This window comes from Manacus vitellinus, unplaced genomic scaffold (assembly GCF_001715985.3).
Source record: "Manacus vitellinus isolate BGI_N305 unplaced genomic scaffold, ASM171598v3 scaffold_3_pilon, whole genome shotgun sequence".
In the NCBI taxonomy this organism is placed as follows: Eukaryota; Metazoa; Chordata; class Aves; order Passeriformes; family Pipridae; genus Manacus; species Manacus vitellinus.
In genome coordinates, this window is record NW_021940535.1 from 3,456,700 (window position 1) to 3,528,788 (window position 72,089).

The 72,089-nt window shown below is 41.2% G+C and overlaps 1 protein-coding gene across 7 annotated transcripts; it reads left to right on the forward strand.

Annotated features, from left to right (window-relative positions):
- Positions 1-4,365: 4,365 nt before the first annotated feature.
- BLVRA (biliverdin reductase A) lies at positions 4,366-37,281 on the forward strand. 7 transcript variants are annotated; one of them, XM_018075788.1, is made up of 8 exons: positions 4,389-4,497; positions 5,756-5,872; positions 23,923-24,050; positions 25,723-25,842; positions 26,463-26,560; positions 27,950-28,057; positions 28,793-28,964; positions 33,999-37,281. In XM_018075788.1, exons 3-8 carry the CDS (start codon positions 23,932-23,934, stop codon positions 34,270-34,272), a joined length of 891 nt encoding a protein of 296 aa, XP_017931277.1. In that variant the 5' UTR covers positions 4,389-4,497; positions 5,756-5,872; positions 23,923-23,931; the 3' UTR covers positions 34,273-37,281. The 7 variants fall into 7 exon arrangements, with proteins under 7 accessions (XP_017931276.1, XP_017931277.1, XP_017931275.1 ...); XM_018075787.1 differs by lacking the exon at positions 5,756-5,872 and having other exon boundaries at positions 4,366-4,497; XM_018075786.1 differs by lacking the exons at positions 4,389-4,497; positions 5,756-5,872 and adding an exon at positions 17,160-17,287.
- The last annotated feature ends 34,808 nt before the right edge of the window (positions 37,282-72,089 follow it).

The window sequence follows — 72,089 nt, forward strand, 5'->3', positions numbered from 1 at the left end:
CAGTCCGTGCCTTGCTGGAGCTGGCAGGTGTCCCACAGCCGTGGCTTCGGCTGCAGGGCTAAGCTGTGGGAGGCCTGCAAAGAGAGAATTGCAGTCCCCCAGCTAGCTGCCACCGCACAGACCTCCCAGCAATTCAGGTCCCCCCAGCTCTGCCCACACCTGAACTTCCTGCCAGAGATCTGCTCTTTTATGGTGCTTCAATATTATTTTTTTCCAGGACAAGCCCTGATCCAATGGACACCATAAAACAACTCTTGTGTAGTCAAATAAAATTGAAACACTCAACAGAATTTCTGCAAGTGTCTGTCCAGCAATCCCCCCCAAAAACTCTGGCTCCAATCTGACCGTCTAATTCCACACACTAATATTTAATTTAATCACTGCTGTCTTTAGCTCATCTTTTTCATTCCAGATTTATCCCTCACCATTGTCCCACATAAGCTGGTGTCCCTGTCAGAGTTTATTTAAGCGAGCTGTCCAGCACTGTCCCTGAGCTCAGCACTTAGGCCGTAGCATTTGTAAAGTGTGTGTGTGAGTGCTGCTGGATTATGTCATCCCGAGCCTTGGCTTGCGGTTTTGATTCATGTGAAATTAACTGATGAGTGTACCAATAACGTCAGAGTGTATTCCGCTGCTGTTCCTTATTGCATTCTACCTGCTTTGATGTTTGTTGTGTGTGCTTCCTGGCTGAGGAATTGTGTAAGGCACTCTTCTCAGTGCTGTTGCCAAGCCAGTTTGTTTTGTTATCCAATATTCTGTTATTCCATCTTATGTACACTTTTTGCCTTACCGTTGTGATTTAGTGGAATACTATCTGCTATTTTATTCTCCGGTATAAAACTGTTTCTTCCCATGGAGGACTTCTAGTGGTTTCAAGTCAACTCCTGTCATCAGGAGTTGATTACATTGTTTTGCATTGCTTAGTTGTTACTGACAAAATAATTGACAATTGAGATGTTGCTACGTTGTAGCAGAAATTAATTAATACTGCTTGCTAGGACTTGTAAAACTCCTGGGGTTGTGGAAGGTGAGAGCTGGCAGAAACTTGGTATGGAAAGACAATCAGCAGAGCTAAAGGACATGCAGATATGACCAAAAAAGAGACAATGAGAAATACAGCACAAAAAAGGGAGCGGGTGGCCTCTTCCTACACTCCTAAGAAGCCCTGGCATTAAGAGACTGTTTTGTATGCACAGTTGCAGGTTTTTTAACCTCTCTTCGTCTCCTCCTGCCTTTCCACTACCATCTCTTCTTTGTGGGAATTGGTGGCCTTTAGGTTCAAGGTGGTCTGAGTCCTATATGTCTAATTACCTTCTGAAGAATCTGTTTCATATATTTCAGACCCGAAGAAGGATTTTGTGCCAAAAGCTTGTCTACAGTTCCCAGCTATGCCTGCGTTGGCCCAACTACCCCTGCAGGCCTTTTTTAGTGGTACTTTTGCAGCGATGAAAGCCATACAATATCCATCCAATTTTGGTGAAATCTTATTGGTATTGAAAGATATTCATTATTCATAGATACTCCTTCTGAAATTTCCACATGGAAAGAGAAACAGATAGTGTAAGACACTGTAATACCAGTAGAGCTATGTCCATGCTGGGGGCTATTTGCTGTTGCTTCTTTCCAGGCTGGTGTCTCCCTGTACCCACTGTCACCACCCTGGGGACCCAGCTTCTCTTGCTATCCTGGCCACTCCTCTCACAGCCACACATGACTCCTCCAGAGCCCATATCATGTTCCATCTCTGGAAGAACCACTCCCCCCACCCTCCCAATCTTATCCAGATCTGGAGCTCATTTAAATGTTGAGGTTTTTAACTAGCCACCTGAATAAGCAAACAACCTTATGGCAGAGAGAGCTCCAGGCTGTATACAGGGATCAAACAGCAAGTAGGCACATGACTGGTTTAAGCTAACCTAACTCTACTGTGCGGTCGAAAGAGTTGTGCCCTCCTGTTTGGCTGTGTGTTGTACCACTTCCATCTGGTTGGGGATCTGATTCATTTGGAAAGTGGGTGGGTTTTTTGGATTTTTTTGGACAAGATTAATTATGAGATTGGACGTGTCCCACATCCTGTAGAACACGTGGCTGTACAAATGGGAGCATGGTTATTGAATCCAAGGGCTCTGAGTTACATCTGCCTCTAATCACTCCCATATGCGTTCTTTCCCGTGTTCTGCTATGCGTTAAGGTTTCCTATCATGTGCTAATTGATTCATTACTTTATGCTAAGCATACTGTTACGTGCTAATCATTAACTGTCCCATATGTTGAACTTATGAGGCACATCTTTAAATTCTGTATCTCCTGGTCTGCCAATCCCCCTTTATGTAATATCACATATATGTTGGAGACCTTCAGACTTTAAACTTCCTGCTTGTTAGTTTTGTGTATAATGCTTGAGTTACCCTCTGGAGCTCCTCCTTATTTCAGTTGTGTAATGACTGTAATTAAAGCTGCTGTGGCATAGGTCTGTGCCTTAGCCTATGGTAATACAACATGTTTGAGAGCGGACGGAAAAAGTTTTGAAACATCCTGTGACGTATTTGAAACAACCAGCATAGTAATGTCAGCATAAACTCTGTGTGCAGGTCAAGTTATGTTAGACTATGGAAGTTTTGCAAGAGTTAAAACTTCATAACTGGCTCAGAAAATGTGACTCTGGAAGTTTTCTCAAGGAAATGTAGCTGAGAGGAGGCCAAGGGAGTTCCTGAAGTCTTTCTAATAAGGAAGTTAACTGGTCAGAAACGAGTGAGAAAAGATGGAAAGAAAGGTGTGTCACTCTCAAAATCCCAATCTGCAGAATTTCAGTATAAAGGAATAATGACAGATTTCTTCCGGTATGACTACTTACACAGCACACCCTAAGATTTACGAGAAGCAGGTTGAATTAAACACACTTGTGTGTAAAACAAAAAAGGTACTGAGTTCTCCAGCGTTATTTCTATTTCATGTTTGAGATGAATGAGTACAGAACTTGATCCTTTGTACATGTAGTCCCAATGTGACACAGTTCTAGTTTCCATGTGGAATTCAGACCATCCTCATTTCATACACTGCTCATTGCAGTAACTGCTGGCCTGGGGGTAAATAACTGCACCCTCACAGGCTTTTATCTTCCAAGCCCTTAAAGTAGCAGCTAAAAGTCCTGTTGCGTGTAGATAAGAAACGGCAAGTGAAGAGGCTAGGCGTAAGATATGGGTAAAAAGTGGCTTTCCTAGGAAAATCTAGTGCTTAAGCACAGTATGTTGTGGGCCAGGAAGCAATCCCTGTAGAAAGGGAGGCAAACAGTCTTTAATAAGAGCTTGCCTAACATCTGGCCTGGGCTGTCCCAGCATCTGCTCTCTGTATACCTGCTGCTTGGGCAAAGCCAGGCAGAGAGTGATCTCTTTCCCACTCCCAATTTCCCAGTGTTGAAGCTCCCAATTTCCTGTGCACAGATTCATCCTGCAGTGTAAACCCTAGGGGATGCAGCTGGGCAGACACAAGCATTGCTGACGTAAAAGTGTCTGCAGGCCATCGCAATGAGTGGGCTCTGGGTAGTGCCTGGCTGGGGTTACAGTCCCAGACTTGGGCTCGTTACCTGGTGTGCAATGTCAAATCACACACAGAGGCGATGTATGTCTATTTCTTTATTCTAGTTTGTGCAAAGTAGGGAGTTGGTGGTAACCCACAAAAGGCTAGCTTCCCCATCATCAGAACTTTACATTACTTATACGTTTTAGCAAACAAAATATCAGTATTTATTGGCTACAAGTTACATAGTGCTCTCATTAAGTAGTATTCTATATTCTATTGGTTCAATGATTCACCTCTTATGCAAATTAGTCCTCATACTCAGTCTTCTCCTGCTTTTGAGTCGGTGGTTTCTAGAGTCGGTGTGCTGTGAGTCAGTGGCTGTGATTTCCCCCTGCCAAAATCCCTTTTACCCAGTTAGCACTTTAGATTGTTGGCACTGTTTGTTCCTCCTTTGGACCCTGTCTTGGGTGTTCTGCCAAGAATCCTTGTGGTCTGTTAGTTCAGCATTCCATAGTGACTGATTTCAATAGATATATAATCCTAAGTTCTCTTTTTCCCTGTTCTTTTTCTGTGGATGCATTTACTGAGGCATATTGAGCATATACAACGCCTTTTATTGATATGTAGTTTATCTATTTGGAGACCGTACGTCAGGGTGATGACCGCTGCGCAGGCTTAACTGGGGGTCTCGCACGGGTCCCCAGGGAGGTGTCACAGAATGACACTGTGCCCCTCGGTAGCCACGTGCAACTTTCTTGGTGTGTCCTAAGCAAAAGCTCCCAGCACCAGCTGCCTCTGGCTACAGCCCGCCCCTATGGAGCCTTATTGGATTCCTGGCCGAGGGGGTGTTGCTGCCGCGGCGGCGATAGGGCGTGCGGTCGGTGATATGCCGGAGCTGCGGAGCGTTGTGTAAGAGGGAGCTGCAGGGAGCAGTGGAGAATTACACAGGATCACGTTTCTCCTCTGTGATCTTACGAGGTTAGTGGCTATTACTTAATCCTTGCTAACTGTAATTAGGATTTGGATGCAGCGCTTTCGTCTTTTGTCCCCGCCCCCCGCAGCCCTCCTCAAGGTTGCTCGCTGCCGGCGGTCCCCCCTCGGTGGCGAAGGATTGGGGGAGTCCTGCGAGTCACGTTGCTCCAAAGACACCCACCACAGCAGAGGGAGAGGCCAGCGCTTGGGGAGAGGGGTCACGGAGAGAAAGAATAAAAGGGACAAGTCTTTTGTTTGGAAGAATATCCAGGGTGCGGTGAAAGAAGAGTATTAGCCTGTAAATGATGTGGAAGTAACCGATAAGCATCGTGGCGTGGCCAGGGCACTTCATGGTGAGAGTGTGAGAGGTCATATAAAACCTTTCCTACAAAGTGGCTTCTGGGCTTGTTTTGAGAAGTGCTGAACTTCCTCCAAATCCTGTTAAAATCCATGTTTACTGCAGATGTTTGACACTCCCTTCTGAACCAGCAGACTGTACCTCAGTTTACCCACGTGTAAACTGGGGATGAGAATATTTTCCTTTTATAAAGGAACGAGGTGGGCACATGTTTCATGCAGCTTTTAGTGGGAGAAAGGTGATTCTTATGTTCTCAGATACAGTACAGAATCTCTGTGTAAAACGATGACACTTTATTAGTAATTACTTCATGCTCTTATCACAGCTATTGCCTATCTCTATCTTAAAAAAAAAGAAAAAGATGCATCAAGTCTCAATCTATATACAGCGAAAAGACAAGCTCAGCCTTTATATACTTCCCGGCACCATGCTGAACTTCTGTGTTGGAGCTTGTTAAAAAAAGAAAACAACCAGTGTTAATTAGGGCAACAGTTTACTTAACTGATTTTGTGTGAAATAATTTTTATCCAATTCCTTGCATTGATTTGCCAAATTATTTTTTGTGGAGTGAGGATAGTCTTTCACCTGTTGGTTCTCTGATTACAGATGTGAACACAGAATGACACTGTGCCAAAAATCAATAACATAGTGTTTGAGCATCTTTCTGTCATTTGTGTCAATAAATGAGGGAATGAAGACAAATCTGTTTCAATAATGTAAATCCAAATTGCAGTTTAGTCTTTGCAAAATAAAGAGCAATAGGTTAATATTTTAAGTTATTTTAAGCATATATAAGAAAGCCTTAAAGTCTTACTAGAAACAGTCACAAGCAGTGTATGCCACTTAGATATTAAATAATTGATAGTGAAATATTACCAAATTATATATTTCTTCCCATTGGATCAGGGAACTTCCTCTGTACTGGAAGGCTGATGATTTTGGACTTGTGCTCCTGGATTTACATCCACATGGTCAACAAACTGTCCTCTCAGTTTCTTCAGACAGTGAACTGAGTTACTGTTAGTAAGTAACTGGAGTTTGTCAATGAAGTATGGTCTGTGTTATCCTTAAAGGAATAGCAATGCTTATTTTGTAGAGCTAAAAAAGCAGAATCAATCTTTGTAGTTTTCAACTTCTCATTCTTAGTGTCCTCATTATTTTCGAAATTATGCTAACTAGATGTTTCAATGCCCACTCCACACACCCCCTGAAAAAACCCAAGCCCAACAACCCAAAAATACCACCACATTCAGCTCTGAGAGACTTCATTTTAAAGGTCAAAGGACAGACTTTTTTTTTATTTTTTTTTTTTTTGTAATGAAGAACAGCTGCTGTATCTACAGACTTTGAAAAGTAGGCTTAGCAGATGGGAACAGGACCACTTTGCTCTCTCCGCTAAAAATGAACTGTCATGGTCAATACAAGTGAAGATAAATGGATACATTAACTGACCAGTTTTCAAATTAAAATGAGAATCACTTTCTATGTTATGCTTTGGTGTCAGGACTTCAGTAAGATGGAAGACTGGAATGCACACTGGCATTTTTGCTTTTTAATGATGACTCTGAAATAACCTCAGCTTCATCCGTCTTGCAGAGAAGATATTGCACTGTATGTTGTGCAGATATGTTGTAGGAAGCTTCACTGGGTGTTTTCCATTACCACTGCTGCAGTCCATTGAAGCTCTGTCTGTGTTGCCATCCCTGGCTAGGTAAGCAGCAGTCAGGAGATAAAACTAAACTGAAGCTGGAAAGAAGTGGAGTAGATAACAGAAAGAGCTTGGATGGATATGATAAAGCAGTTTTTGCAGTGGGAAAACAATTCCCTGGAAAGGAATTTCTGTGTTTCAAAAGGTGATAGAGCAACATCAGCATATGCTGGACTGCGAATAACTTTTTCACCTCTAATTTTCACACAACCGTAGATCTTTCTGAAACTTGCAGGTAGTGCTCAGTGTATTAAAATAACTTACATTATGCTTGTACTGTATGTTATTAAGCAAGACATCAAAAAGGTTGCTTCACTGAGGTGGGAGGGAATGGAGCTTAGGGAGGAAAAACAATCTAAAAGTCAAGACGCCAGCTTAATCCCATAGTTAAAGAAACCCCAAACCTCACTGGATGTATACATGTCATGTTGTAACTTAGTGGAACAAAGGTTGCTGAGGGCCTATCCCCCTTCTCTGGAGCTTGCCTTGAACTATGGCAAGTGTTCTCTCGCCTGTAAGGCCTAATTGTTGGGCTTACATCTTGAAACTTTATAAAATAATTGTAATTATAATAAAAAATAAATATACATTTTACTTGTTTCTTCTCTACTAAGCAAAAGGAGCTTTGGCTTTTTACTTAACTGAACTTAAATATTCCCTAGACTGCAACCCAGACAGAGCTCTACTGTCTCATTAGAAAACATTGAAGAAAACACACCTGACTGGGAAAGATAATGAAATGCTTTCGCTAATCCTGTTCCTCCAGATGAGCACAATCCACCACTTTAACAACATGAGTTCAACAGTTAGCATAAACAAAGCAGGTTTTGGTTTTTTTTAATCTTCTTTCTTTTCAGTATACCATTATAAACCAGTTAGAAAGAGCCTGTTTGGGGCAACTAGTGTTCCTGTTGTGGTAACTATCCTAAATGCTAAATTAAAGGCTACACTACATTGGCTAATAAAACAAACTCTCTTGGCTCAAGTAATGTTACCATGTTTATTAGCTTTCCCTTATAGCGAAAGGTATAGGCAAAAAGGTATATTTATTGTCTCGTCACTACCTTTGTTCTGTGAGTGAGAGGAGAGGAAAGCTGTGGGAAAGAACACGGAATTATTAAATAATCCCTAAATTACAGAAAGAAAGAAAGAAGTTATACAGGATGTGAGGGGTAAAATTGAGACCACAATTGTTCTAATTGAAATGCCATTCTTTGCTATGCTAGAAGCTGTAAAGCTTTGTGACCCTTTCTGTTGCTAGGGAGAGCAGCCCTTAGTCAGTATTTAGTGTCTTTTGTTGGCACCGACACAGATTAGCCACAGAAGACTGGTTAGTCTGTTATTTGGTGATGAACACAGAGACTGAGGTGGCTTGCTCATACTTGTCTTTGGAGTAATTTGCTAATTTTTCTCAGACGTAGCTGGAAGTGGGATCAGCAGGTTGGTATAGATCTCTCTGTGCCTAGTCTTGGTGACAGAAAATACACATGTATGAAGGACTGAGAATTTATTTTGTTTTTTGGTTGCCATTACATCAGATTCATAAAATTTGGATGGAGCAGGCAAATTAGCTCCTGGTTTGTGTCTTTTTTTTTTTTTTTTTTTCTCATAAGCATGGAGTACTTGACTTTTCAGTTTGAGTATCCTGGAGTGCACTGTCTGTAAGAAACAGTTCTGAGGTATCTGAGATCTTAGGTTCATCATCCAGAAATCAGCATAAGCGATCTCAGCAGCTGCTGAAAATGTTTGCTCTAGGAAACGTGTTTTTTGTTTGGCCTTTAGATTTTTTTAAATCTATTTTACATGTACTTACTTGCATAGTGAAGTGAGATAGCTATCCATGTATTTAGCCCAGTATTTACAAATTAAGGCAAACTGTCTGTTTTTTATAAGCCTGGCATCTGTAATGAGACCTTAAGACTGAGGGCTCTTGAAAAACTATTTTCAAAATAAATAGGTCATTTGCCTGACTCTGTTTAAAAATAGGAGTTTCCAATGCAGTCCTTCCTGTATAGGTCCTGGTGACAGTCATCCTGATCTAGTAATATTTGCAATATTGACACAATGAAGACATGGCGAAAGAACCATAAAAATAGCCGTATTATATGATAATATAAACAGGGTTTAAAGTGGCTGGTCCTCTGTTTTAGGGAAGATAAGAGCTTCACATCCTTTCTCCTCTTGCCCTCCAAGCAGGGAATGTGGCCATGTGATTCTCTGGCTGCTCTGAACCCAGTTTTTCTGTTAAGACTCCATCGAAGAGGATGCTGCTTTCTCAAGAGGGCAGAGATGAAGACCACAGTCTTTATTCCCTGGTGTCTTTAAAGAAGCCCTAATTTTGAACCAGGGATACGCATGAGGCACCTTGTTTCCCTGGTGGAAGGTCAGCAGTTTTTTTGTATTCATGTACTCAAATTGAGAGCACCTTTCAGAAACAACTGCTGGTCTGTTGCATGTTACCATCCCTGTCATTTGGCTGGTACCTTTTAGCATCAAATGGCATGTAATATCAGAAACAAAATGTTTTTAAAACACAGGAGGGAAAATCCTCCTATCCTAGATGCTGCTAAGTTATCAACTCCTAAGAAGCATGAAGGTGCTGATAACACCAGAGATTAATTTTCTTTTGGTTAAATGACTACTTAATGAGGCTTTAACTCTTCATCTTTTGCCTGTGGGATCTCATACTACTATGCTGACTGAGATGGCCTTTTTCATACAAAGAATCCTCATCAGCAGGGAGAACTCATGCAGTTGCCAAGTCACTCTCCATCATATTCAAAAAGTCATGGCAATCAGATGAAGTCCCTAGTGACAGGAAAAAGGAAACATCACACTTGCAGCAGAGGGATTGGACTAGAAGATCTTTAAATGTTTCTTTCAACCCAAACCATTCTGTTGTTCTAACAAAGCAGATTCCTTTACAGTGTGCCCATTATTATTTTTAATTTACAGCTCCTACATTACCTTATTTTTGCTTATTGGCCTATCTGGAATAAACTTTCCTATTCCAGATTGTGGAACTAAAATCCATTGGGAGGAAAAAGCATCCAGCCTTACAGCAAGTGTAGTCAAATGGCTTGTGATCTGTAAGTCTGTCTCACAAACCATTTTTGGGCCATTTTTTGCTCTTTTTCTGACTCAATCCTAAACAGAGCCAATGGATCTGAGTGGTCTCAGAGGATTATTACAGATTACTACAGGCAGTTGTCATTCACATACTCTGAGCTGCTGAGGCTCCATTGCTGCCTTTATGTACACAAGTCTGACCATGGGAGGGAAGAACAGAGACTTAGTGTCCAATATCTAAGACAGGCATCTGTAAAACAATGACAGCTTACAGATGCCCATGTGTAGTGTTTGTGTTTATCATATTAGTGTAAGATGCCTTATGTTTTCCATTTCTAATAATAAAGAAAGAGATTGTTTGAAACTCATTTTATGGAGGGGCCACAGTCATGCCTGAGATTTGGATGGCTTAAATAATAGATAATAAACTTAAAAAGTTAACTTTCTTCCCAGAACCTCAAAATACTTTCTTGGGTTATGGTAGCAGAGAAGAAGGGATTTAGATGGGTATTTTAAAAAGGAGCAAGGCTGAATAAAGCAATGATCAGGATTGGTGTTACATTTTAAAATTACTGTTGGTGGCACAGGATGGTGGTAGTTCAGCACAGCCACTCTCTTCAGAACGCAGTGACCTCTTTGGCTGTTTAAAGGAATGGTGCAGTTAAGGACGTGAACTTGAGTTGGGGTCAAATCTCGTCTCCAACAGTAACTGTTAAATCACTTCACCAAAATATTGTAGAAAAAGTGGGGTGGATATATTCTAGTAAAATCCAGTTAATAGAGAGAAATGTCTGCATTATGTTTCAAATGCAAGTATTGACTCTAAAAAATCTAGTGCTTCCATGATCCTGTTATTTTTCTACCTCTTTTACAAGGTATATTCCCCTCTTTCAGTGCCCCAAGTATTGTCTGCTCCTGAACCTTTGCAATAGCTGTTTTAGTTATTTCAAAGTTAGGTGCTTGTGCCAATTCTGTCTTTTATGGAATATTATCCATTTGTTCAGCCACAGTTGTTATAAATAACGTAATAGTCCACACTGAGTACATGCAGTTGGCAGAGGAAAGAAGAGGAGCGATACTGAATTCTTTTATCCCAATTGCATGGCCATGCTGTTTCTGAATGAGTTGTGTATTTAAAATACTCCTCTGAGCAGGCAGTCAGCTTCACTAAAACCTTCCAGCTCCACATCTTTGAAAGCAGATTGTGAGGAATAAAGGGGAGCTGGGGGTGTTTAAGTCTATTACCCAGTTATAGTTATTTTTACATAAATTTTGGAGAGGGTCTTGAGTTTTTGTAAGCTCTGCCAGCAGCTTCACTGTCCCCAAACTGACAGAAGTTAACAAAGTATGTAGAATCTATGATGCCCTTAATATACTGGGACAATCCATCCTGTACCCTTCTCCAGGCTGTCCCTGCATGGACTCAATCATCAAGTCCGTTTATAGTTTTTGATGAGTTTTGTATTCATTACAGATTCACGTGTAGGAGTTGAAATGTATATCCATCTTTCACTTAACATGTTTTAAATAATAGATAGTTTGGGAGTGGCTTGAGCCAAGTTGAATCTTCTACTTTGCTTGAAGTTGGACCTAACCTGATGGCAGTTTTCTAGGTCCTTTTGGAGACTTTTTGGAACGATAAATCTGGGGATTGTGAATCTGTAAAGAGGAAGACAGTTGTAAATAGGAACCATTTTGTAGGTTGTCCTTTTTCTTGTTTATCAAGCCCAAGACTGAGCACGTCAGGCTCTAGCTTGGCATGCTTGAAGGATCAGGTTTAGACATGCTCAGAGATGACTGACTGTACAGGCAAATCAAACCTAGTGATAATTTAGCCATGTTCTTGGCATATAAAACTACATCTCTGCTCACAGAAATTGCAGTGTTTGATGTGGGTAGACCTAAGAATTGGAAGAGGAGACGTGGCGTTTGCTTCTGCATTGTGTTCAGTTATACACAAAGAAAGCATTGTTTTTCCTAAAACACTTAGCATGGAACCTTATGTGCAATTGCAGTACTGTGGGAAATATGCTTTTACAGGTTTTCTGTAACCTTAAATTTTTTTTTTTATTATTTCATTTTCTTATCAGGTTTTAGGTAGGATACCAAATACCCCCCTCTAGTGGCTGATACTTCAGTAAAGGTGTTTTGCTTTTTTGGGACAATTATAACAGATGAATAGCACATCAGGACTACTTGACTGCTAAAGCACATTGATTTACAGACTAACTCTTCATGAGAGAGAGGCTGGCCTATCTCATTCTTGAGTGTTGTGTTGCCCAGTAACATGAAAAATACTGAGCTCTAAAGTTAGGAGTGAATAACCTCAATTGTTAATCTTCATTCAAAAGTTTCTCCTTTTCCCTAGTCTTGAGCAATGTCTGACATTGGTAGATTTCCAAAATGTAATATGAATGGAGAGAAACCATTGCATTTTTCAGGCCTTACTATGGAGTTGTAGACTTGATAAAATGGCAGAGGTGTTAGAGCATGATTTTTAAAAATAGATCATTATGCAAAACTTTATCAATTTCCTAAGTTGTCTCAATCTAGTTATTAAAAAAAAAACCACTTTATCTTACTCTCAATTTATTTTAGAAGGGTGAAAATATTTTTTACTGCTGGATAGAGGATGAGAAAGCTAAAAAAGTATGCTTGTCTGACTAGCTGAATTTCGTGTATATTGTCTGCTCTGAAGAGAGTATGGGGCAGGCCTCTGGTGTTATAAGTTGCTATCATACTAACGATGCTGGCAGAGGGTTTCATCAGCCATGGTAAGCAATATCTTTATGGTGACTGCAGCGTGTAGCAGGAGTGCTTTTTTTGTTTGGGGAATTCTCAAAATAGGTCAGCCTGTTACAGATCTGGGATGCAGTGACCTTTAGTGGACCGGAAGATAGGTATCATCTATTGGGTTGAGTCCATAAAGATATTAATGGAACATACTTGTAGCTGGATATGTGTTTTGTTCTTGTGCCTACTAATATTACAGTAAACAGCAAGAGCTCTTATTTCTTAATGGGCTCGTAGGAGTATTCTCATTGAGATCAATGGGATTACTTGCGATTAAAGCTAAGCATGCATATAATTCCTTTTAGGTTTCGAGTTTCAGATTAATTTAACAGCAAGAGAAGGGAAAGAAGAAATCTCTTTTTGTGTTATGCATTATAGGGCATGGTTTTATATAGATATTTCAATACAAACTTTAGTTACAGTCATATTTTCTACGTGTCTGTTCTGTGTGGAATTTCCTACAGAGAAGAAGAGAGGTTGTAGTAATACCTACTTCTTACATTGCACTTATTGTTAGTAGGTCTGAGAATGCTCTACAGAGAGAGAGAGGTTTCTGCTGTTCTGGAACTGGGAGGACTGATGAGGAAAGGGGGTGTGATTTGCTTTCTTTAGGTCACCCGGTAAACTTCTCAGAGAAAGTAAGAATACAGCCTGGAAATATGGGTTTCCTGCATCTGCCCAGCACAGCTCTGTGTTCTTTAGGCCCTCTGAAGAAGTAAGAGCTTGTAGAAAGGAGTGCAGTAATTGGCAGGAAAATTCAGGGGCAGATGTAATAATTGAGAAAATATTTCAGAACATTTTTCTGTAATTGTTCATCATCACTTCCACTTGTATTACAACAAAAGGTTGGAAGCCTCTTTGGCATTAGAGTTTACCTGCAAAGTACTTGTGAATCCATCAGGTGATGTGGAGAAGCCTCTTCTCTCAGTAGGTGATACAGCAAAAACAAAATGAGCAGCATGAAGGAGGGAAGGAAATGGGCTGAGATTCTCAGGCATGTCTCAGCTCCCTGCCCTCGTGATTAGCTCTGAGTAAAGTTTCCCCAGAAATGCAGGTATGGATAAGTAGTCCTCCAATCATTGTTTTTACCAGAATATGAAAAGCTCTCAAAAAAAAAAAAAAGTGTAAGAGTCAGCACAAAATAATAATATCTTTGTATGAAATAGATGTTCAAGCAGAGTCTCAGCTATTACTGTTCAGACACTTAGCTGTGCAGACACTTTACACTGGGGGCTTTATTGCTCTGCAGGGAAGCCAGGAAATATGGTTCATGGTCCACAGGGACCTGGCAGAGTTCAACTTTGTGACAGCTCTGGTGTTTTATGTGGGTGTTAAATCAAAAAAAGTGGTGGAGGATGTGTCTCATACCTTTTTTTTTTTCCTTTTTGAGTTAGAACCGTTTTTAGCTTTACAGGGGTTATTTTCTCAGGCACAGATTGGGACTGTAGCAATAATATTGTTTGATCTCATGGAAAATTAGGATCTGTGAATTGCTGATAGCTCCAAAACATAGCTCATTGTCCTGAATAGACTTTACTCCAAAGTAATTGGCTTGTTGCTTGTTAAAACACTCTTCTCTTCTTCTATCACTGGCTTTCAAAAAATGTTATAGCACATTAAAGCCTGAAATAAATTTTGGGGGCGTTTTTTTGTCTCTCTTTGTTTTAGGCATGTGCTAATTAGCCACATAAAGGGACCTTTTGGTTAAAAAGTAGCTGTGATGAGGCTGCAGTTTTGTGCAATTGTTTATTTACCCACCAGAAGTTTCACGAGACTTTCTGAAATTCACTCCAGAATAGTTCCTGGAAAATTACCATTATAAGTAAGGGTTTGCTTTTTTTTTTTTTTTATGGGAATATTTTTATAAAATAAAAAGTGGAGTCCTTCATGAGTCCTTCCTCTTAATTTTCAGGTGCCCCAAAGCAGGCTCAGTTCTTTCCTGGATAGTTTCAGCCTTAGCAATGTAGGTATATCAAAATGTAATTTGACTCTCAGTTTTAAACAAAATGACCTATCTCAAAAGTGTTATTTGCCTTTGTTTTTCCTTTGCATATTAGCAACCAAATCTGAACCCCAAAGGGTGAATACAGACAAGGGAACAGGATGAAATGGTCATTCATACCCATGCATGTCCCTCACAGAACTTCTGTTTCAGTCCTCCACAGGGTGGAATATATCACATATTAAAACCAGATCTTCAGGTTATTCTTTCAGTACTTCTCATGGTGTTATATTACTTTCATGAGATGGTTTTGCTTCAATTATGGAGTTGCAGGCTGTGGAAAGCAGCCCTACTGAGATGGGAGTCAGAACCACTGCAGACTCTGGAGTTAGCAGATTTAGCTTGCAGAACTATGTTCTAACAAAAGTTTTCCTTCTGCTCAGATATTAATGCTGGAGACAGCGTATCTGGTACAAGTGCAGTCCTTTATTATCAACGATCCACTGTGTAGACTAAAGGTGCTTGTTTGGCAGCTGTAACACAGCATCTGGCCATATCTCAATATAACTATATCAACTTCAGCTTTGGCAGCCAGGGAAAACTATAATTTAATTGGTGAACCTGCATAAAAATGTGAAACAATGCACGTGTATTGTTCAAATGGCATTTAAAATGCGGGAAGAAAAGTCCCCTCTGGCTCTTTCCACAGTGGTGCCAGTCAGGATGAGAGACTTTTCCACCGGCAAACCTGTGTAAGAGTTGGTGCCTTAAAGTTATAACTCATTCAGCAGAGCCTGTGTGCCTGCCAAGAGACTGTGGCCTGGGTTTTGATAGCCTGAAAGATGGGCAGGAGAGATGAAGAGGTGCTGGCAAGCATTGACATTTAAGGCAGTAACAAACAGCTTTCAAGGAAAATGTACATGGTTGCTCTACAACTTTTAAGTGCTGCTGTTTTCCTCTGAAATGTGGAAACTGTAAATGGTCTTGTCAGGTTTTCAAGACAAATTCTGACTTTATGTTCAATTAATGTTTTGAAGAGAAGTAACAGAGTGTTGGGGGTTGCCTTCCTGTCTGTCTCTTTCTTGCAGAACACTTTACTTTTCTCTTTCTGTATTGCAGCAAATGCAGAGCAAAAACAATCCAGCATTTTGGCATTCAAACAATAATTTTCTTTGCCTTCATTTTTGCTTTGCCTTTTTCTTCAAGTCCTGCCTTTAGTGAGGATTCGTGAGGCCTGGGCTGGGTCTACTTCCAGCAGGTCCTTCAGTACATGCAGAGGTTAAAGTGCCTAAATGGTTTCCTGCAGAACAAAGGGTATTTATGCGTCTGAATAGGCTGCTAAATTGGAGCATTTGTGAATTTTTTCATACAAAAACCCCAACACTAACAGAAGCCACTCTGTTCAGCTTCTGCTTTCCCTGCTCCAGGCAGATGTTTCTTGCTAAGAGTAGACAATGAGAGTAAGATGTGATGGCACAGGCTGTATCATGTACCAACAACCTTGAGTACAGCATCTTCCACTTCTCTGGGTATTTGAAATCAGTGAGTTAGGTCTGAAAGGAATTTCAAATTTTCAACTTGTTGACTTAACAGTGACTGCTGCTGTCTGTCTGTTCCCCTGAAAATTTCTGTTGAGGTTCTGCAACCCTCATCTCGGAGTTTCACTGCAGTAACAGGGAAAACATTTTGGAGGATGTCTAATCCACAAGGCTATTCAAAGGGAGCTCTGGCAAACTTCCTCAGTCCAGCCTGGTTTATATTAGAAGAAAAGATCAGGCGGAATCCAACAGCCTGAAAGGGGCGAGACTTCGTATGACCCCTGGTCAGTATTTAGGCTGAAAACATATTTCCAGTCAGCACATGCACACAGAACACACATGTACACCATGTATATGCATATGTACATGGTCAGTCACAAATCACAGAGCACTCACAGAAACACAGACAGCACCAGCAGTCTCATCTTGTCCCCTTTCTGACTGAGCAAGCTGAAGGTCTGCTAAGTGAGAATATGTAAGTGAGAATATATGTGTATAAGGTGGATCCCTCCAGCAGCCAGGCTCAAACACTCATGGTTCAACTTTTGACTATGCAAAAGTGAACTAACCTTGACAACAGTTTTTTCAGATTAAGTACTCATCTGTGAGGTTTCTGTTACTCTTAAGATATGTGTGGCACTTGAAGTAGCACACATAAAATGACCCAGATGGCAGTGCTTCAGGAAAGCCTCCTGCATCAGTGTTATTTGTGACATGAACTACATGTTATTATATGTGACATGAACTACAAAATATTTTGATTTCTGATGTGAGTCACTCATTCATATCTGTGGGAACAAGACTGTGAAAACTGCAGGGAAAATGCATGAGGCTTACTGAAATTCTTTATATATCATGAGAGAAGGTACCCGTTCTCATTCTGTAATGTCTAAGTATGCCATGAAAAATTTTATTGAAAAAGAAATTGTTCTTAAGTTCTGCCTTTTATCCTGCCTCTCCACGGACTTTGCATTACCTTAGTGATGTTGCACAAAACAGAGGTAAGCCTCACTTCCCTTAAGCTTACCTCAATAAGTGTAAACAGTTCTAAGATGTAGAGGCTGAAGTCCCAGTGTGATTGCATGGGGAGGAACACGCTTGCTGGGTGACTGATCCCTTTGGACATACTCCGTTGTTTGCTTTGCTGCTGAATATTCTTGTTTCATTGCCAAATTTTGCAAGAATGTTTGGGTATTGAGCAATTTTTGTTTTTTTTTTTTACTTCGAGTAGCCTAGATCTACTGCAGGAAATACACAGCAGAAGCACAGAAAGCTCAAGAGCAGAGGAGTGATGGGACAATGATATATCAGTGTAGGATAAATGATCCTCTTCAGCTGAATGCCTTTCTCATCTCTGCCTCTGTGTCATGCAGGGCTCGTCTGCATTGGTAAGAGGAGCCACTTGTGCTGGCTGTCAGTGGGGAAGAGCTCCCACTGCATTTGGCAGCCTCCATCCCCCCTATCCTACTTAAGAGGGCACCCCAGCAGAGCTGGCAGGCCTGCCTGCAACCTGGCCAGGGCAGGTCTTGCTGGAGTGTGGGAGGCATTCCCCACTCACAGTGTGTGAGCATGAAGGTCATCTTTTTCTAATCTTCTCACCAGTGCCTTTGCTTTTGTACAGCCCATTAGAAAAGGGTGGGAAAAATGCTTTTGGACACTGGCTGATGTACTGTTATATCACTTATGGTACTTTTTTTTTTTTCAGTATGATGGGAGCCAAAGTCCAGCAGCCTTGAAAATGCCTCTGAAATCTTTTTTGTCAAAGCTTTAGCCGAGGTCACTGATAGTAAGAAAAAAGCAAGAAAGGCAGGCACAGCAGTTTATGATTTGGGCTTCCTACTTCCTCATTTTTTTGCTTGAAAGATAACTGTAGCTGTTATCCTCATGTAAATGTTTGAAATAAGGAGTAAATTTTTATATATTCATCAGATGAGTATTCTCTATTCTGCTCTCACCTGGTTTGTAACAGTTCTGAAAAACATCTAATTTACTTTTCTCCCTGAGCAGCTGCAGATTTTGTTGTGTGAGCAAAATAAAGGTAATAAAAAGTGGCAGAAGGGATGCAAACATAGCAATTTTTCTGTTAGCTATGTGTATAAGCAATTGTTCTGTAATATACATTTAGTAGCTGTCTCTTTCAGTATGGATACAGTATTAGCCTCCAAACCCTTAACCACCCTTGACTTGGACCAAATGACTGGTTGCTATGGCAACAGGTTGCATAGTAATAGGTTTTGTTCTTAGTATGAAATAATCTTGCTTATCTTAAATATTACTTTTGAGGAGGTCAGAAGGTGTTCATCGTATGAAGCTAGGAAAGTTTTTTTTTCAAAAGAGAGGCAAAAATATTGATATTCAGCAACCTGAACATCTACAGAGAGATGTTCTTTGTTCATTGAAGAAGGTAGTCAGCTCCCCCACTTTATCCACTTTGTTGAAGCAGAGGTCAGCAGCTTACCAGCAAAAAAAAAGCAGTTCTTGGAAACGAGATGATTTTAGGAGGTTCAGTGGAATTTGTTTGCTGTATGACTCCAACTCCCAATCCTGCTGAAGGCAATAGGCAAATATTAACAGCTTAACACTCTATTAACCTTGGAAATTTCTGAACTTAAAGTAAGCTCCTGTTTTCAAACTGTGCTACTTCTAGACTCTGCTGACCTGGTCCTGATGCACACTTGGAGCTCTTTATGGATATAAATTTTAAAGAATTGCAACCATATACTTCAAAATAGCAGGTATTTTGGCTTTTTGATGGCTCTACTTGGCAAGTTCTAATGGAACACTGTCCTGGGGGGCCAGAGAGGCTGAGGTTGATCTACAGGGATGATCTCCCCAGAGCACAGGTGCCTGTCTTCAGTGTTCTGGAAGCAGAGACAAGCATGGCAGAAAACTGGCATGGATCAGCAGGGTTCTCCTGACTGCCCTCCAACACAAAACCCGAAGGCTTTCTCTAGTAAGGTTTGTCCACAGACCACCAGGTTTTCTGAGTCTACTAACAGACTCTATGGGAATGTTACATTACTCATAGTAGAGGAAGATGGTGATATAGCTCTTGGATGTATAACAGCCCCTGGCAGCAGACATAGTACATCCAAGAGTGCTAGGGATTTGCTTGATATCCCTATGAAGCCATTTGGTGATCAGGGAGGATCCTGATGGCTGGAAAGGGTAAGTATTGTGTTCATCTTCAATACTGTTAAATGTGTTTATTAACCACCTGCACAATAACCTGGAGTGTGGCTTTGGTAAGTGCGTAGCTTTGGTAAGTCTGTGGATGAAATCCAGCTGGAGGGAGTGGTCAATACATCAGAGGGGCCTGGGCAGACAGGAACATCATGATGTTCAGCAAGGGCAAATGTAGAATAGCCCCCTTTTGTATTAGGGAGGGGTTTGAGACATACTGAAACCTGAAAACCATACACCGTTAAAAGCTTAAAAACCAATATTTATTACTAAGAGGTGGCCAACAAAACGAACAAACCCAAAAGGGAGGAAGGAGGAGAGAAATAAGCCCCCAACATGACCTCCCCAGTTACCCAGCTTTTGCCCATAAAGTTATCTTACCGACCTAGCATGCCTATAATTACCCAGAGCAGAAGCTGCATCTTTGGAGAGTCAGTAAGTTCACAAACTGGCAGGCGTCCCCGCCAAAAGGCAATGTTGTCCTTGGAGTGAAGATTAGCTCCTCTCCAAGAAAACACTATCTGCTTTTATACAATTAACTGAGTGACCACGACCTCCCAGGTGTGGCCAGCACAGCCCAGCCAGAGGCCCTCAGTCCCACCTCCTGGTTATGTAAGTGCATCTCTTCTGCGCATGCGTGAGAACTTCGGAAATCCCCTCACGCACGTGCAGTATGCTTTGGGGGTCTTTCTTAATTGAGTCTGGGGGCAAACCTTCCTCCCCTCCTCATCAAATTCTCCTTCAAATGCCCTTGGAAGAGAATTAGCCAATCACAGAACACCAATTAAAACAGTTTATACAGAAGTTCTCCCTCCAAGGACGAATTCACTGTTTTATCAGTGAACTTGGCAAGGAGAATGTAAACTACTGCAGGTGGCTGGGGCCAAACACAGACCAAAAGTATCAGCATAAATTCGCCCTGGTACACCTTTGCATCAGTACAGGTTGGGCACTGCGTGGCTAGAAAGTCAGAAGCTGCCCTGCAGCTACTGATGGACAGATTGAACTCAGTCCATGACATGCTCTTGTGGCAAAGAAGGCCAACCGTGAACTGGACTGCATTAGCAAGAGTGTAGCTGACAGGACCTGGCTAATCCGTCTGCAGTGCTGTGTCCAGTTTTGTGTACCCTGGTACAAGAAATAAGTTCAAGGATCACCTCCTCTGAGCTCAGGAGTGATGCATCTCAACAAAGAGGAGGTCAGGCAAAAACACCAGGAGGCCTGCATGGATGAACAAGGAGCTCCTGGACACGCTCAAACACAAAAAGGAAACCTCCAGAGTATGGAAGCAAGAACAGGTAGTATGGAAGGAATACAGGGAGATTGTCCGAGCAGCCTGGGAGCAGATTAGGAAACCTAAAGCCCTGATAGAATTAAAGCTGACCAGGGATGTCAAAGGCAACTAGAAAAGCTTCTACAGGTATGATAACAGGAAGACTAGGGAAAATGTGGGTCCTCCCTGGAAGCAAATGGGAGACCTGGCTGGGATATGGAGAAGTCTGGGACACATAATGACTTTTTTTCCTTGGTCTTCATTGGCAAGTGCTCCAGGCACACTACCTGAGTCTCAGAAGGCAAAGGCAGGGACTGAGAGAATGAAGAACTGCCCACTGTAGATGTTTTTGAACCTGACCTTCTCCTAAGGAACCTGAAAGTGCACAAGTCCATGGGACTTCTGAGGCTTTTGAGGGAACTGGCAGATGGTGGACCTGGCAGGGCCAATAGTTCCTGACATATTTGATGGCCTTTTATGATGGAATTACAGTGTTGGTGGATGGGAAGAGCAACTGATGGCATCTGCCTCGGTTTGTGCAAAACATTTGACACTGTCCTGCACACATCCAAGTGTCTGAACTGGAAAGACCACTCAGCAGATAAGAAATTGTTTGGATGGTTGCACTCAACAACACAATGTCCACCAGTGATGAGGGGTATTCCTCAAGGGTCAGTATTGGGACTGACATTGTCAGTCTTTGGGACATCTTTGTCCCAGGGCAGTGGGATCAAGTGCACTTAAGCAATGCACTTGCCGATGACACCAAGCTGGGTGGTGCAGTCAGTATAATAGAGGAGAGGGATAATGCCATCCAGAGGGCCCTTTTCAGGCTCAAAAAATGGGTCTATGCAAACCTCATGGAGTTTAGCGAGGCCAAGTGCAAAGTCCTGCACCTGGATTGGAGTGATCCCAAGTGCAAATACAGGCTGGGTGGAGAATGCATTGATTGATGAGAAGCTTGATGTCACCTGGCAATGTGCACTTGCAGACCAGAAAGCCAGCTGTATTCTGGGCTGCATCATTCTGGGCTGTGTGGCCAACAGGTCAAAGGAGGGGATTCTCCCCCTCTACTCTGCTCTTGTGAGACCCCGCTAGGAGTGCTGCGTCCAGCTCTGGGCCTCCAACATAAGAAGATATTGACCTGTTGGAGCAGTTTTAGAGGAGGCCATAAAGATGCTCAGACAGCTGGAGCACCTCTCCTAAAAAAACAGGATGAGAGAGTTGGTGTTGTTCAGCCTGGAGAAGAGAAGGCTCTGGGCAGACCTTATAGCAGCCTTCCAGTACCTAAAGGGGGCTACAAGAGAGCTAGAGAGGGACTTTTTACAAGGGCCTATATGGGTGAGAAAAGGGAGAATGGCTTTAGATTAGATATTAGGAAGAAATTCTTTACTGAGAGGGCGGCAAGGTGCTGGAACAGGTTGCCCAGAGAAATTGTGGATGCCCCATCCCTGGAAGTGTTTAAGGCCAGTTTGGTTGGGACTTTGAGCACCCTGGTCTAGTGAAAGGTGTCCTTGCATGTGGGGGCTGGAGGTTGAAACTAGAGGATCTTTAAGGTCCTTTTCAACCCAAATTATTCTATGATTCTCTGATGAAATACAGGAGCGAGTCCTGTGGAGAGCTATGAAGATGGTAAATGGCTCAAGGAGATGATGAATGATGGCAGGCTTAGGGAACTCAGTTTTTCCCACTTGCAGAAAAGAAATGTAAAGCATTAATATTGCTACCTATAGCTTTCTGATGGGAACGTGTAGAGGAACGTGTAGAGGAACTGGAGCCACACTCTTTTGGAGGTGTGCTATGAAATGGCAAAAGGCAACACAGGAAACTTTTGTAGATGCTAAGAAGAAGTTCTTGTTGTGAGAGCGGTCAAACACGGCAGCAGGGGCCTGAGAGGTTGGAGGATTGCCGACCATGGGAACAGAACTCAGAACTCAGCATGGCCATGGTGCAACTGAATAGGTTTTGGATCAAGTGACCTTCTGGGCCTCCTCACAGCTGAGATCATTCTGAAAGTCTCAGTCTCTTTTCTCTTTGGCCACAGAGAAAAGCAAATGTAACAGAGTCCAGACCAAGACTCTGCCTGTGGCTGGTCCTGAAAATGGGTTGTGTGGTTATATTGCCCTCCTTTCCCCCCACCTCTCTCTCAGCCCTCTTTTCTCTGGTGAACAGTGTCATAATGTTATACCTCAAATATCACTGGAATGTCACTGTAATGCCCATGGAGGACTCTTCAGTTTATCATTGATTTTTTCTTTTACATTAAACATGCTGCTCTGTGTTTTATCTTTGTACCCTTTTGGCATATATGAAGGGAATGGAGTTCAGCCCTGGCAGGAATATAGGCAGGAGCTTATAGGAAAACAAAATCCAGACAAGGTATGTGATTGGAGACAGGATCTTTTTTTCCTTTGTCCCAGTTGATGTAATTTCTTAGCAGCTGTCAGCCTCTCAGACTGCCAGAACAGTCATTTATGGCTGTGATGCTGCACTGTCCATCTATCCGTTTCAGTGTCAGAAAAGGGCTGCAGTAAATCTAAACAATCTAAAGAGTTCACTCAGATGAAGGGATTGGCAGTGGTGGGAAGGAGAAGACCAAGACAGAAGAAATAGAATTTGAAGGGGTGTTTTCTTGGGATGGAAGGAACAAAAAGTACAGAGGATGTGACTTGACTGTTTTAGGTCATTTTTCCTATAAATTTTCAATTACTTTACAAAGTGTTGCTAGTTGTCAGGGTACTGGAGCAGTACAGGTTTGAAAGGTTTCACCAGTTGCTCAGTGCTTCTGCAAATCAATAGCAAATCAAAACCAACAGAAAAATTTATTACCTGTACCCAGCAGCCCAGCCAGTGAGTGCAATACCTGTCTTGCCCTCCACGTTGTGGCAGAAATGTGCATTTGGGAGATGTAGATCTTGAAGACATGCCTGCTTGTTATTAAAGAGTTGGCAGAGCTTTCTTTGTGCTTGGAAATGTGAAGCAAGTATCTCCACCAGATTATTAGATGGTTGGTTGCAGCTTGACATTGTAGGATGTGCCAGTGGTTACATGGGGCAAGAAAAGATGCTCTTTGCTTCCTGTCCCAAAGTATTCCAGCTATGCTGCTGTACTCTGTGACTGACTGTGTGGCAGCCCGGGGCCCGCTGTACTGCAGACACTCAGGAAGTCAGCAGGGTTTATATAAAGCTCTGCTGGTTTTGCAGAACCTTTTGGCTCCTTTCCAGGGTGGAAGTGGCAATATAAATAGAAGAATGTCTCACTTCTAAAGCCTACTTTCTATTCACGGAAAGGAAGAACTTTGCTGGAGCTGTGATTTCATAGCTGTTAAATACAAGTCTCAAGACCAGTCCTTTGACAGGCTGAACCGCTTGACCACATTTCAATGGGATGCAAGTGAGCTCAGTAGCATACAGCATCACATCTCTGTTAGCTGACATCTCAATAAGGTTTGGCTGTATGAAAGCAGAGTTCAAGAATAATCCATTCTCCCACCTTCCCTCCCAGTTGCTCTTCTCCCTGCTTAAAAAAAAAAACAAGATTGCCTTTTTTTTTTTTTCTTTTGGACAGTCTAGCAAAATGTTTGGGACAGTAGTGGTTGGCGTTGGAATTGCTGGCTTAGCACGAATCCGAGACTTGATGAATCCGATGCCTTCCAGCCCTTCTGAGCACCTGAAACTCCTTGGATTCGTATCCAGGTTAGAAATTTCATCTTATCATGTTTAATATGTATATTGCAATGTTTCATTTTTCTGGTGCATGTATCTTTCCAGGTGGAGGACAACTATCTGAGGGGGTCAGGGATGAGATCCAAAGTTTTATTTTTCTCTTATAATTAAGGCTGGCTGAAAAGGGAAAGTTTATGCAAGTATACCTATCATTCTAAGTGGCAGCTCAGAAATGAGCACAGAAAGCTTTGCAAGAGGGAAGAAATAGGTTACCTTAGTGAAATACCTTTAAGAAATTACTAAAATAAAAGCTGAGAGATGTTCTTGCTGTAGGATCTGTATGACAGGAAGAAATTGCAATTCCGTCTGACTGAAATTTCCTATAGGTTTAAGGTAGTGCGACAACAACTACATTAATGACATAGTGTTTGAATAACGTTTGTAGAATTGTTTTTAAAAAGAAGAAGTTTTACAGAGTTTAAAAAAGCTTTTTTTACAAAAGCATGTGCTGTAAAGCTCCCAATACTACAACTTCATCATAAAATTGTATTTTTTTAAAGCCAGATATTGAACCTGTAGATACCTTTAAAGAAAATCCCATGATTTAGTACATACAATAAGGTTGCTTCTTAGAGAGCAACAGTTTTTCTCACTAGGTTGGAGCTGTGGAAATTTAGTATGTATTTCCTCTGAGCATTCCTGCTACACTGTCTGCCCCATTACAGTGGAGCATAAAAGTTTTAAATAGTTAGGCAGTACATGAACGGATCTCAGATTGTAAATGTATATTTCCAGCTATGTTTAAATTACGCAGAGTTCTCTGAGACTGAATCGACTCATTAGGTCACTCCCTTTATCTCCCTGCCAAATAACTTTTGTCCTCTGATGCCTCTGCCAGTGCTACAGCTAGCCTTGAAGTGCACTGAAGACAGGGTTTCTACTACTTCTTTTAAGAAACAGTGCTGTTGAAATGCATGATTCAGCATAATCTTGCTTGTATTCCAATCACACTCAAACATTACCTGTCTGCTTTCAAGTTCTGCTTGCGGCCTGCTTTCATGCCTTCTGTCACCTCTCCTAATACTGTCAAGGTGCCTGCTCCACTCTTGAGTAATGCAAAGGGCTTTTGGGGAGAGTGTGTGTGTTTAATTTTCAGTTGGAGATGTGCTCAAGTTGCTGGCCAAAAGAGCTTTCTCCTTGGCACAGACATGCTGTGTATGTTGCCAGGTGTGAGCCATCACAGCCAAGCATCTGCTTTGTCCTTCTCCTGCTTGTCCGTACTTGCAGTTGTGTGTGGCCCTGCCAGCTCAAGTGCTTTTGCCCACTTTGTCCAGGACAGTGGGGAGAAGTTCTCCCATGGGAGCACAGTGCTCTTTCAAGTCACTCTTTTACAAAGGCTCTTTGGTAATGATACTTATTAAAAACTAAAATGCCAGAATCAGAAAGCACTTTACACTTCAATAGCAGGCCAGTGTCTGTACTGATACCACCACCTACACACTGGCACATCTGTTTGTTTCTCTTGTGCACTCCACTTCTGTCTGTAAGTGCTCACACTCTTCCTGGATAACTGAGCTGCCTTTGTTTTACCCTGCTTGAGCTCAGTGAGGCTGGTCCATGGGAACAGTTTTTAAGTACTGCTATACAACGTGCAGTTGTGAAGAATGGACTGTGACAGTTATATTTATGTTAAATAATGCAGGAGAAGTTTTGGAAATATTAATGAGGCCAAGCAGATTAGCCTGGAAGATGCTCTAAGAAGCAAAGATGTCCATGCAGCCTTCATCAGCACAGAGAACAGAAGCCATGAAGAAACCATCAGGTATTTTGATGGATTTTGCCCTCCTTTTCACACTCTTTCCCTTGTATTTTGGAAGCACAGAGGAGCTGTGTAAACTGTTACAGGAGAGGATGCAGACACTGAAGAAGAGACTGCCAGACTAGAGGCCTGAAATGAATGATAGTGCGTTCCCTAGAGCACCCAATAAGCTCTGGAAGAGAGAAGGATTTAAGATGCATTCGTTTCCCAAGTAATTCCATTTGCATACATCTAGGCCTGTGTTTGATGGACAGGCAGCTTAAAACAGGATTCAAAGCCTTTCCTCACAGATTATATAGCAGAAGGATATGCCAGCACCCCTCTCCAGCTACTTGGGTGTCTGTAAGTTAGAAATTGTAGTGGTCAATTCTGTGGTATTTTAGCAGCTGGAGTGAGGGAATTCTGTGGAAAAAGAAGACTTAAACCCCAGTTTCCATGCTGTTTAAATGTGTGATGTAGCCATCACACTATCCTTGCTAGGAAATTTGCCATTTATTTCTGTTACTCCGTATTGAGCATTTCTCCTTATGGAGCTGGCTGTGGGAATGAGAAGCAACTTGCACAGTGGTAAGAGATGATTACAATAAAATTCTCTGTAATGACTGATCTTTTATCCCTTTCAGAATGTTTTTAGAAGCTGGGAAACATGTCCTTGTTGAGTACCCCATGGCTTTGTCTGCTAAGGCAGCCCATGAGCTCTGGGAGATGGCTGAGCAGAAAGGTAACACATTTGTTCTCAAGAGTGTAAAGTACTACCTGTTGGGTAGTACCACAGGCATCAAACTGAAAGGTGTCTCCAGCCTACTATAAGTCATCACATTCAAGAGAGTATTCCTGTCTCAGAGATGTGCGAATCTAGGATTTAAGACATGTGCCAGTAGGGAAACAAACACACAAATGTCAATGCTGAGTATGTTCACCCTCGCAAAAACATACCCTCTGTTTGTGACACTGAGAGTGCAGTTAAAGAAGAAAACTTCTGTCACAGTGATAGTAAAGCACTTGGTGAGTGCAGCCATTAGACTTGAGCACTTCCCTGTCCTCTTTCTCCCTTGAAATGGAACTGTAAACAGCTCCCCTAGCTTCTAGCATTTGCGATGTGCTGGTCACATACAGCTGCTCATGCTATTGTGGGGCAGCAAGGCATCCCTGTCTGAAAGACAATTTGTCTCTAAGCAAAATCTTTTTTTTTCTGGGAAGTGTGTAGTACCATCCCTGTGGTGACAAGGGTCAGAAGCTGGCGGTTCAGTTGAGGCCAGTGGGGATGAATGGGGCTGCCAGGGAAAGAGCAGCACTGGGTAGGAGTGGAGTGCAAATTATTTGGGCAAGTTGTACTATTTATACCACTGCTTCTTAAAAATTTCCTTTGTGACTTTTGTCCTGAAACACCAGAGGTATAGGATTTCTGCTTTGCTGTTTCCCTGTACCAACACCACTTACTGTCTTGTTGCTCACCAAATGGTTTCCCATTGAGCAGAATTTATGCATCTTTTCTTGAAACAGCAGCAGTTACTGTCAGCAGCCTAAACCACTGCTGGAAATCTTCCAGAAAAACATATTGAATGAGGGCCACATTCAACTTGGATAACCTCTATTCCAAAGCAACCCAATTAATTGCAATGGAGGGAGGTACTCCTTAACATATTGTTCAAATCTGGGTCTGAGCATTATACTATTTTTTTCCCTTCCCTTTTTCTTTCATACTACCCTGGGAGGAAAAATGCAGAACAAGGAAACGTGAGGAAAAAGAGGCCAAGAATTAATCCATCCGTTACTCTGAAGACTCATGTGTCAGCCTTAGTTGGGTATTGAGTTTCATTACAGAGTTTCTGTTAAACATAAACTACTGTTTCCATAGTCTTTATATTTGTTGTCTCCCGAAAATCCTTAACCCAGATTGATGCCTCAGCACAGGGCGCATGTTTGGTTTTCTTCCTGACATCACTTTGCCAGCCATGCATGAAAATATTTCTAAGTGAGTTCCCACTGGTGGTTGGTGAAGTCTTCACTGTGTAGACATGACTTTGATTCACACAGAAAGCTTTTATTTAATCTGTCCTGATTTTTGGCTTGTTTTGTTTTTGTTTTTGTTTTTTTTTTTTACTGGCAGATAAAGTGCTCCATGTGGAGCACATTGAACTTCTTACTGAAGAGTACAAGCAGCTGAAAAAAGAGGTGGCTGGGAAAGACCTGGTGAAGGGAACGCTGCATTTCACAGGTCAGTAGCTGTGAGGAAATCAAAGTACATCTGGACTTATGTGCCTGCTCCACAGGGACACCAGTCCTTCATTCAGTCCTTTTACACATTAGTCTGTCTATAAACTGAGTAGGGACACAGGTATTGGTTCTGGATATTTCCATGAAACAATGGAACTGTCTGGAAAGCACCTTTGCCTTAACCGTAGTGTTCTATGGACTGTTGCTTTGCTACTTTCTTTCTGCTATCTGGTTAGGGGTGCAAGCCCCTGCCTTGGTGTATGGAGGAGAGAGCACTCCTTCAGACCTTCTTGTACCCTGGTGTGAGTGACAAATTTCTCATTCATATTGGTCTTGAAGAGGAGGTTGAGTGCTGAGGAAGCATTCCAGTTTCAAGACCTTTAGTCTTCCATACTGATGTTTGGTCACAGAAGACCTTGAAGAGATTTTTTTAATCTGTTTTTTTTTCCTCCCTGCTTTATACCCTTGTTGAATCCACATACACCCTCCTGTCCTCAGCATGTCCCAAAGGGTTTGTTGTATATGTACTTTGTGCAGCCTTCTCTACCACAGGTCACCAACTTGTCCATTTCAAGGCTGACTGTGTTTGTTGACTTTCCTACTCAGTCCATCCACTCATGACCTTTCTACAACCAGATCCCTTAAGTCTACAACTCTGCAGTTACTTCATCCTTTCCTATGCAGAAAGCATTATTCTTTTTCATATTTCTCAAGAGTTTTTATTGTGTTGCACCAGGTAGTGTCCTTGATGAAAACAAATCAGGATTCCCAGCTTTCAGTGGAATTGCCCGGCTCACTTGGCTGATTGACCTCTTTGGAGACCTCACTGTTACCTCTGCCACCAGAGAAAAACAGAAGGATAAGAATTATTCCAGAATGACTGTTCACTTCCAGACGGCAAATAAGAAGTGAGTAATGGCTGTGGCAGCAGGTGAGCCAGGCTCCTCATTGTCTGCAGGAATTCTGCATCCTCTCTTCCTCTTGAGGAAACAGTGGTTGGATGCTGACATGAAGGTGTACAGGAGAAAACTCTTTTGATGATGCATTTTGTAGTATTGAGTTTGATCTCCTTTTTACTATATGATAACAATATCTTTTCTTTCAAATAGGATCTTTTTAATGACCTTGCTATAAAATAGCATATTTTAAAATATTTTGTGACTATGAAGTAAGTAATCAGTGTTTCATACTGTGGGTTGAGTACTCAGCTTGGTCTAAAGTCTGGTAAAAACTCTCAGGTTTGGTTATTCTGGACCATCTGTACAGAGATTATGTCCTTTCTGATAGGCTGAAGTTACTGTTGATGACAGATTAATGTGTGCTATAGATGCAACTTGAGAATTATCTGATGTGAAAAGGTACAGAGAAGTTACCCAAGCTCTGCGTGTTTCCTAGGAGGTAGAAAGAGTGATGGAACAATTTGTTCCTTTCTTTTTACTCCTGCTTTCCTAGTTTTCTATATAGGATGCTCTGCCTTTGAGATGGATGACCCCTTATAGGCATATGACAAGAAGTATATTGAAAAGACTGTGGAGAGCAGGGGAAAATAAGACCCCATGGGAAAATATGCTGGCCTATGTTCATTTGTAACAAATAGCCCTTTTTTTGTTGCACACATCTTCCTAGAACTCTTAAAAAAAACCAAAGCCAACACAGAATTTTAGAAAACTGTTTAGGTAAAGTAATACCCTGAAGGACTAGTATTTGGGGAGGGAATAATCAGGGCTCCTTTGAACTGTTGGTTTCACCTCGGGTCTAGTTAAGCATTTTATCAGCCACTCCTACAGAGCCTACTGGCGTTTATCTTGGGATTAGCATCTTGTTTTAGCAATTTTTCTCTCTCTTTAAATAAAACATCCTTTCCAATTCCTTTTAAAATGCAGTTGTGAGAGGACAGAACTCTGTATACAAGCTCTGTTTACCCTCTTAGCAGTTTGCTAGTAACACAAGTAGCTGTAAAGATCTTGATAGAGTGAGATTTTGAACTAATTCCAGCAGGTGGAACTAGCGGGTGGTTTAAACATTTCCCTTGCTGTCCTGTCTCCTGGGTAGTCCTTAGCTGCTTTATATGATATTTGCTGGATACAGAACTGTTTCTGTTTTACTGGGGGTTTTTTCCTGCTCCACACCACTAACCAATACCTGCTTTTCTTAGCCCTTGGATGGATCAGTGTTTTGTCACCATGAGTGTTTTAATGACTTTGGGGACAGTCAGTTTTATGCCTCTGGGATAATTTATGCCAGTTGGAAAGTTACATAGCGTTCCTGTATTCTGTTCAGTGCTGAGGCCATACTTCCTGCTGACCTTCCCCTGTTGACGTCAATGGAGTTACTGCAGCAGAGAATTTGGCCCACTGTCTGTCAAGTGAGGTTATGGCCCAGCAGCAATGGTGATGGTGTTACAGCTCTAATTTGACCAATCTTCATTTTGCTGAAGGATGGGAAAGGTCTGACCCTTTCCTGAGAGCTATCCCATCCTTTTTTGAAAGACATGAATGCACTACCTTGAGAAAACAGATTAATTGATCCTATTTTCTGCCTTGGAAAATACAGCAGGTGCAGAGTGCGGGAGCCTGTGTTCTGCTTGTTAAGCAGGGATTTGTGCAAAGGGTATAGCCTGTCTCTGCTGCACGGCCCACCCTGGCTGCTTGTCTGTCTCTGGGTGAATTTTGGAGGTATGTGTTAATGCCTGGCACCCAGCTATTTGAGAGATGACCTCTGCCTCTGTTGTGTTTCCAAGAAGGCTGAGCTGACGGCCTCTCTGTGATAAAACATTGAGCAATCCAGGAAAAGCCAAACCTCTACTGACAGCGCGTCTGGTTTGGGACTGCAGTTCCTGTCCAAGGATTACAGAGCTTGGATTCAGTAAATGTCAGAAATCAATTTTTAGTGCAAGCTGGAGAGATAATGATTTGGACAACATCTCTTTTGATGTTAACCAGAGGTAGGGTCCAATTGTCTAATTCCCATCCAAGCTAAGGGAGACCCTCATTGACTGCATAAGAAATAAAAAATATTGGCATTTTCAAAGTGTGAAAAGGAAAATTTTTAAAAGAAATTGAAGACATTTTCTGAACACCTATTCTGACAGTAAACATTTGAAATTATGTTTTTATGGACATCTAAGCTTGCAGAGTCTAATAAAATAGCTTCAAATTGAACTTGCATAGAAAATCATGTAATACATGCTTTCTGCAGAAGTTGCTGCATAGAATATTAAGCTGAGTGTACCCAGAATTCTTTCAAGCATGAAGCCAGCTTAATTCTTCTGGAGATACAAAGAATGCTTGCTTCATTTTGGTTTATTGAGCTAATGCAATCCAGCAAGGGCCACTCATTATTTGAGGAATCAGGGAATCAGAAAAGCAGAAAGTCTCTTCCTATCTCTGGATAAAATGTAGCTAGGATATCTCTGCCAGTTTGAAATCTGGAAAGACAGAAAGTCAGGGTGGTTTCTTCTCTGCAGACTGCTTTGAAAAAAGTCAGTATAAAAGTGGTTTGTTAATGCTTGGTAAATTTTCTTTTTCTTCTTCTTCTTTAAATATGTAACATATTTAATGTGGCGTTATTCAGCTATCAAAAATGTTGGATTTGTTGCTTCTAAGTAACACTACTAACACTTCTAAATAACTAAATACATCTGTAGCCAGACAATACTTTCATACAAATCTTTAATGAAAGTGGATAAATTGTCTATGAAAAAAGCAGCAGCCCTTCACAGTTTTCTGACATAAAATATAAGCCTGTTTCTTAAGCTACAAAATTGGTTAAATAATGTGGACTTACAACACACTTATTTTTATAGCAAAATAAGAGACTAATTTTAGAGTAGAAGTTGTCAATTAAAAAGAATATGTTTTGATTACCAATCAAGTAGCATCAACCTCTCTTTGGGAAGATGACTATAATTCCAATTGCAGAAGAAGAGAAATCTATTGGTAAACCCAACATTTTCCTGCTCACTGATCTAAATCAGTCATTCTAATAATTTCGATTAAACTCTGCCTGCTCTGCATGATTGTGCTTCTGGTTCAGTGGCTTACCCAAGCTAGAGCAGAAGGCGTACACTTGAGCCTGATCACTGATGTGCATCTGCTCTAGATCATCCCAGGGAGGTGACCCTGCATTGACAGGGCCTGTTTTGGATCGTATTGTGAACTCCTTGCTATTACATGATGGAGATCTTTACCTATACCTGCCCAGTGGTTTCTTCATATCTCCCTACCTGAGCTAAAGCAGCTTTGAATAACAGTGGCCTGAACCCTCTGTGGCTGTTTACTATCATAGGAATATAAAACCAGCTCTGTCAAGTCAGAGCAAAGCCTTGCTTGCTCAGCAGCCTCTGACCCAGATCAACAGCCTTTACCTCAGGGAAGGAGGATGAGAACACAGAAAACGCTGAGTGATATGGCCCTCAAGCACCCTTCTGGCTTGCAGCCACATGTAGCCTTGAGACTTCCTAAACCCCGTGGTGTCTCTGCATTTATTAGTCCTCTGAGGATTTTTTTGGTGTGTTCTTGCAGGTTGTGATTTAGGTATTTTTCCCCCCCTCCAGTTATTTTATTCTGTTCAGGCAGATTCACCTGGCCATGCTTAATTTTTAGAGGGGGGTGTGGTGTGGCAGTACAGATGAGCAAAGAATAGCTGATACAATGATGTAAAATATAGAAAATGAATCCTAAAGTATAAAAGATGAGAGGTGCAGAATCATTAAGTTGAGTGCTCAGCAGAATGCATTCAGGGTAGATTGACAAGGACTTTCCTTCCAGATCTAATGATACTGAAGATTTAATGGGCAGTACTTGGAAACAGAATTTGTTCTTCCAGGCTATTGATGCCTTCATAATTTGTGAATGGCAGACTAAAGTGGGATATAAAGGACTGTGGAAGGGCTATCAATAACCAAGTAAGAAAAATAATGTGCATCCTCTAAACAGAGGCAGTAGTGAGTGCTGATGAATGAGCTGCAGAAGGGTAATGGCATGGTTCAGACAGTTGAGAAAGAGCAGGAAGGGAGGACTGTGACTGTTGCTAGTGTTGAGGACCATGCCTCAAAGCCTCTGCAAGCACTTGCAGTGTTGTGTCAGGGAGTCTGAGTACCCTGAAGTGATGCAGCATGTCCCATGGCTCCTCTCTCCTCAGCCAATATGGGAAGTTGGGGGGAAAAGTGCAAGCTGTGCAGGTCAATAGCCATTACCACCAGTGCTTGGTTTAGAGACTGTGGCTATCAAGTTGGCATAAGACAGGATTCTGCTCTGATTAAGAAAGATCAGCCTGAGAACTGAAATAGGAAAAATTGTCATTTTTTGGTATAATTTTTAGGATCAGCTCAGTGGTCCCAGTGTAGAGAAAGAAACATATTTTCAAAGTTCAGAGAGTATGGACACTTGTGTCTGTGTGAGTGAACTTGCCACCTGTCCAGTTTATCCCAAAGGGGTGAGGTTCAGCTCACGCTGTAGCACCTGGATCATCATTATGTACCTGAGTGACCTGAATTTATTCTTGCTGGAGGAATGACTAGATATTGAGGACCTTGTGGGATTAGCTGTGATTGAATCATGTACAAAATATTTGAATGTTTCACTGCACTTTTCATCCAAGTCCATGAACAAACAGATTAAACTTCCCTTTTCCCTGTGAGCTGGCTGGACATTGCTGGCTTCACTTTGTGCATGGGGAAAACAAAGCTGGAGAGAGCTTAAATGGTGTGCTGGAAGTCATGGAGTGAAGAAATGGCAGAGTTAAGACTGTTACTTGCTGTTGAGCTCTGTAACCACAAGGCACATTTTTCAGAACATGTTGCCTGAATATGCAATGACTGATATTTAAAAATGGTGCATTTATTAGAGCACTTTCTGTAAATGTTGAGGAAAAAACCACATAAATTAGAGCTGTTGATTCCGTTTCTTAATAAATACTCTTCCTCTGTTCCTTCACACTAGACCTCTGACTTGGATTGAAGAAAGGGGACCAGGGATGAGACGTGAAAAGAAAATCAACTTCTGTTTCACAAGTGGTTGCCTGGAGAACTTCCCTGAAGCCCCAAGGTCTTCTGTGGGACTTTTCATGCAGGATCAGAACCTCTTTGCCAAAAAACTGCTGGGCCAGGTATCCAAGGAAGAGCTGGCTGCTGAGAAATGGAGAATTTTGCGGTGCCTTGACCTTGCTGAGGTGATCCAACAGTACTGTGAGGAGCCAGAGAAAATCTATTCCTGAGACTGCTTTTAGGGAAGGAAGAACACAGCAGACAGAAAAGCTGTAGGGCTAGAACTCACTGTTGCCATCAAGAAGTTGCTATTTCTGTTTCATTACCTTCTTTTTGACTACTTGTGATTCCTAGACTCTCTGGGTGGTCTGGAGAGCCTGGGCTATACCGTGTGCCTTCTGGTTTACACCTGAACAAAGCAGCATTCACCTACACCGATGCATTGCTGTCCTTTCAGGTAGATAGGAACCTAGCAACAACAAGCTTTCTTGTGATTCAGTTGGAAATATCCCTGAGAGCAGATCCTGGAGAACTGTAAATACTATATATAATTTTCTCTTCTAAGATGTGTTCCCCCACTCCAGATATGTCTGAAAATGAGATATGTCTTGGTAGTATTCATGTACTATTTTCTAGAAAAAAGTATTAGCTGCAATGAAGTTCTTGTTTAGTTTTTCACCTCTTTACTTGATATGCAGAACTTGTGCCACCACAGTTCTGACCTTTTCTTCCAGATGCCCTGAATTGTTCTGTGTGTTTGCTCTAATTAGTTGTTGTGCCTGTTAGTTTTGGGGGTGTTTTTTGTGTGTGGTTTCATTTTTTGGGGAGGTGGGTAGTTTTCACACTGGAAGTCATCTACCTTCAAATAGAATCTGTATTCATATCAAAAGAATAGAAGAAAAATCTTGTCTCTTGATAGTTGCCGTATTAGTTCACTCAATTTCTCTGGTGTCCTGTGCCAACATAGAAATCTTTTCCCAGCAGAGATTAGGTACATACATTAAACTAATGAATTGCCTGCTTGCTTTCTACTGAATATAAATATTTTTCTTCTGTTGTACTGGAAGCAGCATATTATTGTGCCTGATTTGTGTTCTGTATCTAATTTAGCATGTGAATGGGTAACGGTGAAAAATAATAAATATCCTGCCTTTAAGAAAAAAATAACTAATGTGCTCCTGGAAACAGGGAAATTCATTAGAAATAGTGATAAATTTAGAATAGAACTGTATAAAATGGAGCAATTTGCAAATATAGCCAGACAGTTATGTCATGGTTCAACCCCAGCTGGCAGCTAAGCACCACGCAGCTGCTTGCTCAGTGGGATGGGGAAGAGAATCAGAAAGGTAATAGTGAGGAAAAAAAAGGTGTTTTGAGATAATGACAGTTTACCAGACAAAGCAAAAGCCACATGTGCTAGCAAAGTGAAACAGGGAATTAATTCACCACTTGCCGTGGGCAGGCATCAGCCATCCCCAAGAAAGCTGGGCTCTATCGTGAACAGTGGCTACTTGGGAAAACAAATTCCCTCATTCTGAATATCCTCCCCTTCCTTCTCCTTCCTCAGCTTTATATGCTCAACATGACACCCTATGGTATGGGATATCCCTTTGGTCATTTAGGGTCAACTGTCTTGGCTGTGTCCCCTCTCAAATTCTTGTGAACCTCCAGCCTACTTGCTGGTGGGAGGGGATGAGAAACAGAAGAGGTCTTGAGGCCATGCAAGCACAACTCAGCAATAACTAAAACATCCCTGTTTTATCAACACTGTTTCCAGCACAAATTCAAAACATAGGCCCATATTAGCTACTGTGACTCGATTTTACTCTACCCCAGCCAAAACCAACACAGGTTATGGCATGTGACACTTGTGGGAATGCGTCTTTAGCATTTATACTGTAGTCACAGGATCACATATGAGAATACTATCACTTCCCTGAAGAAGCATTTTAGTTTTAGAAGCCTAAACACTGCACAAAACTATTAACAATTCCTCTGGTTGCCTTTTACTTTCTAATTACAGCCTCTATTGGTGCTACATTAATATAGTAGCAAACTGCAGTCTGTGCAGTTATTCTTTCAAACCGGAAGCATTTTTTTTTCCACCTTATCACTTGGGCAATCTTTTAATAAGGGAACATATATGTTGTGAATGTATACATAATTACAGCCAGTCAATATTGATGGAAAAAAAGTCTTCCTTTGGATAAATTGTGTTCATTCAGAAGTTAGATACTGTTCAGTTAGCTGGAAACAAGGAAGGAAAGTCCATGTATTTTCTTCCAAATCAGTCATTTTAGGAACGACTGGAGTTTGATGTGTGAATGAATTCTGCATGTGACATTTGTTTAAATCTACCCTATCTGTTAAAATCAGTGAAAACCCTCCTATTACCTTCAATGGATTGAAACCCATGTGGGTTGGCAGCAGATTCGTGCAGGCAGATCCTGTGGTTGTCCACCCAAATGGACACCCTACTGAGCATTCACAGGGACTTCTGTGCCAATGTGATGGACATGGTGTGGGCACATCTGATGCTGTATGAGGTGGAAAAGTGGGGTTTTGGCAAAATGCAAAAAGTCCATCAGGGCTTATAATGAAATTAGAGTTTTCTCTGTGTCTGTCTCCTATGTATGACAGCCTGTGAAAGGTCCTGTTTCTTGATAAATTCCTCATCTGTGAATATGGGGTGAATGCCACTGGTTTACATGGTAATTCAAAATGGGTAGCTGTGGAGGGAAGGCAAAGGGAACAGAGATTCACACATCTCTAGGCATCAAAATTAGCCAACACATCTCCCTGGGCATGCTCTGCAATTGCTGGTGAGAGCATTAGTATTCCTCTAAGAAACAGGAAATAAATTCACAAGAGCTCTGTAGAGCAGCAGTATAACACTGTGCAGTGAATTGCCCTCTGGAGAAACTTGTTTCTGTAGAGAGCACCTGGGGAAATTAGTTGGCTAATTTGAGATAGGGAAAGCAGATGCCTAGAGCTGGATATCTCACACTCTCCTCCACCCCCCTTCTATTAGTTAGGTAAGCTAACCTGCTTACCTACTACTGTCTGCCCTGCTCCTGGGAGCCTGCAGCATTTAAATGGCTTTTCCTTCTGCACTGTGAATTTGCCAAGGTACTGTGATGGTTTGTATATGAGAGCTACTGGATACCCAGTTTCAAATGTATGTATGTATTGTTTAACCAGATTCAAACTCACCAATAAAATATTGGAACTCTTAATCATTCCTTTTAGTTCCCTTTTTCCTTCATTAGCAGTTCCCATTGCCTGTGCTGAAAGTGTCTCTGTCCCAACTGGTTCTTTTCCCCTCTTTCACTCATCAAGGCCTGTGAAATCCTGCCAGTGACTACAGGCTGTGATAATATCCTAAAGCCCTCAGCTGCCTCCTTCTCCTGTTTCAAAGTTCTGAATACAGGTGTGGTAGGGTGTGAGACCTTACCTCAACTCATGAGCTCTCCCACAAAATTCCTGCCCTTCCTATGCTGACACCTGCCCAAGAGTACTAGCAAGTCTAAATCTCACTGTACACTTCCAGTTTCCCATTCACAACAACCCAGTGTATTTGAGCAACATTTTTGAATCTGCTAGGTAGAATCTAAAACAGGTATTGAAATGGATTTTCTTGTGTTTTTAATAAACTGCTTTGTTGTAGCAGAAATTACAGAGTTTTTTAGCTAGCATTTGGCATAATCTGAACCCAGACAGTTTTACAGTTGCAGAGGTATGGAAAGGTAAGTAGAAGATGTGACATGGGCAGGTTAGTATATCACCCTCTTTGGAGGTGGCTGTTTTATGCTCTTGCTGCTGGAAATCACCCTGCTCCTGTGGAACACTAGGAAGTCTGTTGCAGAACCTTTACTAGCTGCCTAATGCTATGAGGAAAGTGCTATGATACACAGTGCTCCTACAGTGCTGAAGGAGGGATGCTCACTTTGCTGACATGGGCTGAAGCTTGTGTCTGGCAGACGAGAGGTGTGGAGTCACTAACTGCAACAAGCTAGCTGAAACCGAGAAGTGGTTTGATCCAAAGCCCTTTTCAGAGGGCTAGAGATCGTGGGAATGGAAAATTTCCAAAGAGCAAAGAAACTAGGTATTGGTATAAAAGCTGTGTGAGAAGTTCTGGTTGAGAGGCAGAGATGGGTGTGATTTTGGGATCAAGTGTTTATCCAAAAGCCTGTTTTGTGGATCCTGGGAATGGGGGCTTATTTACCTATGTGATTACTGAGGAGTATCAGGAACGGTATGGTAACATTGGAGGTGGGAAGAGGGGGAAAGCAAACAGAACCAGGGGACACCTCAGGAGCTGATTGAGGTGGCATTATTTATGAGGAGGATGTCATTGGAACTGTCCCCAGAGCAGATCAAACAGACAAGGAAGGGGGAAGGCAAGGATTGGCAGCTGTGCAGGCCAGGGGTTTTCAAAATGTCCTACTGTATCAAAATGAGCTGTTTTGAAATGAATTGTATGTATGGCAGCTGAGTAAAACTGCAGGGCTGAGTTACAGAGAGTGCTTCGGGGATTGCAGGTCCTCCAGCAGCCTGTAGAGGGGTCAGGGTGGTAAGGACTAAACTGTACACCTATTTGCAGTTGTCATTCAAAATATTTGATTCCTTCAGGTTGGTAGTATGATCTAGAGCCTTGGACACCCTCACAGTTTGCTGATGAGTGATCCCCCCAGAGGTGATCCTGGCTGGATGTCGGTTCCAGGGAGATTTGCAGCACTATGTGCTGATGTATGTCATGCAGTAGCATTTACTGCTCCCCGAGGTATGTGATATGCTCTGTGTAATAGTAATAAAACACAACTCCAGGAAGCTAAGGGTCTCCAGTAAAATAATAACTCCAGGCTTTTGACAGAAATAGCAAGATACTTGGTTAGCCTTAAATGCTGCAAGGTGGTATTTGTAGAGGCTGAATTAAATGAGGTTGCAGGACTCTGTTGAGAGACCCGTTAGAATTTTTGTTTAAAGAAGAAATGTAGCAGAGGTATTCTCAGTAGCAGACTTCAGGCCTAACCCAGAAGAACCAAGCCTTATAATGGGAAGACAGAAGATGTCTGTTCAATACAAAATACTGGAGCCAGATCCAGTTCTTAACCACATTCTAAACCACAAGGGCTGGCTTGCAATGTAATTTCATCTGACCAGATGTGCCCTGATTCTCAGCAGATCTGGATGGCCTGCATGGAGCACTGAGCTGAGTCATTAGGCCATGTATACATCCCCACAGCTCAGCCTGAAGTGCCCGTTTGGCTTCTGACCTGGCAGCATTGATAGTATCTTTCTCCTGTTTACACTTACCTTTTGGGCAAAAAAGGGAGCCCAAACATAGCTTCCAACCTGTACCTTCTGCTTTCTTCCTGACCAAACTTGTTAACACAGATAGCTTATTTCCTCACCCTCAAACTAAACATAAAGCTCAGGAGTTACAGGACTGCTGTGTGGTGATGCCCACTACGCTGCGGGGATCATCCTGGTGTAACAGGTAACAGAGCTCCAGGCCCAGTGCTTGTCTTCCACGTCTTGGCAATAAACACATCTTACTGGAGCCCAGCTGCACGCAGGTAAATAAGGAGGGAAACTTCAAAGCAATAATTTAAGTAAAAAAATACCACCATTAGAAGCTCTGAGTAGTAGCCTGGAGATATGCATGCTAGAGCTTACAGCAGTAAATGTATCCTATTTAGTCTAGGTTACTGCTTCAGAAAACTTCTCTAAAACTTCATACTTGGGGCATCCTAGATGATGCTTAATGTGAGCTAACTTTCTGGTTTTGCTACTGCTGTTAATGTTACAACCTGCCTACTAACATTCTTGTCTACCACATGTAGTGTGTTGTGCCATCCTGCCTGACCTCCAAGGAGTTATTAATTTTCTCTGATAACAATTAACTTACAAAGAATGTGATAACATGTCTATAAAACAGCTAGATTACCTTAAGGTAGTAAATAACTAATTCACTGAATTAGGGCTTTCTGATGTTTTGTGCATGGGTGTTATTCAAGTAGCAGATAAGTAAAAATAATTTAAAAATGCTAGGTTAAATATTAGCAGAAAGTCAAGAGACACTCAACAGAGGAATAATAATAACAATAACAATAATAATAATAATGATGATGTCAGAAATAATGTCCCTTTGTGAATAATCTGTCTCTGAGAAGTTCTAAAACAGCCCAAAACCAGATAGAATAAAGCTCTGTAGTAGTAGAAAGCAGAACCATTAGCTCTTCTTTTTCTCTTACATAATTCAAATGTACTCTGCAATTCAGATACAGTTCTAATTCAAATAGTCTCTTCAAATGATTTGGGAAGCAGCACACCAGCACAGCGTTTGGGTTTTTTATTTGATGTATTCGATACCAGGATTTACAGCTGGCGTCCCAAGCTGGGTAGAGAGCAGTATCCTCCTTCTTCCTTAGGGAACTGTTTATATCTGTGTCTCTCTCTTTTTCTCCCCCATATCAAGGGCTCCTCCACCTCCACTATACAATTCCCTTGTAAGTTGTCATCTCTCCTTTATTCTGTCCCATATGATTAGCAGTACTTGTAGATAACATGGCTTTGCAAAGCCTCGGTGAGATTTTAAATTAATCAGTACACCTTTTCTCAGTTTCCTCTGATGTGAGATTTCACTTTATGAATTCTACTGCTGGTGGATTTGTTATTGAGTTCAATAGTTTTAAGCCTTTTCTTTCTAGTGCTGATGCAAAATACACATTTATTATAGAAAAAGCCTGGATGCTGACATCCTATCATTGACTGTACCTGCATTTTAATATAACCTTTTTTGTATATGGGGACTGTTTAAATTCCTAGTCTTTTTCACAAAGACAGTGTTCATGTTTAGACTTTTTATTTTACTATGCTGAAGTCTATTTGTCTCCAGATTTTGAATGTTACAGAAATTTCTTTAAGACCTGTTAACATCGGGTGTTACAAATTCCTTATGACCATCTTTATCTTATTTTGCCCTATGGCAAAACCCAACCAATCCCCAAACCATCTATGCCCCTGTTTCTACTCTGTACAGCTTGATATTCTGTGCTAGTCTAGCTGCACTTAATTCTGGTAGAATGAGTTTATGTGTGGGTCTGTGTGTACACCAGGCGTGCACAGCCCACCTCTGCTGCAAACCTGCTGTGTTCTAACATTTGCCTCTCTTGTAATAATACCATGTCCTGCTGTTGTACCTTCACCTGTGTGCTCATGAGGCTTTGATCATATCTGCTTTATTACAGATACTTGTTTTATTATGTGACCACGTAGGTCATGACTGCACACCAGAGCACTCCCAGGTGCTGTTATATCTTAAGTTTTTCTGTGTTAAATTATCAGCCATTAGAGCCTTCTCTACTTTTGCTTTTGAGCTTGATTTCATTAGGAGCTCATCTTTCAGCCTGTCATCCCTATAAAGGCATAGTCATCTTACTGCCAACTGTAGCCAGGTTACACACTCATGAATCATTTTGGAATGTCCTTGATTTCACTCGTCAGAGAAGCTGTTTGCATGGAGGTGTTTTTCACTGGAAAATAATAAGGATTTGAGTAGCTCAAGCAGTGCACCTAGTTGTTTTTTTTTTTCTATTCTTCTTCAGTGAACTTGTCACTGGAGATGTGGGTCTCTACAGATATCCCTGCCTTTTTCCCTGGTGCATAGCATCATGTGGGCTGTATCTGCCAATAACCCTGAGATAATTAAGCCTGTCAAGCGCTTGCATTTAGCATGTTTGTCTGCAGTTCTTCCAGTTTGAAAAATGGTGTCAAGCAACATGTTTCTTCCAATGCTTGACATGAAAAGCCCTCTTTTTTTCTTCTAATATTATGAAATTTGAAGGGAAGGATAGGATAAAGAAAAAAAGTAGCATCACAAACACTACAGAGAAGTGAATGTAAACCTCATTATTTTCTTACTCCATAGTGTATATATCTTCTCTTCATGTATATTTTGTACAGGTTCCAGTTGCCAGCCCCAGTACAAACTTGAAACTGGTTGTTCTGTAGAGTGATAAAAAATGGAAAACTAAATAATTCCAACAGAGAAAGATTAGAGAATTTTTTATCTCTAATTTAGTCACATCAGTAAAATAGTCAGCAAGGTTGATGTATCCTCTGCACATGTAGCTAAAAGGATTTTTTTTCTGCATTGATATTCATTTTGCGACAGCTTATAATAAGATGTCACTCGCAATGCTCTGGTCACTGAGTATCTTCAGGCTTGTTTATTAGGCAGAAAACTGCAGTAAATCATAGTCAGGTATTATTACTGGCAGTATAATGTCTTGCTATTAATGCAGCTCTGATCTTTTGGAAATTCAGGACACAAACTAAGATATATCAACAATTCAGACCCAATCCTGTGAACGTATCCCAGTGATTCTTAATACATTAAATAATCACAGTTTAATCTGCCTGTCTGCTTTTGGCCATTCAAGTCAGGGCACAGATTTGTTTTAAATGATGTCTTGCAGCTATTTTCTTTTTGACTGTTCAGATCATTCAGACTGAAGCAAACAGTTTTCATACCTTAAGCCTCACATAGTAATTCATATCTGTGCAAAAGAGTACAAAGGGAAACCACATCAAAATGTACCACATCTCACCCGCTTTCTTCTAAATGCAAAACAACAGAGAGCCTCTTGAGCTGGCATTTGTCTAACTGAGTTCCATTTAAAAGCCTCTCAGAGAAGCTGTACTGTTAACCCATCACAGCAAACAGGAAAAGTAAAGCTGGAGGGGACACCTGTTGATTGAAGGTGCAACAAAATTGGTCCCAGGAGCATCAAGGAGTGAGAGTTATTCAAAGGAGGTGTTTAGTGGAAACACATGGATGCAGAAATAGAACCATGTCATTCATCTGGCTGTCACAGAACAAACCCCCAGCGAATAAAGGCCAACCCGAGCATGTCTGGGGCAGAGCTGGCAGGAGGGTAATTCCATTTTGTGGCGCCAGAATTGATTTTTTTCCGGACTGGGAGAAAGCAGAATTTCTGACCAATTTTTGTGTACACAGACAGTGAGTTTAAATGGTGATTGAGATCTCTAACCCCCAAAGTAATGCTTTGTCTTATTCAAAACAGATCTGTTTTTTTTCTTCTTTTTCTGGGATCACTCTGAATCAGGTCAAGCAAACATTTCACAGGACAGACTTTTTTGCCATTCAGTGTAGACGTTATGACTCTGTGAGAAAATATTCTTATTTAATGTAACAGAAAATAGAAAAAAGCTCCATTTGGAAATTGAAAGATACTTTTCCAAGATTAAGCAACACCATGTGGTCATTTTTTCAAACTACCTCATTGTATGTATTTCAGAGGTGGTAGAGAAAAATAGTTTAATTATTTAAGTCAGATTTTAAAATAAAAAAATAAAAAAAGTAATACCTAAATACCTTAAAACCTAAATCTAGTTAAAGTTGCATTGGAAAATAAAATGTAATGCCTGTAGTTATTATGGAAGTAAAATAAAATACTGTGATAAAGCAAACAAAAAAGTGATGCATATTTTCCACTTAAGTTTATCTTAAACTTGGGGAAGCTCTTAGTAGAACCACTGGGGCCAGAGTTTTCTGATTTGGTAAAATAGCTTTCTGTAGCCCTAACTTCTCACAAAATACTTTTTTCATTTTATTGTATTTATTTCAGTATAGTTGTCTCCAGATAATAACTAAGCAATAACATACAAACTGACTGGAAGTTTAAAAAGCAGGATGTGGGGAAGGCATGGACTCCGAGAAAGCCTCATACTCCCTTTCTGGCTCTCACAGTAATCAAGAGAAATGGTAGCTAGAATTTGGCAGAGGTAAGGGATGTATAAATGGTTCCTGCCTCTGTCACCCAGGCCAAGCAAAAGTGGAAAGCATGGGGACCATTTGTCTTGTTTTGGAAATTGGCAGTACATGCTTTTACATATGTATATGTGACCTATGTATTAATTCATGACCAAAAATATATTTCCTCTTAACAATATATTTACTTCCTATAAAGTGACTGTGGCATCAAGTATTTCTAAGTTTTCTACCCTTCTGCTCCTCTGAGATCAAGCTTACTCTTTTCATTCAGGCTCCTGCCTCTTTTCACACCATCTGCCACATGCTTTCCTCTTGGCCTGTCGCTGCTAATCATCCCAAGGGTTGTGTCCAGCTGTGCCCTCCACCTGTGGCTAACATGGGCCAGCTGTGCCAGAGACTCCTTTTCATCCAAAGACCCAGCAGCCAGGAGAGGGCTCAGCAGATGAAGGAAGGTTTTTCACATCTTCAGTCAGTCAAGACAAGTCCAGGTCATGTTTGGGTGCTTTTCTCTGAATGCTTGTTTAGTGAAGGAGTATTTCTTGAGCAGAAGCTGAGCTGAAGGGAAGGACAGCAGGGCACCAAGCATAGAAAGCTAGTCTTTTGGGACATGTGAGAAAAGAATTTCCTCTGTAGACTGAGGCTGGCTGCAGCTATGCAATGCCTTTCAAATATTTTGTAAGGAGATGTGTTAGGTGGAAGAGTGGTACTAATTTATCTGTAGTTCCTCATACCTGTGGCTTTGAGTTGGGTTAAATAAAGAAGCCTCAGCTGTAATTATTTTTTGTGGGAGGAGTCCCTCGTTTTGAAGCAAGACAGCACAATGACTCACATTAAGTGAGGATGGAAGTGTGGATGGAAGAACAGGGAAACCTGAAGGCTCCCTAAATGGGGGGAAAAAAAAGAATTATAGTTATAAACTCCCTGTGCAGATCTGGCAGTTAGATGGGTTTCTATGGACAAGTTTTATTTGAAAATGGAAATCCAAAAAGGTGTTACATTTCTTCCTGAATTTTAAGATGGTTTTGTTTATAACAAACATATATAACCTTTTTATAAGAAAGAAAAACCTCTAGGACTATTAACATTTACACTATTACTTGAAATACAAATCTGCCACTGATTTCACTCCCTGAGTGGCAGCAGTTCACTGTGTTTTGCAAAAAGGTTCAGCCACAACAAGAATTAATTGGATTATCTTTATTTATTAATGCTTATTTTCTTTCACAGTAACAAGGGAGAAGGAAGGGGCAGAATGGATGTTCCTGCCTTGTGTGGGAAAAAAGGCATCTGAAAATTAGCTCTGTTTTCAAGCTGGGAGCTGACTCTTCTCCCCAGGGAGGTATTCTTCCATCTGCATTGCTACTCCGAATAAGCAGAGCTTCAGAGAAACTGGAAGAGCTTGTGGCTGGAGGGAGATTAGAAAAGCAAGAAGCAACATGATGGTGCCCCAAGGAAGATTCAGCCTCCAGCAGCAGAGACCAGAAGAAGACTAATTTCCCCCTTGAAACATGGTCTCTCTGACTGATATCATCATCATGTCACCAGAAATTATTACCAAAAAGAGCACTGTTCAAAGCCAGGTAAACCTAGATGGTACTGAGTTACTTCTCTTGTGAAAAAGGATGTGTCCAGTGTTACTAAATCCTCCTCACCTTCTGAGCTGTAATATTTTGGCCTTAGGCAATGTCAGAATTCGGGTATGGTAGCCCTGTTTCCTGCCCACTGCCTTAATTTGAACTTACTATATCAGCCTTATTGGGAATGCAGCCCACAGACTGGTCTTCCATCCTCAGAGGCACAGTTATGGTTCATCTCGACCCTGACTGGCTGTAAAAATGGCATCTCAAAGTTCCATGCAAAACAAGGGTACCATGGATTGGCAAATTCAATTTGTTGCACTTGTCACATGAAAAGAAAATTTTTCCTGTAGTCCAGCACACTTCCCCTGCAGTGTGGAAGTCTGAAATTATTGATCCTGTTTCAACTTGTATGCAAATCCAGTAATCATCCTGCGTTTTGACTAGTAATTGCTAGTGTTAAGTGCTGTGGGCACCAGATTCTGCTCCATCACTTCAAACAGGTAATACCTGTATTTTTTACACATACAGGGTGCAACTGAATTAAACCTCTTTGTGGAATGGAAACAACCTAGGAGTGCTTTAGAACAGAGTAGTCTGGTTTAATCCAATGAATTAGGATTATTTTTACCAGATTTTTGTTTGAGTTGTGAATCCAGTTTCTTTTGAATATAGATGATGAGTCCTCCAATCATCCTTCATATCTTATATTGGCATACTGCCTCCTCTTGCTAGTGTCTTTTTACTTGTTATCTTTGTCCTACTATAAAATGCAGATTCTGTTAACTCAATATGAGCTAAATCCTTTGTAATTGCTGTAGCAATACATAAGTTTAAGTTAGATGGACTTTAGTAACCCTCTTAGTGTTGTTTGTTGAAGCACAAAGTTTACAGTTTGCTGGAGGGGCTTAGAGATGAAACAAGACCAACAAAACACATGACACATTCAGCGCTATTAGAACATATGGGGTTTCTAAATCAAAATGAAAAGAGCTGCAAAATCCTGTATTGAGCTGATATTACCATCATAATACATTCTTTTTGTGTTGGTTGTACTTGCTGCTGATGTCAGTAGAACAAATCCCCTGATATGGTCACTTGTTCGTTAAATGAGCTGTCCAAGAATGGGCAGGGATGAAATAGTGTCAGTGAAACAGTGACTCACTTATCCTTTGAGAAGCTTTTGTCAACATCCTTTTGAGACTGATGAAGTGGATACTTCTCAGTATGAGCTATTGAAAGTTCTGGCTGGCCTTGCAGCAGCAAAAGGCTTGAAAAAAACTGAGCATGAGTGAGGAAGGGCTCAGGGAGCTAATGTAAGATGAGATTTTGACAGCAAGAAAAACAGCTGGGACAAAAGCTGGTGAGAGTAGGCTTTGGAAGAGATCTCAGAGAAGAAAGGAGAAAGGCACCTGTAGGAAGGAGAATCTGGAGTTTGGAAGAGGAAAGGGAGCCTGAGAGAGAGGAAGTATGGGCAATACAGCTGGGCAGGAGAGTGGAGAGTAGTGACAAATGGTGTTCCTCAGGGGTCGATATTGGGACTGACAGTTTGACACCTTTGTCAGTGACACAGACAGTGGGATCAAGTGCACCCTCTGCAAGTTTGCATTCCTATTGACCATTATGTATGATTTGTTTCCTGGGAAATATCTCTGTTTGCCTCTTGAGACAGGTGTTTCTCTTCCAAACAATGCTGGATTCTTCGATTCTTTTTGCCAGCAGCTCTTTACAACATTTATAAACAACTGGAAATCCTTTTGTGTTGGGGGAAATCTCATAGGTCCCTGGGAAATTCAATAAAAGGAGACCATTTGTGTACAAGAATCGATAAATCTGAATGTAATTGTAGCAAGTGAGATGAAATAGTGAATCGTAAGAAGGGGAAAAAGGCTAAAGTAGAACACTGAGTGAGAATGCTACTTACACTGGAAAAACTCTATGTCTTTTGCTAGAAAAGACTTTGCAATGCAAAGTAGTCATAACCGACCAAAATTAATTGGACCTACTGTGACACTGAAAGGGTTAAAGAGAAAGTTAGATGTTAGTACTGTAAATGTAGGCAGGGATTTTGAAAGGGTTTATAAAGTTAGCAAGATTCAAGGAGGTCAAGAATCTGATGATCCTAGAGGGACAAATATGGTGCTATTTGTATCCAGTTTGCAGACTGGGCTCTTATGGATCTTGAAATTATAAACTAGAGTTATTGGGAGGTAAGAGACACAGGATACTAGGTCTTCTGGGAAGATGCATAGGTGAGTATTTGGCAGCACCAGGCATTGAATCCCTTAAAAGGATTGCAATACAAATGAATCAGAATGTATTTGAAAGAGGTGCTAGAAATCCCTAAATCTTTTGTGTGTGTGTCTGTGTGGTTTTGAGTGTGAGTTGCAGGGGGGGGGTTGTTTGTTTTTGGTTTTTTTAAACAACAGAATATTGACAAGAATAGAGCACAGCTACAGTTGTTCAGGGTTTGAGGTACCAGCTATGGCTATAGCAGAGCCAAATGAGGCCTTGAAAGAGGATGTGAAAAATTCACTGTAAAGATAGAGACAAAGGTGAAAATCAGAAACTCAAGCAGAAGATCAAAGAAGTGAAAGCTGACACATGCTACAGCTTCTGATGCCCTGGCAGAAAAAGCTGAGAAATGCTGTGACATATCAAAGAAGCACCTGGGTAATTTGGTAGCTACTGGAGAGTATGTGGAGGGCAGAAAGTTCATAGAAGCAGCTACAAGATAGAAAGTAAAGGAATTCACCTAGGAAATTGATGCTTGTCAAGCAATAACTCCTTCAGTCATGAGTCAGAACCTATCATAATTTTTCTGCTCTCTTGGTAAAATCAGAGAGGTAGAAATGTGACTATATAGAGAAGGCTTGGATACTGTCACTGGGATGAGGCCATGGAGTGTGTCCTGGAGTGTTTCAACACAGTGCAGAGAAAAAACTGACTTTCTAACTTCATTAGAGGGGTAGGATTCAAGCCAGATAATTGTGTCTTGAAAATAACCTATCCACAGCCACTCTTGCACTCAGAATCCACAAATTAATTTGTAACACATCACAGTGGATATCCTTCAGATATTCCAAAATAATGACAACTCCTGGGAAAAGACGGAGAAAACTGTAATATCTCCCTTGATAATGCCAAAGAAGTACCTCAGGATGCTGCTGAGCTTGGTGGTATTTGAATGTCTGTGGGAAAGCAATGTATGTTGTTCTGCCTGACCTCAGTCTAAAACAGGTACAAATTCTTTAGCACATTTTTGCCTTCTCATGAGCTTTTTATTCCTGGATGTCCCAGTAGGATCAAATACAAAATATAATGGCTAAAGCTGCTCAGAGATTGCAGAGCAAATGTAATTTTTCATCAGAAAAGGAATAAATCAAAAGTCACTCTGCATATAGAGGGGAAGAAGCAAGCTGATTTATTACTTTATGAAACTGTTTATTAGGTAATTTTTTAATTCTTGAAAATTGATTAATTATTAATTTATTAATATAGGTTTTGTACAGTAAAAAGGTTTGTTGGGAGTTAAAAAATGGGGAATTTAAAAATTAGAAATCAGCCAATGCATTATAGTTGATTAAATCTTTTATCTTTCCTCAGGGAAAAGCCTCAGCAGTCTCAGTATTCTTTCTTAGAGCAAGATTTTTTTTCAAGATGGAGTAGTTCCAGTAATGTCTGAAGCCTATGAAGAAGAAAATCAGGGAACAGATGGAAAAATACTTGCATGTGCTTACACCTGAAGTTAAAATAAGATAGGTAATAAAAAGTTCTCCCCACACCCAAGCCTCATTACCTAATAAAATAAAAGGAAATTCCATCTGCCACCTATCAGAGACTGAGCCATATTAGGAATAGGTGTTCATAATTCATTTGAAATGGGAAATTAAATTAGTGAATGAAATGTCTTTACAGTAGCACAGATGTGTATGAAATACCTGGCTCTGTCAGGCTTATGTAGCACTTCTATGGGCTCCAAGGAGGGGAACACAGTATTGTTAGTACCTACTAGAGTTTCAGCTTGGTGTTATGGATTATCTAACTTATGTCTACATCTATCGCCATGCATTTATCTGAGTCTAGTTGACCAAAATGTGAATGTTAACAAGAAATGTCCTTGAAAAGGGTTGACAACAGCTATTGTATGACATTTTTAGGGCTCACTAGATGCATGCAGAGGTGATTGTGTACCCTAGCAACCCATCCTACTGAGGCTCTTAGGTCCATCCACCAGCTGAGCCGGAAAAGTATTGGAGACTTTAATCTCCTCCAAGTCTGCTGCAGGCATGACAGAAGAACACCCTCCTCTCCTCCAAGTCTGCTGCAGGCATGACAGAACACCCTCCTTCATCAATGCCCTGAAGCAATGGCAACTTTTCTTCCAGATGACAAATGTTGACTGAATATAGCAGTGGGATTTGGCAATGGAATAATTTGTAAGTAATTGGGAGCATCAGAACATGTTTAATAATATGCAGTTTTGCAGGTTATGTATAATGTGAAAACCTGACAAACTTCAAGTTGCCATGACAGCTTTGTCACAGAAACTCCACACACTTTTATATGGAAATGGTGACAGAAGTGCCACGTGAGTTTTAAGTAATCAGTAAATGAGATGGTATTGGGGGCAGTGAGAGAAATTGGCATCCCAAAAGGGAAAATGTTACAAAATGAAGGGAAAGAGAGATTTGGGATGCTGAGGAGGATGTCAGCCTGGGGCCTCTGGGCTGGAGGGACTGGTGGGAGGAGAAGCAGCAAGCAAGGGCGCAGAAGCGAAGGTTATGGGTGGGCATTAGTAGTTCTCAGTGGGAGGACATAGAAGATGACTTAAAAGCTCTTCAGAATGTGAGTAGCAAGACACCAAGTTAAGAAGCATTGAATAGCTGCTAGGAGCATTGTATGCCAGCCAATATGTATAAAACAAGTTCCTGCATAATGCACAGCACCTGACATAGTACTAAGGTTACAAGCAGGATGTAGAGAAGCCCAGCATGGGGATGGAGGAAAGTATTTGGGTTCATAAACCACAAGAAGCTGGAACAAGACAAAATAATAAATAGGAACTGAGGAAGGAAAAAGGAGTTGTTGGTGCTCCACGGTACTCAGGAGGAGGGTGGGCTCAAGGACTTATCACCATGTCTGTGGCAATGCTGGGTAATCTGCATATTTGCAGACATTGGAGGTGATTCCAAACTGTGTTGTACAAATCTATGTTTTCCACAGATATGAGCAGAAATGCTCAATGGAGTTTTGGGAAGGCCTGGATACCCTGTGTTCACAGAGCGGTGGCTTCTGGAGATCCTGCTATAAGGTGCGGGAGAGTGCATTGCTGGCAAGTGATTCACCTTGGTGAAGAGGCCCCAACTACACATTGCAGCCACAGCAGCTGGTGGAGGCAGGGTTATGCAAGGGCTGCAAAGGTTGAAGAAAGGCAAGAATGAGGTAACCTGTGGTGTAGAGCATGTCCAGTAATCGGTGTGGGCTTTGTTTAACAATCAAACAAGTAACACAGGTGGGAGACACTGAATCCTTGGACACAAGTCCCACAACATTCAGGTGTTGACCTTTTGCTACTCTGGAAGCTGTAGATCAGCAGAACTGAGTCCTCCATCTCCAGTCTGATGTGACAAATTTATGAGCAGATAGCTAAAGCAGTTGATAGCTCAAGGAGTCTACATCTCCACAGAGATGCAGATTTGCTAGGAAATGGTGGTTGGTTATAGCTGCCTCACACATGCTCAGAGTATCTACTGTGCACAGTAATTTAGTGAGGTTTTTCTAGTAAAATGACATTATAATATTGTTTGTCATTCTCACGCTGAAGGCTTAGAAGGAAATTTGAAGAAATGTGTGGAAAACACAGATCTTGAATCCCTGGAAAGGATTTGGAATTCCAAAATGTGAGCATTATTATGTGAGCTTGTTGGACAGTTATGAATAAACAGGAATGAATATTAGCAAGGTTTCAGAAGGCTGATGTATGAAGAGAAAGTGGATCATAGAGGTGGGGATGTAGAAAAGATTGAAAACTCATGAGGAACACTTGGAAAGTTAGCTGAAGATTGATGGGAGCTAGCAAGGATTTTTAATTAACAAAAATAGAGCAGAAAAATTAGAGAAATGGTGGATTTAAAGAAAGGAGATATTGCTAATATAAAGAATGACTGGGATGTGAAGAAGTTAGCCATCAAAGAGGGAATTCCTGAGATTGATTCCAGAGGACTGTGCTTGTACTTTTGGGGTACTTTATATAATAAATTGTTATCCATAGCTCATTTATGCAGTGAACTTTATTCCAAAAACTGTCCCTCCTGTGCTTGAAATAGCAACCCACATCCCTGCCAAAGCATAGTTTATTCTCTAAGGCCAAGTTGACCCAAGTTTATCCTCAAGTTGCAGCTAGCTGTTTCACCTCCAAATAAGCTCAGCGTGCTGGTACCTATTTATTATTCCTCATCACCCTCCTGTCCTGTAACTGCAACCTCTACACCTTAGTGCATCAGGAGAGTGTTACAGAAAAAGTTGCTGTGAGAGTGTTTGGGGAGAAATTTACTTGGTGAGGCTTTATCAGCCTTGGGTCTCCTCCATGCTGTCTGTCTCACAAGTTCCAAGGGGAGAGAGTCCCTCAAGATAACCTCTTTGCTCCTCTGGGAGAGGCAGAAGCTGCTTTTTGACTCCTCGATGGTTCATCCACTGATGGAAAAAAACATGACCTGGTCAATCAGAAATCTAACCCATGCTCAGTAAGGTCTGTTTGTACACTAGCAGCTACCAAGGCAAATGAAGCAACCAAGGCAAACGTACCATGTACCATTCAGAGTATGTTTTTTATGCTGGCAGCATGGACTTAGCTGTTCTTCCTGGTTTTATGACGCTGAGAAATAAATCTGAGGCTGCTCTTCGTTTCTATTTAGTGTTATTTGTCTGAAGACTCTCTGGAGTCTTGTAGTGGCTTAACAGATGGAGCCAGGGCAGAGATTCATATTGTGATGCTTATTTATTAACATAGCTTTTCCTGAGACAGGGAAAAAATATGTTTTTGTAGGAAACCTTTTCCCCTTTCCTGGAATGGAAAAAGAATGACATCTGGATCTCTCCTATTCAGCTGTGCTTGGGATACGTATTTTCCCCAGATATGTATTTCTGAATTTCCTGATGATCTGGTTGCTTAGAAGTAGCTCCAGTAGCCAGTTCCTTTTTCTCACAGAAATCAGTTTGAATAAAGAAGCAGTTTTCTTGTATGTCAGTGTCCCAGTTCCTTTTTAATCTTGAGAAACTACTGCTCTTGTTCATCTATCTCAGAAATATAGAAAAACACAGAAGAGTAAAAAAATTATCAGGGGCTGTAGTTGCTTGATGGGTGCAATTCAAGATTGTTGTTGACTCCATTGTCTGTAAGAGAGGGTTTTGAAGGAAGGAAGATTTTTAGGAGGAAGATTTAGATAAGCAAGTGATTTAAATTATGACATTTACTTTTTAATGTCTGTTTTAAGAGAGGTAGAATAAAGGAACATTGCTGGAAGAGCCACTGTGAACTCACCCTTCCATTCATCAATCCCCATGAAAGATTGGCTCTTTTCCCCAGGCAAGCAACCCTCCTTCTAGCTGGTATTCTGCATCAGTGAGGTTTGAAATAAGCCAGAGGAGTAAAGGCCCAGGGTCAGGGGACACTGAAGGGGGAGGAAATAAGGAATAAAGGACTCAGCACAGAGGCTGCATTTATGGGAAAAATCAGATGAAAGACAAACCTGGAAATTTTTGATATTTTGCTCCCCTTGGGGCCTAATTACACCAGCTTCATACCACTGTAGAAAGAAAATGATTAATCAGGAGCATGGTATCTAACAGTTCCTGTGGAGCACAAACCCTGGACTAATGATAGTACCATTGGCTTGACTTCTCAAAGATAGGCAACGACCACTGTATCAGCCCCCAAAATTTTTGGGTGGTGAAATGGTATAATTTTGACACTCAATGCCAAGAGTACTAGCAGGTTTCAGGGAACATAGAGAGGCCTTCACTGCCTTGTGCTTTGCATCCTCTGTTTAGACTATGGGCCAGCATGGCCCTGAATCTGCTCTTAAGCCTGCAGGAATTCAGATCCTGATGTGTAAAAAACAATAAAAAACCAATTTTAGGCTTGGCAGATGACATTTATTGAGTTGGCATATAGAAAACAAAGGTACTGCAGTGTGGGAGCCCAGCTAGCTCCATCTTTCTGCAACTTATAGCTGACATTCACGGAAATCTTTTCATTACTACTCAAAACTCTGGGAGCCAGTTCTGTTCCATTTGTTGATTCAGCTGGAAATTTTGTGTACACACAGAACAGACTGCTCCTTGGACTGGTGCTGACTTCAGATGCTACTTAAACGACCCTCTTGTCTCAGTTTGATTGTTCTCTTGCACTTTTTTTTTTCCCCAGGAGAAGGGAAGGGAGAGGGAATCAGGGGAACTTCACAATGCAGGAAAACCATCAGCTTCCTCTATCCTGTCACACACAAGGTTTCACAGGTGCATTTTTCTTCCTCTCAATGTGCTCAGTAGCTGAGAGTCCAAAGCAGTGAGAAAACATTTTTGAAAAGCCAGTGGTATGCAAAGAAATGCTTAGGTGTTACCTTGTTTGCATCTACATGATGCTGCATTTCAAAGTGAGGCAAACTGCTTTGAAATCAGCAATGGTCTAGGAAATCTGTGAGGCTAATACTGGGCTGATGAGAGAATGGTCTCATGCCACTGAATTAATCTCCATCCTCAGATTTACCCTTCCTTCAGTCCCAGTGGCAATGGTGACATGCAGCTGTGTGTTTCCCCCTGTGTGTAGAGAGGTAGCTGTGGCTGGTTCTGACAGATCAAGACTGAGCTATGATCATTCCTTCCTTTCTCTTTTTTTTCTTTTAATTTTTTTTCCAGGAATACTTGCATTTAGTTCAGGAAAGTATTACTGCTGAACTATGGCCTCCTTCTTGATCCCTTCTGCCTTTTTCTCTATTGTCTCCATTTCCTCTACTGCTACTGCCATGCACATCTCTTCCATCACCTCTCTCATCCCCTTTTTTCTCTTTGCTGATGCAGTTAGGCTAGAGAGAAGCAGCCCGTCTGGAAACAGGCAAGTTGCTTTTTTTTTCCCCAGGCTTGCCACCTGTGCAGGTCAGCACCTACTCTCTGGAAGGAAGGATAAGAGGAAGGATAATACTACTGGGACATCACAGAAAATAACAAAATCAGTCTTTAATCTCATTGGCACACAGCAATGTGGGAAATGACTGAGTAATTGGAGAAAACCAAGTCTTTCAACTTGCTTTGCATATATAGTCTATGGCAAACTCTCGATTGCAGAGTCAAACAATTGCATTTCCATATTACTGGTGACTTGTTTTCTAGGGTTTGGGTTTGTGGATTGCTGAATAGGGTTTGCTGTGCTGTGCATTAAATGACTAAAGTAAGCATGTCTCCTAAATCCCATCAACCATTTCTTGGCTCTGAGGGCAACCTGTACCATCTAGAGATACCCACACTACTGTGGCTTGTTTCTGGTGTGCAGATTACTTTGGGTGCTCCTCTAAAGCAGCGAAAGGAGGATTAGAAGTGGCAGGAAGAGCAGAGAGAGTTTTGTAGGGTCTGGAAAAGGGATTTAAGAGAAGATGGTAAAATCACTCAAACAAATTAAGCACCTATTTGTCCTAATCATGCATACACACCTAGGCCTGTCTCTCTGTGTTCCGCTGTTTCAGAACACCATCCTGAATGCCAGGAAATCATATGCAAGGTCCATAGCCTTCTGTGCACCTCCAAAGATGCCAGGCAGGGTAGTGCTGATTTCTCTGTGTTCCTCTGTGAGACAGCAAAGCCCAAGACTTCAACTCTCAGTTGAGTAAGGTGTTATTTGGACAATCTCGTATCAGCGTGTGAAGCCTTCATTATTCTGTGCAGCTGGAGATTTGCTTCTGTCTGTGTCAGCCTGTGCCCTTTCCTAGTATAAATTGAGGTGATCCTGGACCTTTTACAGTGGTGAGGTGTGTATTTTTGCAGCTTTTAAATGAAGTACTCTTGACTCTATCAGCAGGATAGCCCTTAGTTATTCAGGGCTCTGCAGGAAAACAACATGACTCAGAGGAGGCAAAGACATGCATAATGCAAATCGTAAATGATTTAGACCAAAAGAATAGATTTGGTGTGTTAATCTCTGAAGAACACTTAAGGAGATCTCTGTTGAGACCACAGGAAGGTTGAGAGAGTAGCAGACTTGCTGAGGCCTGACCTACTCTGCATCAGATCTCTCCAGGACACTTTGCCACAGCTGCAGGCAGTTGGGCAGAATGGTTGATGTACCACCCGGAAAATATACCTGATGGTACAGAACAGTCCATGAGGACAAAGGCCATTGCTAAGAGATGTAGTGAGAACAAGCCAGTAGCATACCAATTGTTCTTCCTCCTCTCATACCCTGCAGCATCTCATTGTAATTGTTTATCCTACAGGAAAATGTTATAATACTATGGGTGTGCAGCATCCTGAAACCTGATGATATTGATGACAAACAGAATCCATGTAGAAATAAGTGGCTTTACAAAGAGGAACAATTCTTGTCTTGTGCCTATGCTCTGCAACACAGATTTTGTCTGGAAGCCTGGCATTCTTCCATGCTCAGCAGCCTTTCATTCTTTTAGAATAATTTTCTCCTCCTTTCTGGGATATGAATATAAATGACATTTCTTGCTTCAGGGCATTTGGACAGGCTCCATATAGATTCAACACACAAATTCATTGTAAACAATATGTCTGTGAAAGCTCATGCATGGATATTGCTCTTGATTGCACCTGGCTGTCCACTGTTCCACGTCAGGAGAGCTGACAGAGGAGGAGCGTGTGCCCCATAGCAAGATGAGGACCACACTGCAGAACAGCCTGGCAATTCATGCATTAGCACTCTTGCAAGACTTCCAGTGACCTCTAAGAACCATCATAAAAGAACACCAGAATGTTTCCTAGGTTTTTTTTTTTTATCATATTTTTGGAGAAAAACTGATGCCTTTATTAGGTTTTAACAAGTACCAGTTTTGCTTTCTATCAACACAAGCCTAAGGATGAAATCAGCCAAAAGCAACAGAAGTCTTTTAAGGGCCTCCTTAATTATTTTCATCAACTTTAAGAACAAGCCAACAAATAAAACAGTGTTGAGGCCTAAAACTAGGAAAGTTGTGAGAAATAGAAATTACTTTATTGCATATTCTGTGAGAATTTTTTACAGGAAAAAAAAATAGAGAAAATAAAATAGTAACTCACCTGGTCAATACAAGCTGTTTAAGCTATGCTATTTTTCTCTTTCAGCTCTTTTAGAAGGCAATTATTTTGCTCGCTTTCACGGTTGATTTCCTTACCTAAGTTATCTCTTGGATTCTTTTATGTAACAAGAAGACAAAAATACACAAAATTGTAGAGCATGATTATATGTGTCAGATGGCATGTAACTGAACAGCCTTTAAACCTCCCCTGTCTTCCTCTAAGACTTTTTGCTGAGCTGAAGATGTTGTTATTGGCTGGATAATTGCCCAGTGTCAAATACGAGTTGTTCTGTGAGCAGCAGAGCTAATGAAGCCTGCTTTGCCATCATGTTTGTGCCTTTTGTCCCTTAATTCCAGTTTCTGCATGGCAAGTTCATTGCAAAATGCTTACCACAGGAGAGACTAAGGTACTATGATCCTCCATGTCTCTTTCTAGCTCCCTGTTCTTCCCCAAAACTTGTAGGACTCCAGATAGGTATGAAGCGAATTCTTCTCTTTTTCAAATGTGATTGAAAGGGGTCAATGGCCTCCAAAAGCACTAAGGTTGCCAGGAAACACTAAGGAGTGGCTCGTCCCCAGACCAGCACGGTCGTTATCAATTTAGTGCTACTGTTGGTGAAAAGTGCTGCCCTGGCACCATATGCAGTATATTCTGGCCTGGCAGAGAGCTGGGTGTGCCCTGACATTTGCACCAATGAGTGAGAGAAGACTCTTCCTCAGCACTCCTTGGTGTGGTGGGAATCTAGGAGAACATGTGGGCCTCTCAAAGGAAGTTGCCAACTGGAAAAGAAAAGGTGGGATAAACATTTGTGTTTGTGTGAGAAGAACATGTGAAGAGCTGGATGTGGAATGTAGCTGGCAGGCTGCAATGGACTGGGCTTGTTATTACCAGAGCAGGCATCCAACCCAAAGGCAGTGACCTCCTGCTCAACTGCTGAACTGGAGCAGTAACACATGATTGCCTCGTGATTACCTCAGTGTAGCCACATGCACTACATTTGAGTGTGATGCTTTACATGAAAAGCTACCCCTGTGCTTTGGGTCCAAAGCTTACAAGCCAATTACAGCAACCACCAGAGGAGAAAATGGTTATGGGATGCAAAAGCCCCAGTATTATAGTCCCTGGAGTTGTCCCTAGATTGTTGTCACTTTCCTGCTATGTTGAAAATAACAATACATGTTATAACCCACAATAACTGTGTGGGTTTTCATTCATAGGATGACATACTTGTTTGGTCAGATTTACTTTTTTTTTTTCTAATAGAGAATTAAAACTGTGTGCAGTGCTAAAGATATTCTCATAATTTTTAGCAGATGTAAGAGTTTGGTATTAAGAAGATCAGAGCTTTAAATTAATCTAAAAACATGAGCAATATGTTAATTTGAGAAAAATACCAACTGACTGGAAATAGTAAAAATAAGAGGGGAAGATAAATCTAGTGGATAATTTTGGGTTTAGGGTTTTTTGAGCTAGAGAGAATTAACATGTTCTGAATTTATTTTTCTGGGTTGTGATGCTTTTATGAAGACATGCCAGGAGCACTTCATTTGGGGAAGCATAAGCAGCTGCCCTTTCATTTCTTCTATTCATAAATATGGAAGAGTTACTTGGAGAAATGGTGCAGTTGTCAATGCCATGGCCAATGACAGGGCTGCTGGGTCCTTTCTGTGGCCTCAGGCATGAGGAACACCTGCAGATTTCGGAGCAGGAAGAAAATGAATGTGGTGCTCCCATGGGAATGGGGAAGACTTTATCTCACATTGGGTTAACACAGTGATGCTCGGTTTCTTCAGGTTGGGGTTTAGGATCCAGCTGTAAAGTAGGTGGCTGAAATTTGAAATAGCAGCCTGATGCAGTCCTGGCTTCTCTAGCAGGCTGGCACCTGGCTGCAGCAAAGGGAAAGGGAATTTGGCCACATCAGTTGTATGCCCCTGATATACAGAGAACTCATTTTAAGCCAGACGAAAAATCCAGTTTAAGGGGCTGAGATGGAAGATTATGGCCTTCATATGACTTGACTGAAGCAGAAAACGCTTTTTTAAAATGACAGTGCATTTCATAAGCAAGAGTCTCCTCGGACTTTGAGGATCAATCTCTACAAGACTTTCTATTGGAGGCCACCTAAGTTTGAGGTGCATTGACCGCGTGGTTAATACAAGGCAAGCAGAAATATGAGACAGGTAGAAACGATCAATTTATAGGATTCAGAAATCCAAACATTTCTCTTAAACTTAGAATAAAAGGAAATTAATTCAGCAGTCACTGGGCTTTCCTGTCTTGGAATAAAACCTAGGTCTTCCCAGCAATCAGGAGGGAGCTGCACAGCTGTGCCACTGCCAAGGGTGAAGAGGTGGTGGAGGTGGAGATGAAAACACGGACACTGAGCTTTGCTAGTGCTGAAAGGGGAGGGCAATGTAAAATGTTCATAAATGGGAAAACATCAGGTTAGGCCTGACTTCTGCCAGGCAACAAATCCCTGTGGTAGAAAAAATCTTTGCTAAACCTCTCCCTTGGGCAAGTTAACTCTGAGTCACATATATGAAAGGTAAACCATGAGATTATATATCATGTAAGCATGACAGCTAAATCTTTAATGCCACCCTGGAAAATAGTGCTCTGAAAAGTGCAATGAAGAAAAGAACAATATGTGCAGTAATCAATATCCTGAAGATTTAATTCAGTACACTATTTTTGATGTTTAGTGTTGGTGAGGGACTGCCATGTTTACAAACAAATAAAAACTTTTGTGTTGTTGAAATTACTTTCCACTATGGATGCTACCTAGATATTACATTAATCAGAATTTTGTCCTCAAAACCAGCCCTCTTTAAAGATTTTGTCCTAACCTTGAAAATAATGGTTCTGACTTGAGCTAAATTTGTGCTGGAGAGGAGAGGTCTAACCTCTGTTTTGGCCTCGCACGTACCTCTGTGCAACCACACTCAAGCTACTGAGAGTGCATCGCAGTAATGGCAGAGAGAACCTCACTAGTGGGGAATTAGAAACAGGAAATGATGCAGGATATTCTACTTACATCTGCTCAGCTGGCACATATAAACAAACAGGACTCCCTGCTTGCAGTATGAAGACTTTAACAGAAACCATAATGCTTCCATTTTACAATGAAACTACAACTCACGTGGTTGTGAACATATTTTGTCTCTGTCTTATCTATTTTCTTTGACTCTTGCTCTATTTTTGCCTCTCCATACTTTACAGGTACCTCCTTTCTTGTATGCTTTCTATCATGATCTCCAGAACAGATTTAATCAGTATCCTTCCCCTTTCTCTATTTCAGATGATAAAAAATTTAATCATATTTCACCTAGTGTTCCCATTTGAGACCTGCAAAGCAGCAACAACAACCTACTCAAGCCACAGGAAAGGTACTGTTCAGAGCCCATGACCATTCTATGTCACTGTACTGGAGACACATGCCATGTTCTTTAAAGATGTTTTATTTTGTGTAACATTCTCACTTGGTAGCAGTGTGCTATTGTGAAATAATTTCAGGCTCTTCCTTGATGCACTGTGTAACAGTAGGAAAAATATTTTTTCAACCATTTAGAAACTACCAAAAGTTATAAATAATGGTGGATCTACACCCCAAAATGTAAACACAGATCTTAATCATTCAAATACTTACCATAGTAGTGTGAAATTTAACAAAGAAAGATTTTCATTCTCCTGTGTATATTTTAATTCAAGCTGTGGACTTTGATACACTTTTTCATTAATTACAAAAATTCTGTAAGATTTTCTTTCAGCCTTATGGTCTCCTTAGTATAAAAAATATACCTAATTAACAGCCAATTGAAGGATGAAAGTAAGCTCCCTCATGCACAAGTTCATCTGGAAGCAGAGTCTGATCTGCTACATTTTTGTTTTATTGATAAAAGAATCACGAAGAGCCAGGTTTGCTCTTACATCACAGACTGGGCTCGTTATGCTGGCAGCCAAAGGAAATGCATTAGCTGTAAATGGAGATGATACCTGCGGAGTTGGTAAAATATGGAACGTTGTGTCACCGTTATGCAATTATTTGGTTTCAATGAGGCAGTCATGCTTGTTTCCTCCGGAAGAGCATTGTGCCCAGTAGTGGAGTCAGCCTTCTGCTCAGCACAGGACTTTGTCATGCCATCATGGTGGCAATGATTTCATAATCCTGCTTTTGCCTATTCAACTACAAATGTATTGATGGGTAGGTAGCAAGCTGGCCTACAGCAAGCTTCTTCAATGTAGGTGTGTATTCACACAGAAAAGATGTAAGGAAAGAGTGGATACCTTGCTGTCGGAATTGATCATGATTTGAGGGACACACGCAAATGCCATAAAATCTAGTCTATATGAGGAAAAGCTCAGCCAAACTTTTGCTTCCACGTGGGATGCAGTCACTACAGAAACTGAGGGCTTTACTTCACCTTTTATTGAGTAAAAAAGATTATTAAAAGAAAAAAAAATTGCTTAAAAGGTTGAAATCCTTATATGAGTATCCCGCTAGACATAATGTAATAATAATTTTGGTTACCAGAAATACTTTCTCTTTTAACAAAAGCAAAACACCAGTCAAATTCTTTGTAGCATCTTATACAAACACTTAAGGAATTGTCAATAAGAAGACAAGGAGAGTGAAGAGGATAAGAAAATACACACATAATGTAGGTAGGGCTTGTATTGCAGCAGGAAGGATAGGAGGCGAGGTGGGAATATTCAGTATCTGGGGTTAGAGAGAAGCAGATGTCTACTGATTGAATGTAGTGTGATTATAACCGATTGATTAAATGCTGTGAGTGTGGATGTGGCATGCCGATGGAAGAAATCCCTGTTATGGAAGGTGCAGACACCGAAAGAGCTGCTAGTTGATCATGGAGTGGAAGTATATTTCTCAAGCTAAAGGCATGTTTTCATCAAGAACAGTGAGCTTGGAGGGGAATGAAGTATAAAGATGTACTTATTTTGTTGTGCCTGCTACAGCTTTTAACAGAGGAAGTAGTTCTGATGAACTTACCCAACTGCCTGCCACCAGCCAGGAGGTTTTTTTGTTTTATTGGGTTTTTTTAAAGGAAGATTACATATGGAGTTTGGGCTAAAATGCTTGGAATTGAGAGACAATTAAGTGCCCTGTATAGAAAAAGGAGCTGTTGCTAGCAGGGATGGGGAGACAGCTCTGACTGAGGCCAACCACAGAAGGCTCCAACACTGAAATGTCACTGGCTTCATGAAGGGCTCAGCAAGAGGTTTTAAAATAAAATAGAAGAAAGTTGGTCAGGATATGGGTCATGATATTCTAAGGGCTCTAGAAGAATGGGTGAAGCCGTGTTATTTAGCAGTTAGAGCTTAGCACTTACGAGTTTTGATAACACTTTTAGGAAAAGCTGCAGTGTAGAGCAGCTGGCCCAGGTTTGGGGTGACCCTGTTTGCCACCCAGCCAAGATGCAAAAATAGACATGCTTGGCAGAAAATTGTTTCCTGGCTAAAAAGGTAGAGCATTGCTCCCTGGAACCATATGTGTGTAAAGAGAGACAGTATGCCTATATAGCATTAACACAAGGATTCACAGTATGGTATTGAAAATGGAAGTATATGTAGGAGCAGCAAAACTCTTGACTTTCAAGGATCTAGGAGGCAGTGGACAAATGCCCTAGGTCAAATTTAAAGTAAATGAGTGTGATTTTACAACATCAGAGCAAAAAGCAAAGCTGAAGCAGCCTTCCTGTTAGGGTAACTTATCCAAAGGTATTTCGAGGTAGTGGTAGAAATTAGGATTCAAAAAAACAGGCTGGACATGAGGAACATTGAAAAGAAAAATGCTGAGCTGTATTTAGTAGTCATATACTGATAAACTAATTTCTGAATTCCTCTAATCTAGGTCTGGGGTACATGTGCTGCAAAAGCCTGGCAAAAAGCACTTACACAAAATGTAAAGGCAGAGCATAATTTCTTCTGTGGAATTTATGAAAAGGGCTGCACTGATTGCGGGTACTCCAAAGAGTGATGGCAGCTTAAGGAGCTGTGGGTGCAATGAAGCCACTGTAAATCCCAGCTGAAATGAATCAATATCTTCTTCCTAAATTCATTCATTTTCAGAACATGGTGGCTGGGCAGAGCTTACTAAACTATGCTCACTTTGTGTATCTTTAGAGTGAGTACTGGAACTAGAGCTGAATACATTTCTAATAGTGAACGTACATGAGAGACTATTTCAATGTGAGCAATTACCCTATAGCACAGTCAGTGTATTTGCTTATATCTGAGAGTAATGAATTCATGACTTCCAGGATAAAGGTTGCTGCCTGCTGGCATAGGACTAAAGAGTTAGAAGCAGTCAGACATTTATAAAACTGAGATGGAAGTTCTGCATTCTGCCTCACCTCAGGAAAATACAGTGTGTGTGGATAGAAAAGGAAAATATGGTTTTTGAAGAACAGTGCAGTTGCAGGGAAGAATAAGCAATTGTTTCGGGTGGTGGTTGTTGAATATTCATTCTGTCCAGAAATGAATAGGAAGCTCTCCTGTAAAATTAGCTAAAGCAGTATCAGGTATGAGTTGCCAGCACAGTCACTTTTGAATTAAGGTCTACAACATACCTTTGAAGTGCGACAGGTATTTGTACAGCAGGGGATATTTAAATTGGCCTCACTTTGGATAACAAAGTACTTTGTACAGGCCCTGAGAAAGGCATTATGCAAAGATGATAGAAAATCAATCAGTCCCAGAGACTATTCCAGCAAAGAGATTCTTATACAGTGAGAAGGGATTTGATTTACTGCAAGTAGACTTAGCAAAGGACTCAAGGTGAAAATGGCAAATAGGAAAAAAAAAAGGCTCACAGACTGGATCTCCCCTTGTTTTGCTGCATAAATCAGATAGTGCTGATACATGACTGAAAGGAAGGAGGGGGAGGTAGTAAGGCAGTATGGTAGAGCAGATATTGGGATGGGTGACATTTTTAGCAGTGGAGGAAAGGAGAGATAAGAAAGAAGCAGCTTAGTAATTGCCTGCAGATAAAACCAGAGGATAGTTATGGAATATGCATCCTGACATTAATGAAAAATGGTCACAAGCTTTCATAAGCTGCAAGAGGGAACCAGGACATGGTACTGGGAAGTAATAAGCATGAAGCAATGAGGAGGCATGTTTGTAATCATCGCAGGAGCCAGAAAGCAGGCTCATGCTTATCACATCCCCCAGCACAGCTCCACAGACTTCGATGCTCAGCACAGGCACACTGAGCAGGCAGTGCTCTGGTTGCCAGTTAATCCCCTCTGCCTTCCTAGGGAAGGCCTTACAGCCTGTGGAAGTGCAGGTGGGATGTGGATGAGTAGCTTGAAGAAGGAAATATAGCCAGACCATCCTCTAGGCAGTGCCATGCAGGGAAGTATGGGTTTGGGTCCTTCCAAAGGGTGGCTGTGGGACCTGGCATTCCTCGGAGGCTTCAGCTGAGTTCACATAATGTGGATGCAAGGAGGGTTTGAACACAGGCATGGAATCTACCTTTCACTTTAGATGCAGAATTCGGTGAAGACAGGGATACTTGAGAGTAATGACCTCAATAAAGAAGCAATAACAAGCAGTGAAAGAGCAGTTTCTCCTCTGACCTTGTGCCCCACAGTAGTTCTGTACAGCTAACCTATGGAGTTTTGCATGCAGGAATGGTTTCTTGAAAGAGGATCACCAGCAAATGCTGTGTTAAGCCCGGGACTGCTTGTTCTGCCCTTGCACTTGGGCAGCAGTCCTTCTGCTACATGAATGATTTGCAGAGTTGCTTTGTGGACTGGATTTGTGAGGATGATCTGATTTAAAAAAAAAAAAAAAGTAGCTGAGGGGAAAAAGAAAGATATTTTTAACCCAGATTGGTTTATTATTCATGCTTAACAGGAGAGCTTTACCAAGTCAGGAAGGTACAAGTGGGAGGGAAACATACTGCAGAGCACTGTATGGTCTTAGCTGCCTCAAGTGGGGCTGTGTGGCCTGGGTTTTAGCCTCTGCTGTGAGCTAAGCTTCTGGAAATATGGTAGGTTTCACTCTGCTCCAGGGTTTTTATTTTTACAACAACTCAGTGTTCTGAATTAGAAAGGGTGGCTGTTTGAAGTTGTTGCTTTTCCAGGAAGAGTATCCCTACTTTTTTTTTTTTTTTTTTTTTTTTTTTTTTTTTTTATTTTTTTATTTTTATTTTTATTTTTATGACTCCTGTTTCAGGAAAAAAATAAAGTTATTTCCCTCTTTGTTATTTCTTTTTTTCCTCCTTTCTTCCCTCACTCAAAGGCTGTGTTTTAACTCAGAATTTCTCCAAGCTCAGCTTAGAAATCGCAGTGGGAGAGAGCGCTCTGCTGAGGGGGCAGTGGGGAAGGCCATTTTAGGAAAGGAAGCTGATGGTCACTTCTCGACTTCTGCACTTTGACCCTCTATACAGGTGTCCTGTGGAAGGCTGGGCTCGAGGCTTATAGTGTGAGCAACAGAAAGAAGATAAGGCAAAAGTAAAATCCTGGCTTTGAAATCAATAATAATCCTATCTCTTTATAATTGTTGGTGTCACAGTTATGCAAACCATCTCCCTGTAGCAGTGGGATGGCCAAGCACAACAGAGACAATGCCCAGCTTGGAAGGAAATAACGAAAATAATGGACTTGCTACCATAAAGGCATTAACCAAGACAGGCTGAGGCACATCTTGCCAAAGGCCAGTATCCTCCTACTCATGGGTGCCTTTTGTGGGAGCTGTGAAAACAGAACGTTTCTCAAGCCTTGCCGCAGTGCCCGAAGTACATAAACTACTTTCTCCTCTTCTTTCCTTGTTTTCTTTTATCTTGGGAGATTACTGAACTGAGAGTCTGCCTTCTCATAATGAGGCCAGAGTACATTGGAATTATCTGCGGGCATCAGTTAATAAATAGCAGAATAAAAGGCAAAGAGCTGGCTGAGGGTGATGTGTGTCAAACCTGCACAGAGCAGCAGCCCCTTTCTGTGCAGGGTGGGAGCAGGGGAAGACAAGAGCCAGGGCAGGAGAGTGCAGCTCGGCTGCACGCCTACTGCAATTAAACTGAATTGCCTCGCTCTGTCATCCTCCTCCCTGCCTCAAAAAGCAAGGGTATAAATCGCTGTCAGGCTACAGCTACTAATGAGACTGAGCTACAGGCTGGCATGTTCAGTGTCCCCTCTGCTGTGCTGGAGGAGAGTAAAGTAAGAGACGGTGGGTGCATCAGTGGGGACAATGAAATCTCACAACCTACTCTCACAGAAAACCGTCAATTCTGATTTATTACTTGAGTAGCTGTAGTAAGACACTAAGCCTTTAACACCCATCGTCTCAGGAGGAGGAGGAGATTGGACCAATGTAAACAAAAGCATTATTTGCTTGATATTCTTTTTTTATTATTATTTCATGCAGAAATTGTAAGGTTGCCTATCAGTAAGGTTGCCCAACATTTTCCTTTGGAAAAAGCTGTTTTCAATTGCTTCTAGCAATTCCTAACCATTTGGATGGCAATTTTCCACACCAGGTACCTGGTGCAGACCAAGTAGTTTTGGAAAATTTCCAAGATGTTGTGGTTGGTGGAGGGGCAGTGGGGCAGGTTTTGAGGCATTACCTTGGGAATATACATTCTTTTGTCCATGCTAAAATTTTATATTTTTTAAAATACTTTTAAGTGAGAAGGTAGTATTTGCTGTCCTGTGGTGATCTGCCAAGATTTGGCAATATTACAAAACCATGGAAAAAAGTACTTAAAAAAATCAGAACTGAGTCAGCTTCCCCTGTCAGCTCAAGGGTAACGGGATGTTGTGCTCTGAGTGTAACTGAGCAAATAATTACGTGCTGTTTGTTTGCTGAGTCTTCGGTTCAGTTTTCAGAACAACGCTTGTGGATTTCTGTGTTTCTACATGTGTTCATGTGGCAAAAATCAGGCCAGCTTATTAGTTTCAGCTCCCAGTAATTTTCCTTTGAATAAGGACTGCAGGACTTGGCCTTCAGTGTGTAACTCAAACCTGTGTCTTTAATACAGGATTGTATTTATTTTTGCAGAGCTGGGGCAGGAAATAAAAAATGGGAAATGCCTTTCCCTCCTCCAGAAAAACACAGTAATGAGACAAAAATAATAACTTCTATAGAACATCACATGTCCAGGTATTCTTCTAGTTGCAATCTTGTGACATTAGCAATTCAGATAAAATCTTGTGGTTTTATCTGTGTGGATCAAGGAACTTAGAAACAGTGACAGTCTATTTATTTTTTTATGGTTGCTGAACCTCTATTAAGAGGTATTATGCATGGTGTTTGATTTTTCTGCCTTTACATCCTCACATCCCCATGGTTACTCTTTGATTAAACTTTGATCAAGGAAAAGACAAATTATGTTGTTAGTTATTTAACCCTGTGTGGGAAGGGCTCTGTAAGTCAATTCTAACTCGTCTAGGCACAAAACCTGAAATATTTTTTCAAATAGAATTCCAGCTCACAGAGTAAAAAAAAGAGCTGTTTTTAGCAGACTATGTATGATATGGTCTTTTACTTTGTTCCTGGTATAAACTTGTCATTCCTTGTTTTTTCATCTATTGACTGGAGCTGCCTGCTTGAGAAAGAAAGAACACTCTAAGGTTGAAAAAACACCCTTCTGTTCAATGTTAGTGACATTGGGCAATCGATGCTTGATTAGAAAATCAAAGCCACTTCCTTTTCATTCTTTGAAAATGTTTGCTTATTTGCATCTGTCCAGACTGAACATCAAAGGTGGGATAGGTTGGTTATGTCCTTGCGATGCTGAGCAACTTCAGTGTATTGCTAGAACAGAGAGAAGTGACTCACTTGTAACACCAGAGGATGTGAGCAGCCCTGCACTCTTCATGTACCCCTACTTATATACTACATGGGGTATCTCCTGTGGGCCAATTAATAAATGCTCAGCTGGATTTGAGCGTTGGCAGTGTATATTCTCCTATCTGTGAGTAGCTGGCTCAGGTTCAGGGCATGCTGCTTACAAGGCTTGATGGAGTAGCAACGTACATGTCCTACAGTACAAAGTACATGGTCAGGGAGAGACATCCAGGGTGCTTGGCCTCTGATGGGACCTGTTTGGGTGTTTGACTGTGCCTTTAGTTACAGTGTTACAGCACGACATGGCTGGCTCTCTTCTGTTCAGGGCTGAGTGGGCAGTTTCAGGCCAGCCTGAGCTTTGGTGTATTGGACTAGGGAGTGACAGAGGGATTGTGTGGAAGTTTAACAGGCAAATGTAGCTGGAGACAGGCTGTAGAGCTCAGTGTAGGAGCCCTGAAAAATTTGGTTTTAGGAGTCTGTGATATCCATCACAGTATTTGCACTGGCAAGAGAAGAGGAAACTCCTGTAAAAGTAAGGAGTATGGGACTCCATTACAGTCAATGCTGTAAAAACAGGACTGTGCCAAGCTGGGTGGAAAAGAGGGATTCTCATCCACTTCATAGTGCTTGAAGCAGCTGGAAAGAAGTGTTAAATTTGGTTAAAACCGGGAAACTGGACTCAGAAAAACCAGAGAGAAGCAATTGAAGTAAATACTACTACTGTGGCAAAATTAATCACAGCCAGGAAGATAGTTTGAAATATAAAATAATCCTGGAATAAGCATCATGAGCACTTAGGGAAAAGTCCTTCAAAATAATGTGGAAAATGAGACACAGAGACAGAAAGGAGGGTTCTTGCTTAAGCTGAGGCAGCTAACAAACTTGATAGCAACCTGGCTAGCACTTGAAACCATGAAATGCACAGTCGTTTTGGACTCTTACTTATATACATAGATTAATGTGATAATACTAAGAGACCTAGAAACAAACAACCTATTCATCTGCAAGGGGAAAGAGTGACTGGGGATTTTGCATCCACTTAAAAAGGCAATTGCACTAGATCTGTAGACCTGTGTTAAGCGAGCAAGAACATTTGACAGACAAACAGTTGATCTGGACTTCATTGAAAGTGAAAAATGTATGAGATAGAAATGTGCTTGAGAACCATATGGTTTGTGGCAAGTTAGGATAGCTCCCTTCCTCCTAAAATGAATCAGGAAACAAATGCCTTATTCACTTTTACATAACAAGCCGAGGTTCATTAATCATCTGCTCCTATAACAATAGGAGACGAAAATAGCTTGGAGGTGTCTCAGGTGAATTATAGTTGAAATTTGCCATGAATTCAAACTCAAGAAAGTTGTTAAGATATGATTTCTGTATGGATAGATGACTCTTGGTCTTTCTCCTTTGCTCCTCTCTCCAGCTCAGCAATGGATTATCTCCCAGTGATGACGGACAATGACATTTAATTGCTTAAGGACTAACTTGTGGGGGGACTTAAAAAATTAAACAGGCAGGGGTAAAGCCCTCTTTCAAACCATTAGTTTTTTAGACCACATGGGAAATGGCATCCAGTTGTCCACACAATGAGTTCCTCTCTTCATGCAACCAGATGTAGAGAACTAGGAGGAAGAAAAATAATGCAGCCTTTAAAAGGGGGAAAGCCCCCATCAAGAGGCAGTTTTAGTCTAAGTCCAGAATATAAATTAAAGTGAGTGAAACTTCATAATAGCTAAGGACAGGAGTGTGTCATTAAAGTTCTTGCTGAATCTTTAAAGTTATATTTTTCCTCTCTTTCTACTTTCCCTAAATCTGAGGGCATAAACTTGCTGAACTAACCAAAATGCTGCTCACTAAGAAGAGTGGCAGACAGATGCCTGGATTGTCTGTGTAGCTACTCACCACTTCTTCTGGTAATCTGGAACTGAAAGAGAAAGAATAGGATTTAATTTTAGACTTCTTTGACTGATGTTAGAACTTCTTGAAATGTACGTAACTGCAAAGTACTTTATTAAGCCTCTAAACTTTCCACCCAGATGTCATGCAGTTCAGCTGCAGATTCTTACCAGATGGATTTGCAAGCATATGTCTTTCTTGTTGGTTAGCCAAGGGAAAATGACTGAACAAGTCAATTTATAAAAATGACTTAGGCTGATTGTGCCCTTCCTTTCACACCATTGCTGGAAAAATGTGGGAGAGAGAACAACTGAGAAGCAGACAGTAAATGATTGTCAAATAAGAAGTTAAAATAAAGATAATGAGAATTCCCAGCACTTATTGTTCTCTACTACAATAGCTTGATGGTTATACACACCTGGAATCATACAATATACACACTCAAAATGCCCTTACAAGGTCTAGTCTTGGCTTTCTGGAACATGGCCTCCTCCTACTTGATTGCTCATCCACTTTTCTCCATCCTCTAAGGAAACTTTTTCAAGTTTCTCCACTTCTCTGTGCCATCCCCTGATTCACCCATGCTTTGACACTTCACTTGCATCGCTTCCTCCTTCCAGTATCCAGAAAAGCTTTTGGTTCTTCCCTCCAAGCTCAGCACTTGGATGGGCTTCCAAAAACCCAACAGCTCCACAGCAAAACCAGAAACCTTTCTTTCTGTTGGTATCCTAGCCCATGGTACCGCTGGGAGTAGGAATAGATATATTTACAAATGGTGAAAAAAAGTGAAGATGTTCTTCTAAAAATGAGATCAGAGGTGTGAGTTGCGACCATAAAAGTTGTCTATCACACATGATCAGCAAAGAAAGACTTTCCACCATCTGAAAGAAATGCAAACCTGCACAAACTGGGCTAAATCCCCAGATACTCACAGCAGATACACAAAGGGCTCAGGTCTTATCACAGGACCTTTACCAATATTGCAAAAATTATCCATTTGTGATGGATAATGAAAATGGGGAATTCAGAATTGACCAGAGTGAAAAAAACCCTCTTGAGGGTTTGTTTCCATTTTAGCTTACCCGCATTTCAAACCTCTGGGTGAAGATTTTAAAAAAAATAGTACTTAACAGACCGTGGGAAATCTCAAGGCGAGAGCACAAATAATTCCAGGGAAATGAAAATGTTCCAGACTCCTGCAAGTGAAAACTGATAATGCAGTGATGGTAGCTCAGGTTGAAAGGATGCATAGTAATAAGGAATTCTTTCACTGAACCCCAAAAGAAACCATGAAAATAGTGGATATGTATGAAGAACCCTAGGAAGGCATTTCCTCTCAATTATCTAAGCAAGGTTTCACATAAATGCTGGATTACTGTAGCATCCTGGGTTGTGCTAACAATATGCTGGGCTGTGGACTACAGCCCATTAATCCCCACTTGGCTGAAACACAGACTGGTAAAATGGCAAAAAGGTTGCAGGATATCTGTTCTGAAAGAATTAAGATTTGATGTGACTTTCCTAACAGACAAACATTGAGTAATGAGTTTGTACAGGGTTTTAAATATAATTGTTTCCCTGTTTTTCAACACAATTTGATTGGAGGAAAGATGTCTTTTGCTAAATTTATGGTTGAATTGAGTGAGATTCTTGAGATAGCAACAAACTAGGCTTGATGACTCAGGAGATCCCTTTCAGGTTAATGGACATAGCCCATGCATACTGATAAGCTATAGATAAATGACTTCTGGCTAATGTTAGTGTTAAACCTGATAGGGAGTAGTCTTGAAAACTGCTTAATTTGGGTGGATGATGCTTCATGAAAACCTGAAAGAACTGCCATTTGATCTGCTGATGTTTAAAGTGTAGGAGCTGCAGCTTCATTTGCCTCCTTTGGGGTTAATGTCGGGTGTTGTATGTAGAGGTGGCAATGGGAGACCTTAAATCCAGAGGTCAAATGCTTTCTCTTTCAGGTCAAACAAGCCCCTTTGTGCAGTGAAAACAGCAAGGGCTGGGAGGATATGGGCTTAAAGCAGGCAACTGAAGCTGCTTGGGGATGCCAGTGAGTGTGATGCAGCATGAAGGATAAGACATGACCCTGAGGAGTAGAGAAAGTTTCTTGGCCTCGGCACTGATGGAGTGATAAGCAGTTGTGAGACCAAGCACAGTACAGAAGGCAATTTCTTCTGCTTTGCTCAGGAAAGCAATCATTGCATATAACATTGTAATGAGACTAGACTGAGAATTCTTCTGCTTGTTGGCATGTAGAAATCTTATCCTTCAGGTATGTCCCCGTGAGACCCATACTGAGTGGCTAACCATATTCAGGTGAAATGAGGCAACAGTGTTTTCCATGTGAACCTAGAGTGCGAAACTATCTCTTTTTTGATAACTTTGTTTTCTTGTTAGAGATGAAAATCTAAAAAGTGTGACACATACTATGTGTGGCTACCAGGACAGAGAGGAATTTTCCCTGGGGTGCCCCTCACAGAGTTTCTATATTATTTCTCTGAAGAGTCTGTCCCCCTTGCAAAGACAGTACTATTGCAGGAACTGAAAGGCTCACCAGAGCACCAAACATCTTTCTAATTACTTCACTGCATGCAGGATAATTATAGAAAAAAAAAGGATGAAAGCCTAAATGAAGTACAGAAGCCTGTGAAAAATGCCA

Coding starts and splice junctions, on each gene's coding strand:
- BLVRA (XM_018075786.1), top strand. CDS start 17,267: ATGCAGGGCTCGTCTGCATTG. Junction 17,288..23,922: donor TGCAGGGCTCGTCTGCATTG/GTAAGAGGAGCC, acceptor TCTTTTGGACAG/TCTAGCAAAATGTTTGGGAC. Junction 26,561..27,949: donor GGAGATGGCTGAGCAGAAAG/GTAACACATTTG, acceptor TTTTACTGGCAG/ATAAAGTGCTCCATGTGGAG.